Here is a 72089-nt window from a genome sequence, read left to right on the forward strand (position 1 = left end):
GCCTATTGGTTGTTAGCTTTGCTATCTAATTGCTCTGCTTAGATATATGAAGATTTGGGGAGATTAAAAAACTATGCCACCACCACTGCCATCTTCCCTAGATTCACGGGGCATAACTTTGAAGTGCGTGTCACCTAAGGCAACAAGTTTGAGTGAGTCCCAAAAAGGGGGCTGGTCAGTGTACCAAAGAGTATGGAGATGGGGTAGCAGGATGTAAAGGGAGAGTTAAAAAAATAAAGAGAGATAGGAAGTCTTGAAAAAACACAAAACCTTGTTTACTTGGAAATTCTTCCTACAGTTAGTCCTTTAAGTTTGCAATTCTCAAAAAAAAAAAGCATGATCATATTCCTTAGATGGCAAGAATCATTTGTGTGCATGTTTGAACCTAAAGCATTAAGTGACAGAAGTACCCACACTCAATTATGTTGCATACTTGGATTTGTTACTTGTCCTATGAGACCCAAGGCAGTCATATTTTATTTATTAATTTAGTACTTGAGACCTCTATTTGAATTTCTTCCTTTCATTCGTATTATCCTGTATAAAATAATTTTATTTCCCTTATTTCTTATCATTTATTTACTTCCTATTCTCTCCTCCCTATTTCTAAGTTTCATTGGCTGAAATGTCAGGGCACTTGGAAGGGTGTGGACAAAGGTTATTCACACCAATTCCCCCTTCCTTAGGACAGACTGTAGGCTGAGCATAGTTGGTGGAGGGGTCATCATCACTATCCCTTCAAAGTCACACCTCTCAAAAGAAGTTTTAGATAAAACCATTTCCACAGACAATCAACAATTGCGAAAGGATATCTACAATGAAACATTGCCCTTATCAGTGTGACTATAAAACAAATCAAAAGGATGTCAACTATCATATTCTTTTTTATTATTTATTATTACTTTTTACTTTTTATTTTTTATGTTTTTGTTCTTTCTTTCTCCTCTTATTATTATCTTAAATTTTTTTTTTTTTTTTTTTTTTTTTTTTTAAAGGAAAGACAGAGAGAAGGAAGGAAGGAAGGAAGAAAGGGAAACATCTTTAAACATTTTCTTGTATTTTGTTTTTCCGTTTTTTGTTACATGGGCTGGGGCCGGGAATCGAACCGAGGTCCTTCGGCATAGCAGGCAAGCACTTTGCCCGCTGAGCCACCGCGGCCCGCCCTATTATCTTAAATTTTTGATAATCACAGGAAGATGTACTTATAGGAAAATTTAAATATTGTAATAGAAGACAATATTTTGGTTTGCTAAAGCTGCCAGATTGCAATAAAACAGAAATGGGTAGGCTTTTTCAAAGGGGATTTATGAGGTTACAAACTTATAGTTCTAGAACCATAAAAATGTCTAAATTAAGGCATCAACAAGAGAATACCTTCACTGAAGAAAAGTGATGGTGTCTGGGGTTCCTCTGTCAATGGGAATGCATATGGCGGCATCTACTGGCTCTTATCTCCTTGGTGGGTTTCAAAATGGCTCTCTGAGCTCCTGTGGGGCCTTATGGCTTCTCCTTGAGTTGTTTTTCTTTCTCTCTTAGCTTGTCTCAGCCTTGAGCTGTCCCCCCAAAATGTTTCTCCCTTAAAGGACTCTAGTAAGTGGCTAAAGACCCAATTGAATGGGAATGGTCACATCTCAATAGTAGCAATCAAATCAAAAGTTCACATAGAATAATAGGTGTGTCACCACAAGACTGGAGTAAAGGAATATAGCCTTTTCTGGGGGTACATAGCCTTTTCTGGGGTACACAGCTGGTTTGAAATGATGTATTTCCCCTAGAAAAGCCATGTTTTAATCAAAATCTCATTTCATAAAAAGGTAGAATAATCCCTGTTCAATACTTGATGTTTGAATTTGTAATCAGATCATCTCCCTGGAGACGTCTCCCAATCAAGAGTGGTTGTTAAGCTGGATTAGGGGAGCTGTTCCTCCACCCATTTGGGTGGGTCTTGAGAAGTTTCTGGAGTCCTACAAAAGAGGAAACATTTTGAGAATGAAGGAGATTCATAGAGAGCAGAAAATGCTGCAGCGCCACAAAGCAGAGAGTCCACGAGCCAGCGACCTTTAGAGTTGAAGAAGGAAAACGCCTCCCGGTTTGCTTCGTGAAACTGGAAGCCAGTAGAGAAAGCTAGCAAATGAATCGTGTTTGCCATGTGCCCTTCTAGCTGAGAGAGAAGCTCTGACTGTGTTCGCCATGTGCCTTCTCACTTGAGAGAGAAACCCTGAACTTCATCAGCCTTCTTGAACCAAGGTATCTTTCCCTGAATGCCTTTGATTGGACATTTCTGTAGACTTGTTTTAATTGGGACATTTTCTCAGCCTTAGAACTGTAAACTAGCAACTTACTAAATTCCCCTTTTTAAAAAGCCATTCCATTTCTGGTATGTTGCATTCCGGCCGCTAGCAAACTAGAACACCAGCACAGAAGATGTTCGTCTTCTCTTGGTGTTTTCCCAAATCACCTATCCAATTTGATTTTGCATGACTTTTATCACAATCTATCTCTATCCCCACAGATTTGTTTCTCTTCCCATCCATCTAGACCTTTGCTCCTGTCACTCTCTCTGCCTAGATGCCTTCCCTGATCCTGTCCATTTGTGCAAATCTCATCTATTCCTGAAGTTGAAGCTCTGAGCCCACTATCTCCCTGAGGCCACCACCCCTGACATGCTGTTCCCCTTTCATAGTGATGATCACTCTTGTAATCTCTCCCATCTCATAGTCTCTGGTTATTCACAAATTTGTAGAGTTTGAATGTGTGTCATTGCTTGTCCCCCAGTTTAGCCTGTGCCCACTTTGAGGCTGAACTGTATCATCAGATATATGGATTCTCTTGTAAAACACGTGGTTAACCAACTAACTTTAGAGTGGTGCAAGGAAAACAATCAAGAAGATGGAAAGGGACCTATTGAATTGCAGTCAAGGTAAACACAAAATTAGTGAACTTGGAAACTTTTGAATTGAGGAAGAAGGGGGAAGAAAATGAATATTTAGAGGACAGCTTTTTGCTAAGCTATTTAAAAAATTTTTTTGCATTTTAAATAAAATATAATAATTTTAAAGCACATGTTGTACAGTAACTTTCATAAACCAATTTAAAATTAGGGTGACAAAGAAAAAAATTACAAATATAGATATACTGATTGCATATGTAGCCTGGAATGATTTCTAAATGTTGTGTTAATTTCTTTTTTTCTTTAATTAATAAAAAAATAGATATCAGAGTTTTTTGAATTTTAAATATTAAACACTAACTTAAATACCATTTGATTAACTATCACAATTGTGTATTTCTCAAAATATCAAGTAGAAAGTTATTAGAAACATCAACTCTGCTATAATAATGACCTAAGTTACTGAACATTTTCAAATTTTCTACTTCAGGAAAATATAAAAATACAAATGTTTTTACAATTAATGTATGAACATCTTAACTACCAAAATGAATATCTTTGTGTGCCAGTTTGAAAGTATTATGTATCCCAGAAAAGTTATGTTTTAATCCTGATCCAAACATATCAGGATTTAAAGACATTTTCTCAGCCTTAGAATGTAAACTAGCAACTTAGTAAATTCCGTTTTTTAAAGGCTATACCGTTTCTGGTATGTTGCATTCCGGCAGCATTTCTTTAATCCTGAATGAATACTGTAGGTTGGAAACTTTTGATTTGTTCATCTCCATAGGGATGTGACACACCTAATTGTTGGGTGTGATAGTTTTCTTACATGGAGATGTGACTCCGCCCATTCCAGGGGGTCTTGATTAGTTTACTGGTATCCTTTAAAAGAGGAAATATTTTGGAAAGAGACAGAAATGGCAGAAACTTCAGAGCTGACAGAAACATCACAGCAGAGCTGACACAGATGTGTACACATGGAGGACAGAGACACGGGTGTTTGTAGATGCCTGGAGCCAAGCAGTTGTCATGAGATATTAAGCAAGCCAGACCTGGAGAGAGCCAAGGGAAGCCAAGAGATGAAAGCCAGCCCTGGAGAACTAAAGTGAGCAACCCACACAGGAACAGAGACTGAAAGCAATGGAGCCCAGGAGCAGGGACCAGCAGATGCCAGCAACGTCACTATCCAGCTGACAGAGGAGCTTCTGTTCCATCAGCCTTCCTTGAATTAAGTTATCTTTCCCTGAATACCTTAGTATGGACAATTTTATAGGCTTAGAACTGTAAATGTGTAATGTATTAAATTCCCCTTTTAAAAAGCCATTCCAGTTTTATATCACATCCCAGCAGCTTACAAACTAACACACTTGGTTAGCTTATCCATAGGCTTATTAAATAAAATATAATCATTCTAAAAACTATATGCCAACAAACTGGGCAACTTAGATGAAATGGATAAGTTCCTGGAAACACACAGAGAAGCTACACTGACTCAAGAAGAAATAGAAAATCTCAACAAACCAGTCACAAGTAAAGAGAGTCAATCGGTCACCAAAAATCTTCCTACAATGAAAAGTCCAAGGCCAGATGGGGTTACAGGGGACTTTTATCAAACATTCCAAAAAGAACTAATACCAATCCTGCTCAAACTTTACAAAAAAATGAGAAAAAAAGGAACACTATCTAACTCATTTTATGACGCTAACATCACTTTAATACCAAAACCAGGTAAAGATGCCACAAAAAACGAAACCTACAGACCAATCTCCCTAATGAACACAGATGCAAAAATTCTCAGCAAAATACTAACAAGTTGAATCCAACACCACATTAAAAGAATTATACACCATGACAAGTGGGGCTTATACCAGGAATGCAAGGGTGGTTCAGCACAAGAAAATTAGTTAATGTAATACAGCATATTAACAAATCAAAACGGAAAAATTGTATGATCATCTCAATAGATACTGATAAAGAATTTGACAAAATTCAACATCCTTTTCTGATAAGAGCACTTCAAAAGGTAGGAATTAAAGTAACTTCCTGAGTACGATAAATGGCATATATGACAAACCCATAGCCCACATCGTACTCAATGGTGAGAGACTGAAAGCTTTCCCTTTAAGACTGGACACAAGACCTGGATGCCTTTTGTCACCACTATTATTCAACATTGTACTAGATGTTCTAGCTAGAGTGGTCAGGCAGGAAAAAGAAATAAACAGCATACACATTGGAAAGGAAGAAGTAAAACTTTCATTATTTGCAGATGACACGGTAATATATTTGGAAAATCCTGAGAACTCTACAACAAAGTTACCTGAGCTAATAAAAAAATTCAGCAAAATGAGTAACATTTCTATACACAAGCAATGACCCGAGGAGTCAGTTATGGAAAAAATTCCATTGAAAATAGCAAATAACAGAATCGCGTATTTAAGGAATGAACGTAACTAGAGGTGTAAAGGACTTGTACACAGAGAACTACATAAGAGTGCTATAAGAAATCAAAGATGCTCTAATTAGGTGGAAAGACATTCCCTGCTCAAAGACAGAAAGGTTAACTAAATGTAGTTAAGATGTCAATTATACCCAAGTTAATCTTCAGATTCAATGCAGTTCCAATCAAAATTCCAACAACCTACTTTGAAGACTTGGAAAAACTAGTTATCAAATTCATCTGGAAGGAAAAGAGACCCCAAATAGCTAAAAGCATCCTAAAAAAAGAAGAACAAAGTGGAAGGATTAACACTGCCCAATTTTAAAACTTATTATAAATCCACAGTGGTCAAATCAGCATAGGACTGGCACAAAGACAGAAATATTTACCAATGGAATCAAATAGGGAACATCTTCAAGACCTACTAATAGGAGGTAGCTTCCTAAACTTTACACCCAAAGCACAAGCAACAAAAGAAAAAATTAGGAGAATGGGAACACCTCAAAATAAAATGCTTTTGCGCCTCAAAAGACTTTGCCAAAAAGGCAAAAAAGGCAGTAAACTCAATGGGAGGAAATATTTGGAAATCACGCATCAGGTGAAGATTTGATATCCTATATACATAAAGAAATCATATAACTCAACAACAAAAGATGAAACAACCCAATTATAAAATGGGCTAAAGATAGGAATAAGCATTTATCTGAAGAGTAAGTACAGATGGCTAAAAAGCACATGAAGAGATGCTCATTCTCATTAGCTATAAGGGAAATGCAAAGCAAGACTATAATAAGACTGTGATAACAGCAGAGAAAATGATAAGATACCATCTAACTACTATAAGAATGACTGCTATTAAACAAACAGGAAACTACAAATGTTGGACAGGATGTGGGGAAATTGGGACACTTATGCACTGCTGGTGGTAATGTATAATGGTTCAAACACTACGGAAGACAGTCTGGTGGTTCCTCAGAAAACTAAATATTGAGTTGCCCTATGACCTGGCAATATCACTTCTCTGTATGTACCCAGAAGACCTGAAAGTAGTGACACAGACAGACATTTGCACACCGATGTTCATAGAAGTATTATTCACAATCACCAAAAGATGGAAACAAACCAAGTGCCCATCAATAGACAAGTGGATTAGCAAAATGTGCTATGTACATATGATGGTATATTATGCAGCAGTATGACAAAATGACATCCTGAAGCACATGACAAGATGGATGAGCCTTGGAGACATAATGCTGAGTGAAGTTAGCCAGACACAAAAGGACAGATACTGTATGATTCTACTTTTATGACCAAGGTAAAGGTAAAATCACAGACTTATCATACAGAATATAGGGGAGCTAGAAATGGGTGAATGGTTAGCTAATGAGGTTGAACTTAATTATAATGGAATAAATAGAAGTGAGGGTGGTTCACTAGTGGGTCTATACGTAATATTACCATAGTATATATGAACATGATTGAAAGGGGTTGTATAGACCCATGTGTCCACTGATCAACCCTACACATATTTATAAGTTCTTGCTTGAACTACTGCAAAGTATGAATCTTGAACAAAGAGTGTATAATTTTGGTGTATAGGGGGAAAACTGCTACTGCCTGCTAAGAGCTGTGTTTAACAGGAAAATATCAACAGTACCACTGGAATACTATGGGGTAAATACTGGGGGAAAGGACAAGAGTTAAGGGGAGGTTTGGATTTTCTGTTTGGTGAGGGTGTATTTATTGGTTATCTTTCTCTTGGGTACAATGAAATTATGTAAAATTGAGAGTATTGATGGAGTGCTGACATTGGACATTATACATGAGGCTCAATAGATGGAGGTGGCTGAAGGATGCACTAACTGAAAAGTAGATTGGTGAACAATGGTGGATATATATGATCGAATATTGTGCTGCTACAAAAGAAACAAAGTTGTAAGGCATGCAACATTGTGAATGAACCTACGGGACATTTAATGAGGGAAAATGAGCCAGAAACAACAGAGCAAATATTGTATGATCTCATTTAGAAAATACTTATGAGAAAACTTGGGCCTAGATTGTAAACTCTTAAAGTGGTCACATTTAATCTGCAGCAATAATTGTTATTTCTGGATTTTGGGAGGTTGTTTTATACATGTATAACCTGGTATTTACAGATAAGGATGAAGTCAATCAGGTCAGGGCTAAGGTAATTCAGAATACAGGGGTAGGGAAAACATTGTCTATATTTTAGAACTTCACCTGCTCTTTGAGACCAATGGAAGAAATATTTGTTTGTCCAGAACCTAATTTTTCTGTGTCACAAAATCTAACTCAACCTGTCTGGATAGATCATTTAAACAATCCAAACTCAGGGAGTCCAGAATAAGAATAAGGGCCTTTAATCCTGTAAAGATTAATGTAATGTGTGGATACATTTTAGAGTATATTAAGCAGATAATCAAAAAGTATTGGCAAAGTCCCTTGAGGGATGGCAGAAAAAATATAGAACTATTACACTTTATCACTGGGAAAATGCTGGGTACTGTGTCAAATATTAGGAACACCCAAATCAATAGGCCAAGCCCTTGATCTTTTTTTTTGAGACATCTTCAGACACATACATTCCATACATGGTATATAATCAATGGCTCATAATATCATCACATAGTTGTGTATTCATTACCATGATCATTTTTTAGAAGAAATTTACATACTCCAGAAAAAGAAATAAAAAGAAAAAACTCATGCATACCATACATCTTACCCCCCATCACTGACCACTAGTATTTCCATCTTCCAAATTATTTTACCCTTTGTCCTATTATTTATTTCTTTATCCATATTTTTAAATTCATCTGTCTATACCCTGGACAAAAGGAGCATCAGACACAAGATTTTCACAATCACACAGTCAGAATGTAAACATTATATCTTCATACATTTGTGTTCAAGAATCAAGGATACTGAAATACAGCTCAAGTGTTTGGGCCCTGTTCTTTTTTTTTAATATTTTTATTGACAAAACAAAACAACATATAAACACAAACATTCTTAACCTATGGACATTCCACACTTGGTGTACAATCAATGGCTCACAGTATCATCACTTAGTTGTATATTCATCACCATGATCATTTCTTAGAACACTCGCATCACTCCAGAAAAAGAAATAAAAAGAAAAAAGAAAAAATTCATAGATACCATACCCCTTTCCCGTCTCTTTCATTGATTGCCATTATTTCCATCTACCCAATATATTTTAAACTTTGTTCCCCCTATTTCTTTTTATATTCCTTACCACTCCCTTTCATTGCTCGCTAGTATTTTAATCTACTCAGTTTATTTAACATTTGCTCCCCTTATTATTTATTTATTTTTAATCCATATGTTTTATTCATCTGTCCATACTGTCTATAAAAGAAGCATCAGACACAAGGTTTTCACAATCACACAGTCACATTGTGAAAGCTATATCATTATACCATCATCTTCAAGAAACATGGCTACTGGAACACAGCTCTCCAGTTTCAGGCACTTCCCTCTAGCCAAACCATAAACTAAAAAGGGGATATCTATATCATGCATAAGAATAACCTCCAGGATAACCTCTCACTTCTATTTTGAAATCTCTCACCCACTGACAATTCATTTTGTTTCATTTCTCTCTTCCCCCTTTCAGTCAAGAAGGTTTCACAATCCCTTGATGCCGAGCCCCAGCTCATTCTAGGATTTCTGTCCCATGTTGCTGGGGAGGTTTACACCCCTGGGAGTCATGTCAGGGGAAGAGTGGTGAGTTTGCTTGCCTGTTGGTTGAGAGAGAGGTCACAGCTGAGCAACAAAAGAGGTTCTGTGGGGGTGACTCTTAGGCCTAATTTTAAGTAGGTTTAGCCTATCCTTTGCGGGGATAAGTTTCACACGAACAAACTCCAAGATTTTGTTTTGGCAAAATCACAAGACCTTATTCTTGATGCTTGCTCTTGCTCTTGTGAAGCTTATGTATGTAGCAGAGAAGCTGAGTCCACCTATAGAAATGCCTAAGAGTCACTTCTCTTTTGTTGCTCTGATGTGGCCTCACTTTCTCTAAACCTAACTCTCCAAGTGAAATCACTACCCTCTATCCTATGTGGGACATGACATCCAGGGGTGAAAGTCTACCTGGCAGCGTGGGAGATGACTCTCACGGATGAGCCTGATTCTGGCAACATGGGACCAACCATGCCATCCTGACCAAAAGGGGTAAAGAAGTGTAATACATACACTTCTCTGAGAGAGTTCAAATTGAGTCGAGAGGCTACTCTGGAGGTCGCTCTTATGCAAGTTTCAGTTAGCCATTGCTACCTATCATATCTCACCAAACCTCAACCAAAACCATTCCAGCTAATCCTAAAGAACACCTAGGGCATTATATAAAATTCTACAAAGGTTTCATGCACTAGCGTAACTTTCCAGAAACCTACAACCTCCAGATGTATCTTCAGACCAGATATGACCTGAACTGCAGAGGGGCCAGCCTTTCCAAAACATTGATCAGTTCCATCCCCCTATCCCATATTATCAACAGCCCCTTCTAACATGAAAAACTTAGAATGGACATAGTTGAAATACTGCCAGAGAGTGGGGGAAAGATGGTGGGGGTGGAGTTATACAGAGAAGGTAGGGTTTAACAAATGAGTATGATTGCTGAATCACTATATTGATATTTCTTTTAATCCCCAGTGTCTGAGAGAAGCTAGTAGTAAAAACCTAAAAATGTGGAATTGTAACCCATACCAAACTCTGAAATCTGTTCTATGATTAATTGCAGCAATGTGTTGTGAAATTTATTACTTTTTTGTATATATGTTATTTTCCATAAAAAAGAAAAAAGTCTATTGTGATGATAAAAAAATATATATATAATCATTGTGAAGCCTGTGTTTGTACAGTAACCTTCATAAACCAATTTAAAATTAATGCAAACAAGGAAAAACTCTAGAGATACAGATATCAGAGTCTCTTGAATTCTAAATATTAAACAGTAACAAATACCATTTGATTAGCTATCAAAACTATGTACATTCTAAAAATATCAAGTTGAAAATTATTAGAAACTAATAATGGCTTATTGTTTTTGGTGTCCCTAATGCTTGACACAGTATCCGGGTTTCCCCAGTGGTGGAGTTTAATAATTCTGTATTTTCCTTTCTTTCTTTTCTTTTTTTTTTTGGTATGCTATATGACAGGGTCACATTTCATTGTCTTTTCATGTGAGTATCCCATTACTGCAGCACCCCCGTTGAATGTTGTGTTGTTTTGTTTGCTTGTTTTGAGGGTAAATGCACACACTGGAAACCAAACCCGGGTCTCCCACAAGGCAGGCTAGAGTTCTACCACTGAACTACCCTTGCACCCCAAGAGTTCCATATTTTGTCTCCCATCCCTCAAGGGACTTTGCCAATACTTTTTGATTATCAGCTTAATATACTCTGGGATGTATCGGGCATTACATTAAGCTCTACAGGATAAAAGGCCCTCATTCTTATACTGGGCTCTGTATGTTTCGATTGTTCTATAGTTTTCATTCACCAGGTCTATATGTTCTTTTCCCTCTCACATTTTATCCCTTAAGTTACCCTTGCTAATACTCTTCAATTCTGTACCCTCCTCCAGACTTCCCTCTCTAGTCTTTTTTTTTAGTCTACAGTTGCCTTTAATATTTCTCATAGGACAGCTCTCTTGTTGGCAATTTATCGCAGCTATTGTCTATCTGTGAAGGTTTCAGTCTCTCTGTCGATTTGGCAGGATAAAGAATTCTTGGCTGGACGTCTTTCTTGTTCAAAATCTTAAATACATTATACCATTGCCTTCTTGTCTCCATGGTGCCTGCTGAGCAGCCTGAGCTCAGTCTTACATAATTTCCCTTGTATGCAATAAATCTCTTTTCTCTTGCTGCTTTCATAATTTTTTGCTTCTCTTCAAGATTTGACCTTCTGATAACTGTATGTCTTGGAGTAAGCCTATTTGACTTTATTCTATTTGGGATTCGTTGGGCTTGGTTGGTTTGGATATTTATGTCTTTTAATTATAAGGGTTGGGAAGTTTTCCCCATTATATCTTCAATTAGCCTTCTTATCGCTTTACTCTTCTCCGTCTGAGACAGCAAAAACTCTTATTCTATTTGTATGCTATGTGTCGTCTATCATTTCCCTGATAATCAAGTTGTATTTTTTCCATCTTTCTTGCCATTTGTTCCTATGAATGTTCATTTGTCATATCTTCTAATTCGCTTATTCTTTCTTTTGTCTCTCGAAATTTGTTGTTGTGAGTCTCTAAGATTTTTTTTTTTTTTTTAACATGGGCAGGCACAGGAATTCGAACCCGGGTCCTCGGGCATGGCAGGCAAGCATTCTTACCTGCTGAGCCACCGTGGCCCGCCCTCTAAGATGTTTTTAATTTGGTCTGTGGTACCTTTCATCCCTGTGATATCTGATATTTTCCTATTTATCTTTCAAATTCTTCTTCATTCTTCTCTAGGGTCTTTTTCTATCTTATATATCCTTAAAAATAACCTTAATTAGTTATCCCAAATTCTGAGTCCCCTCAGATGATTTAACTTGGCCATTTGGCTAAGCCATATCTGCCTCTTCTCTACGCTCCCAGTGCCTTTTAGATGTTCTTTACCTCATTCTGAACAAGCTTAATCAGCTGTTCCAATTCTGTGTCCCCTTGGGTGATAGAATTCGGTCATTTGGCCGAGCTATATGTGCCTTGTCTGTCACATGCTTTAGGATCTGTTGTCGACGGAGCATTTTAATGTCTTAATAAGGTTATTTTGTACATTTATTTCCTTCCCTTGTCTAAGATTTGTTTTGTTTTTTTTTTTTTTAAACATGGGCAGGAACCGGGAATCGAACCCGGGTCCTCTGGCATGGCAGGCAAGCATCCTGGCCTGCTGAGCCACCGTGGCCCGCCCCCATGTCTAAGATTTGTATCTACTTGTATTAGCTTTGAAGGTCCTTTTTTGATTTGTTTTGTACGTCTTTCCCCCTAAGACCAAGACCCTAATGTCAAGGAGGGAGTTGGAATCCCAGGTGGGGCGTTGATTGAGAGGTAGGCAGATACGCAACTTGTCGGACTGGAGTTTGCTCTTCTCCCAGCAGATGGCGCCCTGAGCCCTCCCGTCCCCTTAGGCCCACCTGACCCTGACCACAGGTGCCTCCGAATCAAGCGACACCCCAATGGGACTCCAGCCAGGGACGCTGACCCAGCACATGCCGACGTCCGCCAACTCCGAGGCTGGGGTACGAGTGGCCGGCACCCCAATGGAGATTTCTCTTGCGCGGCTGATGGATCCAGTGGCCCCCAGAGTCCCCCCGGGATGAGGCTGGGCGTGGGACTGGGCATTTCAGGGTCACCCGCCCACAGCCAGTCCGGAAATGTCTGGAGGCCAGTCACGGGCTCTACTCGGCCAGCTTCCTCGGCCTCACCTCTCGGTCCGCACACACCCGTGGTCTGCGGGCCTCCACGGGGAGGGGAGCGGCCCCAGGACCCCCGCAGGCCTCCTTCGCTGGTTGGATGTGGGACCCGCACACTCCACGTCTCCCTCTCCTTCCAGGGACGGGCCCCCAAGACCTCGTAAAAAAGTAAACCAAAAAACCAAGTACACAAGTAAACAAAAAAACCAGGTATCCAAAGCAGCAGGAAGCAGGCACTTGACCTTGACTGAGTGGGGTCCGTGCACAGGAAAAGCTCCTCTGCTATCTTCCCGCTTCCCCACGGGGAGCTCCCAGCTCCACAGCCAAAGGGAAAACCTTCCCAAGCCAGCTGTGGGGTAGCCGAGTTGTGACCCAGCACATTCACCCCGTCCTCTCCCTCCCAATTGCTCCTTTCCCCCCCCAGGGCCCCCCTATGCAGGGTAGAAGCCACTCCATGATACCCGCACCCTGGAACCTCGTGTCAGGGTCACTCTTCTCTGGGGTCTCTCTTTGGCTCATGGAACCCGGGAGACCTCAGGCTCTCCTGGTCTGCTGTCTCACCTGAAGTCCCACCAGACAATTTTTATAAATATAACTATCTTACCGTCTTCAAAACAAACTTAGGAAATAGATATGATCTCAGATTCAGGGAGGAAATAATTGAGGTTCTGAAAGTCTAGGGAAAATGGCCAAGATCACACAGCTTTAAAAGATGGAGTCAGGGGGTAAAGCTCTGGTCTGTTGGCTTTCAGAGGTCACGCTTTTTGCAGCACCCACGAAGTCCTGTGCACACCTACCCTTTGTGATGATGCTCAGCTTAAAGTTCTCAAGCCACCACCATCCAGGAAGAGCTCCCAGAAGCTATGTAACAAAGCTTTACTCCTATGCTTCTCTCAGGAAAGCACCCCAACAGCCGCAGACCCTGAGCGATGGAGTCTTCCCTTCTCCTATTTCCCAAGCCTTGGAATGAGAACGCCCAGGCTGGAGAGCTCAGGTGTAACTTACTAGCTGGGTGACTAGAGCAGCCGGTTCTTTCCTCTGCTCTGATTTTTTTTCACCTGCTAAATGGGATAAGTCTTTGATAGTTTGTTTTTTGGCAAGGATTTGATGAAGTAATACACAGAAAAGGGTCTGTTTGGCAAGTAGATACTTAATAGATGTCAGACAAATTTGAGTGTGGAGACTTTCTTGAACCTCAACTCAAATAATTTAAGAAACTCCTTTAAAAGAAAAAATATTATAAACCCCCTAATGATGGCATGATATGACATTGTAAATTATTTTTATAATACAACTAATATGTGAACAAACATAAAACCAGAAAGTATCTCCTTAAGTTTTTAGCTCTTATACAAGTCTTCAATCAGTCAATAAATACTAGATGCCACAAACTGAAGTTCCCACTATGGGTCAGCTATCATTCTTAGCCCTGGGATACAACAGTGAACAATGCAGACAATATTTCTGCCCTCATGGTGCTAACGTGCAAGCGGGTGGAGATAAAAATAAATAAGTAAAAAATATAGCGACTTAGATGGTGCTCTGGGGAAAAATAAAGCAGAACAAGGAGGTAGGGAGTTGCTGGTGGTGGGTTGGAATTTTTATTAGGGTGAGACGACACCTGATTAAAGATTGGAAGGAGGTAGGAGAGTGTGTCAGTTTGAATCTGTTGTGTCCCCCAGAACAGCCACGTCCTTTAATCTTCATTCCGTATTGCTGGGTGAGACCTTTCTGATTGTTTCCATGGAAATGTGATCCATCCAATTGTGGTTGGTAACTTTGGATTAGATGGTTTCCATAAAGATCCACCCATTCAATGTGGGGTTGCTTATTTGGAGCCTTTTAAGAGGGAACCATTTTGGAAAAAGCTACAGAGCCCATGTTGCCAGTGACCTGTGGAGATGAAGAAGGAAAATGCCCCAAAGGAGCCTCATGAAACACGAAGCCAGGAGAGAATGCTGGCAGACTTTACCATGGGCCCTTCCAGTTGAGAGAGAAACCCTGAACTTCATCAACCTTTCTTGAGTGAAGGTAACCTCTTGTTGGTGCCTTAATTTGGACATTTTCATAGCCTTGTCTTAATTTGGACTTTTTCACAGCCATAGAGCTGTAAAATTACAACTTAATAAATTCCCCTTTTTAAAAGCTGATCTGTTTCTGACATATCACATTCTAGCAGCTTGCAAACTAGAACAGAGGGGCATGCCACATGGATATCTGGGGCAGGTGTGTTCCAGGAAGGGGAAGTGCAAAGACCCTGAAGCAGAAGTATGTTCAAGAAACAGTAAATAAACAATACCCATAGTGAAAAATAAGAAACAAACAAACAAAAAAACCAAACTATAAAATAAAATAATCAATGAACTGTGAACAAAGGTATAAACCAATAAAATTCAAATTAGAAAGAAAATTTTACAGTGATGGATAGTAGTGTTTTTGCTGATACTTCTGCTTGCAACATGAATGTGATACTGTTACTGTTCAGACTCACTGGGGTCCACATGCCTATAGCTTTAGAGTGGAAGTATGGTGAAACCTTAGGTTATGGTTTTGTAAATTTGAACCTCAGAATTGGATTTATCAAAATCCTTAGTTCTGCTGCATCATTATATTGATATTTCTTTTAGCACCGTTGCCTTGGACCAGCTAGAAGGCAAATCTAAATTTGTGGAAAAGTAACCCATACCAAACTCTGAAATCCATTATATAACTACTTGTTACAATGTACTTGGAAATTTCTTGCTTTTTTGTATATATGTATATTTCATAATAAAAATTGCTTTTAAAAAAACAAAAAATATCCTTAGTTCCAAATTCAACACTGCTCCATCATGACCTTGTATTTGTTTGTTTATAATATAAGGTGCATTTGTGAAACCATGACCTAATAATCCAAGAAGAAGGAAGAAGTAAATTATTGTTTAAGTTGAAGTTCTTGGGATGGTGGGAAAATGGTAATATATCTGGAAAATAATAAGGTTAATTCACTCTTTAAAGCACAGGCAAAAATAAATTCCAGGTCAACTAAATATCCAAACATGAAAACAAAACCAAACAAGTATTGTAATGTATCATGGAATGTTTTCAGAATCATTTGGATAGGAAGACATAGAGCCATAGACTAAAAGATTGACAGATTTGACAAAACAAAAATGAAAACTTTTAAGTGTCTCAAGATAACATAAAAATGTCAAAAGACAAGATTTTGACTGGGAGGAAATGTTTACACAGGTAAAGAAAGAATGGTTGCCTGAATATATATGAAGAACACTCACAGGTCAATAAGAAAAATATTAACACTCCAAAGGGAAAAAAAGACAGTGACAGGAACAAGTCTATTATAAAACAACCCTATTATAGAAACAAATATAATTACTGATAAATTTAGGATAAAATATTCAACTTCACTAATAAAGAAAGATGCAAATTATAATAAAAAGTAGAACATGATTTCTCCTCCCCACAATCATCAGATTAAGAGAAATGATAATACTCACCATTGGCAGAGATGTTGATTAGCCTCTATCTGCCTCAATTTCCTTATATTAAGTAACAACGTGCTAGTTAGGGTTTTTGTGAGGATTAGGTGATTTCATGTGTGTAAAGTACTTAGGACAATGCTTAATAAGTGATACTATTGTTACTGTTGGTAATCTAAGGCACTGTTGATGAGAATTGAGGCTGCTATAGCCTTTGGAGGTAAACTTGCCAATATCTTTCAAAATTGCACAAAAATTACCTGCTACCCCATTAATTCCACTTTTGGAATCATATTCTAAAAAATACTTTCAAATGCATTCACAATTTGCCACGACTGCATTTGTTTGTAATAACAAAATAGAACCAAACTAATTATCCATCAACACAAATATGGTTACATCAGTTAGGAAATATCCATTATGATTATAGAAAGAATGAGATAGATTTATGTCTACTGACATTAAAAGTTCACCAAGACATATTGTTATGCAAAAAAATTAGACTAGTGCACATAATAGAAGCCAATTTAAGTAAACAAAAACAAAGCTGATCTATCTATCTGCCTATTGCTACATTAGTATAGATGCATAGAAAATGACATGGAAGCATACCAGGCTAAGAGTTGTGCCTGCCCTCGTTGAACAGAGAATTGGAGATGATGAGGGGAGGACTTAGGTGGTTTCCTCTGTATACTTATGGATTGCATGAATATTTGACCAGCAGAGCATGTGTGTGAGAGAGAACCAGACTAGATTAGATGAGTCCTAAAAGGCCAAGTGTCAGGAACCTGTTAGGCTGGCTCCCAGCCCCCCATTCCCTCCTTCCAACCTCATCCTGGTTTGTCAACTACACTTCAGGGCAGACGTGAAGGCATGAGCTGAGAGTAGCTCTATTCTGCTATGTTGCACAGAAATCTAGGCTGCTGAAACAAAAGGAATGAAACAGACATGAAGGGAGGAGAGTCCAAAGAAGGACAAAGAGTGTCTGAGGCAGTTGAATCATTGGTTCCAGTTCATTCACGAGGTCTAATCACATCTCTGCTGTCATCTTTGAATCCTGATAATAACTTTCCCTCTTTGACTTAAGCCGACTGTACACTTTTCTCCAACTTGTAGCCAACGGTATTGTCGCTTAACTATACAAATTACATTGAGTCAAAGATGATGGTGATTTTTGTTACCTAGAGCTAGTTCTCAAGGAGATGAAGAAGTTTGTTCTCTGTAATGCCAGCTCCTAGAATGGATTTCTTTGTCCTGGTTATACTTGACATTTGTTAGGACAAAACAAAGCCACAACCTCACGATATCTTTTTGCTCGTTGTTGAAAACAAAATAGAAATAGTTCAAGAGTATGATCAAACTTAACATGAATTAATTTGCCCGACTGACTCCTGTATGTCAAGAAAAAATGAATTAGAATTCTTGCCTGTTTCGTATATCAGATTAGTTCATTAAACTAAAAGGGAAAAAGCTAACATGACATAGAATCAACTTTTATCTAGAAGAACTGGGAAATCAGGAATTTTGTTGAAGTCACAAGAGCAATACACTAGGTGGTGCTGTTTACTTGTTACATTATAAAGTACTGGAGAATTCACTTGCATTTTTGTTTTCGGTGGGGAAAGGAAATATCTAATTATTCCCATTTTGGAAAACATAATATTAACAAACATCTTCACTCAGACCTGGTAGCAACTGAATAATGGTCAGTTGTCATTTAGCCATTAAAAAGAGTGGTTGATGTTTTCTCCCTTTATTCCATGTATGGACAGTTGAGCAAGACAAAAAGAAAAAGCAAAAAATACATAAACGATTGGGTGTCAGGGGGAGAGGGAATGGGAGTTTAAAAAAAAACTTTTTATACTTTTATTCTTATTTCATTTTTATGTTTTGGAGCAATGAAAATGTTCAAAAATGGACGCAGCTCCCAACCTGTTATTAGGTTCCTGAGGAGAATTCCAGGACCACAGACCTTCATGTGCATGAGTGGGGGAACAGTACCCTCTGGTGGTCAGCACGATGGTGACAGTGTTTGTCAGGGAAAGGCCAGAGGAAGTTGAAACCTTGAATTATCCTCTTCCACTTGAAAGTCCTGGGTCAAGACCAAGCTTGGAAGTTCTTGGGTTTTCTTTGCTGAACTGTACAGGACTAGAAGTTTGTATAAACACTGCAGGTAATCCATACTGGTGTGCTGGGAGCAGCACTAGGAATCTGGGGGGACATGTTGGGATCTATCAGGGAATTGGGGTATGTGCAGCTCTTGAACCAGCCTACCCCAATGCCAGGGTCCATTAAAAAAATTTATTGTGAAATATAACACATATACAAAAAAAGCAATAAATTTCCAAGTACATTTTAACAAGTAGCTGTAGAACAGACTTTAAAGTTTGGTATGGGTGACAGTTGCACAATATATATTTTTTTCTGGTAGCTGCTCCAAAGACTCTGGAGAACAACAGAAATATCAGTATAATAATTTAGCAATCAACCATTTGTTGAACCTAACCTTCTCTGAATACCTCCGCCATCGCCTTTGATGTTTCTCCCACTCTTAGAGGTCTCTGAGCTATACGCATTCTAACTGTTTTTCATGTTGGAAGGGGCTGTCAAAAATGTGGGAAAAGGGGCTGGAACTAGCTGATGTCCACTAAAGGCTGGCCCCTCAGCATTTCATGTTTTACTTGGCCCAGGGACCCATTGGAGGTTGTAGCTTTCTGGAAAATACCCTAGTGCATGGAACCTTTGTAGAACCTCATATAATACCCTAGACATTCTTTAGGATTGGCTGGAATGGTTTTGGTTGGGGTTTAGCAAGTTATGATAGGTAACGATGTCTAACTGAAGCTTGCATAACAGTGACATCCAGAGTAGCCTCTGGACTCTATTTGAACTCTTTTAGCCACCGATACTTTATTTATTATACTCCTTTACTTCCTTTTGGTCGGAATGGCATTGTTGATCCACAGTGCCAGGGCCAAGTTCATCCATGGGAGTCATCTCCCACACCGCCGAGGAGACTTTCATCCCTGGATGTCATATCCTATGTAGGGAGGAGGGCAATGGTTTCACTTGCAGAATTGGATTTAGAGAGAGAAAGGCCACATCTGAGCAATGAAAGAGGTTCTCTGGAGGTGTCTCAGGCATACCTATAGGAAAGCTTTGCTTCTCTGCCACATACATAAGCATCACCAGAGCAAGCCTCAAGATGAAGAGCTTCGCCTATTGTTTTGGGTATGTCAGGGTCTATTTTTGCATATTTAGTGAGAAAAATTCAAGCTGTTCCAGTTTGAATTCTGGTTCTCCTGGCCAGAGCAGCTAAAAGTCTGGGGTTTCCCTACCCCCATAAGGATGAGATCTATCAGACCTTGATGGCCACAGGGAAAGAAGTCAGAATTCCCCCAATGGGATAGTGAAGGCTGATAGTTTCCCCATGGGCTCTGATGAGGAGCTGGGAGACGAACTGGCGGTCAAGCTAGGTGACTTGTGAACTCAGAGGTGCCAGTATAAAATCAAGTCTCACTTAGGGGTGCCCCAGTAATGACCAGGGTGTCAATGCTTTATTTGTTGCTGAGATAGAGTTTGGAGGAAGAAGAGTCAACAGTAGACAAATAAAGGTGATGAAGAGACTGGGCTCTGAGAGGGAACAGAGGGCTTGAGCTTTGCCTGTAAAATGTAGACCCTAAAAAGACAAGAGAAGCTGTAAACTGAATGCTGTGAGTGAAGCAATAAAAGAGGGAGTGGAGACACTTCCCCCTGTGGTATGGTCACCTAGCAGGGCTCACAGATGCTTGGCCACAAGTCTCGGGCAGCTCCATTTTTGTGCAAAAGCACACAAACTTTAGGAGTCAAGGTCATTCATTGAGCTTGCTGGCGCTCTCCCCTCCATGTAGCACACAGGAGCAGTGTGGTGGGTAGGAGGGGATGGCACCAGATACTGCTTTTTGCAAGGAACCAGGTAGGATGAATTTCTTTGCCCAATCTCTGTCTCTCAATGTGCTACAATTCATTGTCCTGGCAAACTCCAGGCTGATATGGAGAGAGTCCATGAATCTCTCAAGCTTGTCCTGTCCACAGTGCTCTTTTGAGGAAAGCATGCCCAAATGGTTCTTACTAAGGATGTGCAAGACCACTCGGCCCCTGAGCAGCCAAGAAAACCAATCCTGAAACCCCAGCCAAGGAACTGAGGTTGAGCCAAAAGGTCAAGGTATTCTGAGGAGAAATAACCCAGTAAATGCTTGTTTGTTTTAAAAAATGACTATCTAGAAAAATGGAACACTGACCCAGTATCATCTCCTTCAACTCTTGGGAATTATACATTCTATTTATGGTGCATAGAAGTGCTCCTAGACAGGGCAGGAGCTGAAATTCTTATATTCAACAATGACCTGAGGTTCACATTTTCCATGATGTCTCTCAAATACGTTCTTTCCAAACCAGTAAGTACAGAAGCGACTGCTGCACTCTCTGAACCAACTTTTGATGCCTCCTCCTTTCCCCATGTACACTGATGCACAATCATCTGAGTGTGATTGTGCCTTATACACTTAAACAAGCCTGACTAATTTCCTGCTGATGGGGAAGATTCCTGCTCCTACCCAGCTGTGTGCCCCATGATGCCATCTAAAGCTGAGGGACTGAGTTTGAGTGGGCATGGACTCTCCAGGGGCTCTAAATCAAGAACCTTACACAGCCCAGAGCTTCCTCTCAGCTTTGGTGAAGTTTTGGTCAGTTCTGTCCTTCCTCAAAGATGGCATATTAGCATCCTGCTAATCCTGGCTTAAGACAATGCAAATTTCTTCTTTGACAGTTCTGGAAGACAGTTTCACTGGGCTAAAGTCAAAATGATAGCAAGGCACTTGCTTTTGGAAGCTCAGAGGGAAGAAAGCTTTTCCTTGCACTTTTCAGCTTCTAGTGACTGTTGACATTCATTCACTGTGACCTTTCCACACAGCCCTATAACCTTTAATTTTCATCACTTAATATTCACTCTGCTCTCTCTCTCTTATCAGGACCCTTTGTGATTATGTACATCAGGTCCACCTGGAAAATCCAGAATAATCTCATTTTAAGATCCTTAATCATATCTGCAAGGTCTCTTTTGCCATTTAAGGTAACAGGTTCTGAGGATTATCATGTGGCTGGACATCTTTGGGGGGTCCATTATTCCATCGACTACAGATAGTGAGCCTGTCTGAAACTGTTGTGTACCCCAGAAACACCATGTTCTTTAATTCTCATTCAATATATTTTTTAACTTTTTAAATTGTGTAGTATGACATATTTACAAAGTAAACAAAGAAAAAAGGAAGAGTTTTTAAAACACTCTTCAGCAAGTAGTTACAGGGCAGATTCCAGAGTTTGGCATGGGCTATCATTCCATCCTCTGATTTTTCCTTCTAACTGCTCCAGAATATAGGACTACTCATTCAACATTGCTGGGTGAGATCTTTTTTATTGTTTCCATGGAGAGTTGACCCACCCAATTGTGGGTGGATCTTCTGATTACATGGTTCCCATGGAAATGTGACCCACCCATTCAAGGGGGGGAGGGTTGCTTACCAGAGCCCTTTAAGAGGGAACGATTTGGAAAAAGCTAGGCCCCACATAGCACACACAACCAGACACCTCTGGAGATGCAGAAGGGAAACAGCCCAGGGGGAAGCCTTACAAAATGAGGAGAGAAAGCTAGCAGGCATCCTCATGTACCTTCCCAACTGAGAGAGAATCCCCAAACTTCATCGGCCCTTTCTTTGGAGTTAAGGTATCTTTCCCTGGATGTCTTAGTTTGGACATTTCTATTGCCTTAGAAGTGTAAATCTGCAACTTAATAAATTATCCTTTTAAAAGCTGTTCCTTTTCTGGTGTATGGCATTCCAGCAGTTTAGCAACTAAAACAGATGGTGACCACCTTGCTTCTCCCTGCAAGGAGCTCCTGAAATGGGGAGATCAGGCCATCTCTACCTGGATATGGTCTGGAATTATGGCTCAGAGGGTGCTCTCCCATCCCCTAGCCTTTCCTTTAGAAGATCTAAGCTCAGGTCACTGGCAGGAACGTCTCGCTTCTTTAGTATGACTGACGTCACCGCCAGCCACGCTCCTCCGACTGCGCATGCGCGCCCAGTCTTTGGCCCCGCCCCACCCCGTGTCCCACTCTGCGTGAGAGGCGGGGTCGCATCTTGAGCTGGGCTCCCGGCGCTTCTGCTCTGGGTTTCGGTGAAGGCGAGCTCGGGTTGGGCGGAGGCTGCATCTGCAGGATCCAGATCCTCACGCAGTGATGAAAGGAGCCGGCCGGGATCTCCGACCTGTTAACAAATCCAAAGAGCATATGATGTGACTTGGGCCTCTACCAAGGCCTCCCGACTGTAAGACATAAATCGCCCCAACCGCAGCCCTTTGGCTGTGTGGAGCCGGCCCATCGCGCGTGTGCAAATGACAGCTGAGCTGAGTCACGCAGGATGCACCACAGTTAGCCAAGAGAACAGAGGAGGGACGGGTGTTCCAGGCGGAAAGAACTGAAGGTGAGTTCAGCGAACTGAAAGTGCGGTAAATTGTGGATAGGTGAAGTGAGCGATGAGTGTGGGGCGGGGCGCAGCAAGTAGATCATTATAACCTTAGAAACCGCATTCAGAGGGCATGGACTTTATCCTAAGCGCATCGAGTGCATTTAAGCCGGAGCATGACGCGTGTTTTTGGAGGGATGATTCTGACTGCAGTGATTAGAATGGATTAGGAAGGTCAGGGAAGTCCTGAAGCTGTCTACGTTTTGGCAGAAGGTGAGAGTGGCCTGATCGAGGGAAGCAGCAGTAAGAATAGAGAGAAGTGCATGGAGTCTAAATGTATCTGGGAAGCCTAATATATAGGATTTGGAAAGTGGTTAGATATAGCGAGTGAGGCAGGGAGAGGTCAAAGACAAGAAAAATTCTCAGAATTCTCACTTGGCTTTGTGTAGGTTCTTTTACTGAGAGAAGCTCAAGAGGAATGGAGGTTTGGGAGATTGTTGTGTGTGTGCCTGGGGTAGGGGGATTTAGCTGATGAAAGGAGCAACTGGGAAGGCATTTTTTTTGTGAAATGTGGGCTCTAAGGTAGGAAAAAGAAACAAGGAAAATTTGCACCTTTTTTTCAAAGCTCCTTTGTGACCCTTGTTTTATGTATACAATGGTGCTTACGTTTTAGGGAACCATTTTCTCTGGGCAATGCTGGGGACAGGCACTTTGACAATTGCTTTTTTGGCATTCTATTCCTCATTTGCTTTCTGAATTTCATTATCTGTATCAAGTGTGCGTGGCTTAGAATAGTAACAAACGGAAACAATGTAAGTCTTTAAAGAGTAATTTGCTGCAAAGAATTGAACAGCTAGCTCTGGATGAGAAATGAGCAGATTGCAACCTAGGAGCTCTTAAATCAAATTTGTTTCTCTGAACAATCTCTTCTAGGTACCCTCCCTGTTACTTCCCTGCTTGCTGTCTTTTACATACTCATAATTCTCCTCTAGTACTCCAATATGTAAATTGACCAACAATTTCCTTTTGTAGAATTTCTGTGGTTCCTAGTATCACTATCAGAGCTGGCATTGTTATATTCTTTTGCCATTCTGTGTCAATCGAGAAATAACAAATTGAGCTGCAAAAGTGTCTGTTTGGAGGTTTTAGAATTGCAATTCCTGGAGCACAGGTTCAGGTAGCAACCTAAATTGTGTCCTGACTTGGCACTTCCCAGCAAGGTTTTTAAAGAAAAAGAAGATTATCTAAATTGTTTGTGACGTGTGAATATTCGGAGTGCTCCAAATGTCCTACAGGTTAGATAGTTTATAGATTTCTTTATCTTCTGGTTTATTTATGATGTCCAGTTATCCTTAAGATTTTGAGGAACATGTTGCTTGTGACTATGCATACTTTGGCAGTTTGTGTCATCTGGCTGAGATGTACATAAAGAGTAACCACCTGAATGGCCTCCTGACTCCATTTTAAAGCTCTTAGCTTTAGTAATGCTATTTTACTTTATTTATTTTCACATGTGGGGCTTTTTATAGAAAAAAGGAGCAAAGGAAAAAGGAGAAAAGAGAACAAAAGGAGTGGGAGAACACAAAGTCCTGCAGTGTTGGATTTACAGCTTGGAGTCATAATCTCTATTACTGTCCCTTCTTAGTTCTTCTCTTATTCATTCAACAAACATCTCTTGCATTTTCTCTGAACCAGACATCATTGCAGGTGCTGTTCCTCTGGGTAAATAGTAACTTTGGGAGTTGGGAGACTGTAAGGGTAGGTGCTATGTTCCAACCACTGTTTCCCTGCTGTCTTCAATTTATTCTTTAAATTATTCTTATTATTTGTTAAGGAGGTTGTAGATTTACAGAAAAGTCATGTAAAAATACAATGTTCTCATATATCCGCCTATTATTGACACTGCATTACTATGGTAACTATTACAGTTGCTGAACAAATATTAAAATGTTAATGTTAAGTATAGTCCATATTTTACATTAGGTGATTTTTTTCCCGTGTTACTATTATTATTATTATTTTTAAATCAGCCACACAACACTTATTTACTGTTTAAATTACCCCATATTTTCACGTCAACAAAAATATACTTTACCCCATGTATAGTCAAAGCAAGTAAGTGCAATCTTTTAAACACTACAAAACAATCAAATTTGTGCAACCGATAAATAAATTTATACCTAAAGTTAGCTTTTAATAAAACAAAACTAAAACAAAAGCAAACATTGTCCAAAGTCACCAGCTTACTTGAACTTGTATGTATATTCAGACTCAGTCGTAACAACTTGACTCTTCACTACACTTCATAAGTTTAGAGTAAGAGATAGATTAAAAAAAAATAGAAGGGGTAATAGGAAATATCAAAAAGAGTATAAAGAGCTTTCCAAACATTGGAAATAATGTACAAAAATTAATTAGTGGGTGGCAGGGGCAGATGAGAACATATGAAGTCCATCCTTAGGGTGATCGGTATCACACTGGTGTAGCTGAAGGAGAGAACACAGGAGAATGTTTGGATTGGAAAGAAAATTTGGCCTTTTTTGTAAAAAGCCACAACAGTGTCAACAATGACAAAACCCTGTCATGGAGCCAGAATAGTTCCTGTGTGAAAAATGTACAAAGATTTAGGCTTATATATCTGCAACCATAGTTAAAAGGTGTTCCAGTTTGAATCTGTTGTAAACTTCAGGAAAGCCATGCCCTTTAATCCTTATTCAATATTGCTGGGTGGGAGCTTTTTGATTAGCCATGGAGATGTGACCCACCCAATTGTGGGTGGTAACTTGATTAGATGGCTTCCGTGGAGTTTTGTCTCTACCCACTCAAGGTGGGGTTGCTTACTGGAGCCCTTTAAGAGGAAAGCATTTTGGAAAAAGTGGGAGAGCCAGGAGAGCCATGAGAGCCCATGCAGACAGAGACCTTTGGAGATGAAGAAGGAAAATGCCCCTGTGGAACTTCATGAAATAATGAACCTGGAGAGAGAACTAGCAGATGTTGCCATGTTCGCCATGTGCCTCCAGTTGAGAGAGAAGTCCTGAATGTCACTGGTCTTCTTGAACCAAGGTATCTTTCCCTGGATGCCTTAGATTGGACATTTTATAGCCTTGCTTTAATTTGGACATTTTCTTGGCCTTAGAACATGTAAACTTGCAACTTAATAAATTCCCCCTTTAAAAAGCCATCCCATTTCTGGGATATCACATTCTAGCAGCTTGCAAAGTAGAACAAAAGGCAAAATCATGTGAGGAAGCATTTAATATCGTAACATGAATGCATATAAATTAAAGGCATACTGGCTGTTTGGGACCCTTTAGCCTTCAAATAAATTTGATACTTGGCATTTCCATTTCTGCAGAGTAGGTTGTTGCAGTTTTGATTGGGATCACATTGTTTATCATTCTACATCATTGCACATGATAACAATAGTGCAGTCATTCTTGAGTAAAAGAGTTTCAATGAAGAATGAAAAAGATTTGCATACAGGAAACTACAAAACGTTTCTAAAAGAAATCAAAGAAGACCTGAACAAATGGAAGGGCATTACTTGTTCATGAATTGGAAGACTAGATATCATTAAGATGTCAGTTCTACACAAACTGATTTACAGATTCAGTGTGATCCCAATCAAAATTACAGCAGCCTACTCTGCAGAAATGGAAAAGCCAAGGATCCCAAACAGCCAAATACATCTTGGAAAAGAATGATGTTGGAGGACTCACACTTCCTGACTTTCAAGCATATTACAAAATTGGAATATTTTACAGTGAAAATACTAGAGAGACTAAAGTATTACATAGAGAACAAACAGGTGAATGGAAAGGCTGGATGTAACTTGTGATTGTGATTTATCACATATCTGGAGCAAGTACATTTTTGCCTATTTGCATGCACATTTGTGTTCTGGTTGCTGCATATCTGTTTCCAACAGGATATGGGCATTTCTCATACTTTTAGATCAAAGGAAACTTTGGAATCCATAGAGTATGTCAGGTCCTGTTTCATCTCAGCTTCCTGGTAGTAGTGTCATATATAGTAATGGGTCAACCTTACTATTACTTTGTCCCCTTGGTCACTGTATGGTTTGTGGTCATATATGTTATTTAGCTTTATGGCCATGAGTAATACAAAGCAAAGCAGATGGAATGTTTCTGACATTTTGGTTTACTGATGAAATAGCCTTCTTGCTGTCACATATATATTTTTTGGCATATTCTGAGGGTGCATTTGAGAAGATCATTTCTCTTTGACTATTGTCCAAGTGTTTTGTACTGAAAGGGAAGGTAAGTGAGAGGTGGTGTTAGGTAGTCTCTTGCAGATTTTGTTTGCTTTCATTTATCTGGCTACAGAAGAGCCAAGTACTTTCTGAAGAAAAGGGTGAACCTCCTTTTTCAAACAGAGTTTCAAATATTCTATTGTTTATTTCACTAATTTCTTTCTTGACTATTCCATCTGGGCTAGCAGTTGTAAAAACAAAGCAGAGTAGAATGGACTCCATCCGTCTTTTTTTTTATTGTGAAATATGACATATGCAAAAGAGCAATACATTTCCAAGTACATTTTAACAAGTATTTATAGAACAGATTTTAAGGTTTGGTATGGGTTACAGTTCTATGATTTTTTTTCTTCTAGCTGTTCCAAGACACTGGAGACCAACAGAAATATCAATATAATGATTCAGCAGTCATACTCATTTGTTAAATCCTATCTTGTCTGTTATAATTCTCCTTCTCTTTAAAAACACATATACATATGTGTTAGTTAGATTCAGTTGTCAACTTGGCCAGGTGAGCATACCTAGTCTTATTGCTGCAGACATAAGCCAATGATACAACCTCATCTGTTGCTAATTACATCTGCAGTCAGCTAGGAGGCTGTCTGCTGCAATGAGTGGTGTTTGACTTAATTGGCTGGTGCTTAAAGGAGAGATCACAATGTAGCACTGCTAAGCAGTTCAGCATTCCTCATCTCAGGACTAGCAGCTCAGCCCAGGCCTTTGGAAATGCAGAAAGAAAGCACCCCAGGGGAAGTTGTTGGAACCCAGGGGCCTGGAGAGCAGACCAGCAGAGACTATCTTGTGCCTTCCACATAAGAAAGAACCTCAGTGGAAAGTTAGCTGCCTTTCCTCTGAAGAACCAACAAAATAAATCCCCTTTTATTAAAAGCCAATCCGTCTCTGGTGTGTTGCATTCCGGCAGCTAGCAAACTAGAACAACATAAAAGCAGTAAATGTCAAAGTTCTACAATAACTAGTTGTAGAACAGATTTCAGAGTTTGGTATAGGTTACAATTCCACAATTTTGGGTTTTTATTTTTAGCTGCTTTAAGGTACTGGAGGCTAAAAGAAATATCAACATAATGATTTCAGCACTCATGCTCATTTGTTAAACCCGACCTTCTCAGTATAACTCCACCATCACTCTTGATCTTTCTCCCCCTCTTCAGGGGTATTTGGGCTATGTCCATTCAAACTTTTTCATGTTGGAAGGGGCTGTTGATAATATGAGATAGGGAGATGGAACAAGTTGATGTTTTGGTAAGGCTGGCCCCTCTGAATTTCAGGACTTAATCTTGTTCAGAGATCCATCTGGAGGTTGTAGATTTTGGAAACTTACCCTAGTGCATGGAACCCTTGTAGAATCTTATATAATGCCCATGTGTTCTTTAGGATTGGCAAGAATGGATTTGGTTGAGATCTGCAACGTCATTTTTTTTTATTGTATAGTATATATATACAAAGCAAAGAAAGAAAAATGCAACAGTTTACAAAGCACTCTTCAACAAGTAGTTGGCAGGACAGATCCCAGAGTTTGTGGCCTACCATACTGTCCTCTCAGATTTTTCCTTCTAGCTGCTTCAGAATATAGGAGTGTAGAAGGAATAAATATTTTTTCATTATCACAATCAAATATCTTTTGTGAAAAATAACATATATGTAAAACACCAATAAATTTCAAAGCACAGTGCCACAGTTAGTTGTAGAACAGATTTCAGAGTTTGGTATGGGTTACAAGTTCACAATTTTAGGTTTTTACTTCTAGCTGCTGTAAGATACTGGAGACTAAAAAAAATATCAATATAATGATTCAGCAATCATATTCATTTGTTAAACCCTACCTTCTCTTTATAACGCCACCATCACCTTTGATCTTTTTCCCACTCTTTATGGGTATTTGGTCTATGTGCATTCTAACTTTTTCATGTTGTATGGGGCTGTCAGTAATATGGGGTAGGGAGATGGAACTAGCTGATGTTGTGGAGAGGCTGGGCCCTCTAGGTTTCAGGACTTATGTGGTCCAGGGACCCATCTGGAGGTTGCAGGTTTCTGGAAAATACCCTAGTACATGGAACCTTTGTAGAATCTTATATATTGCCCTAGGTGTTCTTTAGGATTGGCTGGAATGGTTTTGGTTGGAGTTTGGCAGGTTATGATAGGTAGCAATGTCTAACTGAAGCTTGTGTAAGAGTGACCTCCAGAGTAGCCTCAACTCTATTTGAACTCTCTCAGCCACTGGTACTTTTATTAGATACACTTCTTTTCCCCTTTATGATTAGGATGTAATTGTTGATCCCATGGTGCTCGGGCCAGACTCATCACTGGTAGTCATCTCCCACTCCACTGGGAGACTTTCTTCCCTGGATGTCATGCCCATGTGGTCGGGAGGGCAATGACTTCACTTACAGAGTTGGGCTTAGCAGGACAGGGCGCATCTGAGCAACAAAAGAGGTTCTCCAGATGGAAGTCTTAGGCATACCTATAGGTAGGCTAAGCTTCTCTGCTACGAGAGTAAGCCTCAGGATCAAGGACTTGGCCTGTTGATTTGGGTGTCCCTAATGTATGACACAGTATCAAGGGATTCCCTGATGGTGAAGTTTAATAGTTCCATATTTTTTCTCCCCTCTCTCAAGGGCCTTTGCCAATGCTTTTTGCTTATCTGTTCACTATATTCTATGATGTATACAGGCATTAGATTAAGCTATACAGGATTAAAGGCCCTCATTCTTACTCTGGGATCCCTGTGTTTCCATTTTTCAAATAAGCTCTCCAGACAGGTTGAGTTACTTTATGTACTATAGAAAATTTAGGTTACAGACCAAATAAAGCTTTCTTCCTTTGGTCTCAAAGAGTAGGTGTGGTTCTAAAATATAGACAAGGTCTTCCTTACCCCTGTATTCTGAATTACCTTAATCCCAACCTGATCAGTTTCATTCTTATCTCTAAATACTACCCTCTCAAAATCCAGAAATGATAATTACCACTCCAGACTAAATGTGTCTGCTATAAGAGTTTACAATCTAGTTTTCCTATAAGCATTTTCTTTTTTAATATTTTTTTTTGACAAAACAACATACAGACACAAGCATTCTTAACATACGAACATTCTGTATTTGGTGTATAATCAGTGACTCACAATATCATAGTTGTATATTTGTCACCATGACCATTTCTTAGACATTTGTATCACTCCAGAAAGGTAAAAAGAAAAAACTCATACATACTATAATGTGTTTTTTTTACCCCTCCCTCTCATTGACCACTGGTATTTCTGTCTACTGTATATATATATATATATATATATATATATATATATATATATATTTTTTTTTTTTTTGCATGGGCAGGCACCAGGAATCGAACCCAGGTCTCCCACATGGCAGGTGAGCACTCTGCCACTGAGTCACCTTGTCCAGACCACCCCAATATATTTTAACCTTTGTTCCCCCTATTTTTTTTTTCACTCCCTTTCATTGATCACTATTATTTCAATCTACTCAATTTTATAAGCATTTTCTAAAGGAGGTCATACAATAATTGTTCTTTCATTTTTGGCTTATTTTCCCTCACCAAATGTCCCACAAGTTCATTCACATTGTTTCATGCCTCATAACTTTGTTCTCTCTGGTAGGAGCACAATATTCGACCATATGTATGCACCATAGTTCAGCAATCTACTTCTCATTCAGTGCCTCCTTCAGCCACTTGCATTCAATAGGCATCATGTGTAATGCCCAGAGGCCAAAGTCCATCAACATTCTGAATTTTAAATAACTTCATTATTCCCAAGAAAAAGATAATCAATAAACACACCCTCACCAATAGGAAATCTAAACCACCCATTAACTTTTGTCCCTCCCCCTATTATTTACGTCTCCTGTTGCTGTGGTACTGCTGTTTTCTTGTTAAATATAGCCCATAGCAGTTTTCCCCTTATGCCCGGAGCTTAAGCACTCTTTGTAGAAGAATCATACCTTTGAAGTAGTTCATGCAAGAACTTAATTATATATAGCCTTTTTCTTTTTTTAAAATATATTATTATTGAGAAATCGTTACACACATACAGTCCATTCATAATGTACAATCAGTTGCTCATGACGTCATCACATAGCTGTGTATTCATTACCATGATCATTTTTAGAACATTTGCACCACTCCAGAAAAAGAAATAAAAAGAAAAAACTGACAGCTCTTATATCCCTTACCCCTTCTCTCATCGACTCCTAGTATGCCAATCTACCCATTTTTTTGCCCTTTATCCCCCCCCATTATTTATTTATTTTTATCCTTATTTTTTTTTACTCATCTGTCCGTACCCTGGATAAAAGGAGCATCAGAAAAAGGTTTCCACACTCACACAATCACATTGTAAAAGCTATATAGTTATTTAATCATCTTCGAGAATCAAGGCTATAGGAACACAGCTCAACAGTTTCAGGTAATTCCCTCTAGCCACTCCAGTACACCACAAACTAAAAAGAGATGACTATATAATGCATAGGAATAACTGCCAGGATAACCTCTCAACTCTGTTTGAAATCTCTCAGCTGCTGAAATGTTATTTTATCTCATTTCTGTCTTCCCCCTGTTGGTCAAGAAGGCTTTCTCAATCCCATGATACTGGGTTCCAGCTCATCCTGGGAGTCCTGTCCCATATGGGGAAGGGCAGTAGTTCCCCTGTTGAGTTGGCTTAGAGAGAGGCCACATCTGAGCAACAAAAGAAGTTCTCTGGGGGTGACTCTCAGCAAAATTGTAAGTAGACTTAGCTTTTTCTTTGTAGGAATAAGTTTCATAGGGACAAGCTCCAAGTTCAAAGGCTCAGCCTATTGAATTGGTTGTTCCTACTGCTTGTGAGAATATCAGGAATTCCCCAGATGGGGAATCTGAATATTACCTCCTTTCTCCCCAGTCCCACAAGGGGACTTTGGAAATATTTTTTTATTCTCTGCCCAAATTTCTCTGGTATATATCGAGGCATATGTACTAACTTGTACAAACCAAACAAGATTTCCTGCTTTACTCAAGATTCCAAGTAGTTATGGTGTTCGAATAAACTGACCATACGAATACAATTAGATAATGTACTGCCCAAAATATGAGTCTTGCATCGAATAAACATCTCTTCATTTAGTCTCATACAGAAGTTGAGGTGTTAAAATATGGGCCATATCATCCTTTACCTGCATTCTGATTCATCTTAATCCTATCCAGATCAGCTTCATTCATATCTCTAGTCAAAGTCCAATTACTTTTTCTACTTTTTAAAGAGTCATCATAGTCTTATTCATTTGTTGTTGTTGCAGTGTACTTTGAAATTTATTGCTCTCTTTGCATAAATGTCATTCTTCACAAAAAAAAGAAGAGAAGGGAGAGTGTAATAGAGAAGATGGGATTTAAGAAATGAACATGACTGCTGAATCAATATATTTGATATTTCTTTTGGTCTCCAGTGTCTTGGGAACAGCTGAAACTTAGAACTATGTTCCAGTAGCCATGCCTCCCGAAGAGGACCATACAATGATATAGCTTTCGCAGTGTGACTGCCTGCAGCAAACCCAGGTGGTCTAAGAAGTGGCCCTTATACTCTTTTTAAAAAATATTTTTATTGACAAATCTTAACACATATACAGTCCATACATGGTGTACAATCAGTGGCTCACAATATCATCACATAATTGTGTATTCATGACCTACATAGGGGTTAGAGCAATGAGTTTACCTGCTGAGTTGACTTAGAGAGAGAGGTGACATCTGAGGAACAAGAGAGGTTCTCTAGGGGTGCCTCTTAGGCATAATTATAAGTTGGCTTAGCCTATCCTTTACAGGAGTAAGTTTCACTGGGGCAAGCCCCAAGATCAAAGGCTCAGCCTATTGAATTGGTTCCCCCCCTGCTTGCAAGAATATCAGGAATTCTCCAAATGGAGACATTGAATATTCATCCTTTCTCCCCAGTCCCCCAAGGGGACTTTGCAAATACTTTTTTGTTCACTGCCAAAATTACTCTGGGATATATCAGGACATCACACTAACCTGGACAAACCAACAAATCTCACACCCTAGTCAAGTTTCCATGTACTTATGGTATTCTGCTAAACTGACATACACATTAAATTAGGTAATGAGCTACCAAAAGTATAAATTTTGCACCAAATAAACATCTCTCCCTTCAGTCTCACACAGAAATCGAAGTTTTCAAATATAGATGATATCATCCTTTACTTATTTTCTGATGTACCTTAGTCCTATCCAGATCACCTTCCTTCGTATCTCTAGTCAAAGTCTGATCACTTTTTCAACTTTTTAAACAGTTCCTGTATGGGGTAGTGCTAGCTTTCATAGCTTCAGAGCTCTAAATCTGAGTGTCACTTGTTACATAAATACCCAAAGTTTTTGGTAATGACCAGGTTACATATAAACAGTTTAGTATCTCAGAATTTAGAAATAGCAATTACAGCTTCTGAAAATATGTGACTGCTGTAAGAGCTTACAATCTAGGACCCTTTACAATATGCCCCAACCTATTATCCCATGCTCCCAACTTCAGTTCACTGAGTTTTTACATTATAGTTAGTCTATATAAATGGGGCATGATAATATTTAGCTTTTTGTTTTTGACATTTCATTCAACATACAGCCTTTAAGTTTCAGTCACCTAGTTGCATGCCTCACAACTTCATTCCTTCTTGTGGCCACTCAGTAGTTCATTTTGTGTATACGCCATAGTTCCCCACCTTCCATTCCTCAATCATACCCTTAGGCCACCTGCATCCATTGTGGATCATGAACACTGCTGCCAGAAACTTCAGTGTGCAAATGCCATTTGTTTCTAGTTCGTTAGCTGCCAGAATGCAATATACCAGAAGGAGAATGGCTTTTAAAAAGGGGGATTTAATAAGTTGCTAGTTTACAGTTCTAAGGCTGAGAAAATGTCCCAGTTAAAACAAGTCTATAGAAATGTCCAGCCAATGGCATCCAGGGAAAGATGTCTTGATTCAAAAAGGCCGATGAAGTTCAGGGTTTCTCTCTCAAGTGGAAGGGCACATGGAGAACACAGTCAGAGTTTCTCTCTCTCATTTGGAAAGGCACATGGTGAACATGGTCAGGGTTGCTCTCTCATCTGGAAGGGCACATGGCGAACACAGCATCATCTGCTAGTTTATTCTCCTGGATTTCTGTTTCATGAAGCTCCCCAGGAGGCATTTTCCTCCTTCATCTCCAAAGGTTGCTGGCTGGTGGACTCTGCTTCTTGTAGCTCTGTTGTTCTGCTCTGCTCTTTCTGAATCTCTCATTCTCCAAAATGTTTCCTCTTTTATAAGACTTCAGAAACTAATCAAGACCTACCTAAATGGGTGGAGACATGTCTCCCCTAATCCTGCTTAACAACTACTCTTGATTGGGTTACATCTCCAGGGAGATGATACAGATTCAAACATATAGTATTGAATAGGGATTATTCTGCCTTTATGAAATGGGATTTTGATTAAAACATGGCTTTTTTAGGTATATACATCCTTTCAAACCAGCACACCATTCATGTCCCCACACTCAGTTCCTCCAGGTATAAACCAAGGAGCAGGGTTTCAGGCTCATATGGCAGCCCCACCCCTTGCCTCCTGTGGAACCACCACACTGCCTTCCAAGAGGCTGCACCTGTTAGTTTTGCTACTGATAGTGAATAGGGACATCTCTTTCTCTGCAGTGTCTCTAGCACTTGTTCCTCTCTGTTTATTTTTTTTTATTTCTCTGTTAATTTTTTAAAAGTTTTATTCGCATATCATACAATCCAACCTAAGTAAACAGACATGCCTTAGCTACCATAATCTATATGAAGACATTTCCTTTTCTTCCACAAAGAATCCTTACCTCTTCCCCATGCCCCCTGCTTGTTGACATTTAGTTTTGGCATAATGTCTTTGTTACATTTAGTGGAAGTATTTTACAGTGTTACCATTGACTACAGACCCTAGTTTGCAGTGATTGTACTTTTTCTCATATACTATCAATTTTCAACACCTTGCAATGTTGACTCTTACTTGTTCTTCCTCATGCAAAAATGTTTTTATACTTCCACACTTGGCAGTCCTAAGTTATATCACCTCAGTCTTTACCCTCTGTCTCTCCTTCTGGTTTCATACAAGCCCCCAGCCTTTTTCCCTCAATCATACTCATATTCAGTTTCATCCAGTGTACTTATATTATTGTGCTACAATCAGGCTACATTGTGCCATTTGTTTCTGGATTTTTATGATCAGTCTTCTTGCACAATGTGTATTCCTTCAGCATCAAATGCCCACTCTCTACCTGTGTTCGTTTGCAAGCTGCCAGAATGTGATAACAGAACTGGAATAGCTTTTAAAAAGGGGAATTTAATAAGTTACAAGTTTACAGTTCTAAGCCTGTGAAAATGTCCAAACTGAAGCATCCAGGGAAAGATACATTAATTCAAGAAATACTGATATGTCTGCAACATCTCCATCAGCTGGGAAGGCACACTGGTCTCTTGCTCTTGGGTTCCACTGCTTTCAGCCTCTGTTCCTGTGGAGATTCCTCACTTTCCTTCTCCGGGGCTGGCTTTCATCTCTTGGCTTCCCTTGGCTCTCTCGTGGTTCTGGCTTGCTTAACATCTCATGGCAATGTCTGCTGGGCTCCAGGCATCTCCAGGCGTTCATGTGTCTGTTCTCTGCTGATCCACATCTGTGGCAGCTCTACTGTGAAGTTTCTGTCAGCTCTGAGGCGTCTATCATTTCTCTAGGCTCTCCTCAGAAGTTTCTGTTGGCTCTCTCTGTTGTTCCTGCCAGCTCTGTCATTTCTGACTCACCAAAATATTTCCTCTTTTAAAGGATCCCAGTAACCTAATCAAGACCCACCTAGAATGGATGGCATCACATCTCTATCTAAATTAAATTAAAAAAATTTTTTTTTATTAATTAAAAAAAATTACAAGAAGCACAAACATTCCCAACACATACACTCAGCAGTTCACAATATCATCACATAGTTGCATATTCATCATCATGATCATTTCCCACACATTTGCATCAATTCAGAAAAAGACATAAAAAGACAACAGAAAAATAAAACAAAAACAGGAAAAAAAATTTTACATACCATACCCCTTACCCCTCGCTTTCATTGATCACTGGCATTTCAAACTAAATTTATTTTAACATCTAAATTAAAATTTAATACACATTGTTGGGCAAGCCACATCTCCATGGAGATAATCTAATCAAAATAGTAGATTATCAAAAGTATTGAATCAGGATTTTAAAAAACAGTTGCTTCCACAAGATAGGATCAGTATTAAAACCTTTGGCTGCTCTAGGGTACATAATCCTTTCAAACTGGCACACTACCTATGTTATTATCCATGTTTTAATCCGAATCCCATTTTGTAAAGTTAGCCATTTCTTCTAATCCCTATCCAGTACTGTATGTTGGAAACTTTAATTACATATTCTCCATGGAGGTGTGACTCACTCAAGAGTGGGTGTTAAACTGGATTAGGTGGTGACATGTCTCCACCCATTTGGGTGGGTCTTGATGGTTTATTGGAGTCCTATAAAAGAGGAAACAGTTTGGAGAATGGGAGATTCAGAGAGAGCCAGAGAAGAATGACATAGCCATAAGAGCCCACTAGCCAGGGTCCTTTGGAGATGAAGAAGGAAAATGCCTCTGAGGGAGCTTCATGAAACAGGAAGTCAGGAGAGAAAGCTAGCAGATGAAGCTTTGCTCGCCATGTGCGCTTCCCGCCAAGAGAGAAACCATGACTGTGTTCACCATGTGCCTTCTCGGATGAGAGAGATATCCTGAACTTCATCGGCCTTCTTGAACCAAGGTATTTTTCCCTGGATGCCTTAGATTGGACATTTCTATAGACTTGTTTTAATTGGGACGTTTTCTCGACCTTAGAACTGTAAACTAACAACTCATTTAATTCCCCCTTTTAAAAGCCATTCAGTTTCTGGTATATTGCATTCTGGCAGCTAGCAAACTAGAACAGTAGTTGTAGCATTTTACATTCTCAGCAATAATGGATAAGTGTGCCTCTTTCTCTACATCCTCTCCTGCACTTTTTTTTCCTGTTTTTTTTATATTGACAGATGATATCTCACTGTGGTTTTGATTTGCATTTTGCTAATAGCAGTGAAGTTAAGCATCTTTCCATGTGCCTTTTAGGCATTTGTATTTCTTCTGAGAAGTGTCTGCTCAAGTCTTTTGGCCATATTTCATTGGGTTGTTTGTCTTTTTTGTTGTTGAGTTGAGGAATCTATTTATATATTCTGGATATTAAACCCTTACCTGATATGTGGTTTCCAAATATTGTCTCCTCTTGTTGAGGCTGCCTTTTTACTTTCCTGACAAAGTTCTTTGATGCACGAAAGTGTTTAATTTTGAGGAGAGCTCATTATCTATTTCTTTTTTCATTGCTTCTTATTTCAGTATAAAGTTGAGGATACCACCACCAATCACAAAATTTATAAGATTTACCTACATTGTTTTCTAAAAGTTCTTAGCTCTAACATTTAGGTCTTGAAGCCATTTTGAGTTAATTTTTGTATAAGGTGTGAGATATGGACCCTCTTTCATTCTTTTGCATGTGGATATCCAGTTCTCAGAAACCATTTATTTTTTTTTCTTTTGGTAACAGCTTTACTGAGATATAATTCACATACCATACACTTCACCCACTTAATGTGTACAATTTGATTGTTTTTAGTACATTCACAGAGTTGCACAACCATCACCACAACCAATTTTAGAACACTTTCATCATCTCAGAAAGAAATCCCATAGTTGTTAGCTGTCATTCCCTAACTTCCTATTCGCAACCCCCCTCCACCCCTGGCAGCTACCAATCTATTTTCTTTGTCTCTACGGATTTGTCTATTCTGGCATTTCATATAAATGGAATCCTACAATATGTGGCCTTTTGTGACTGGCTTCTTTCATTTAGCATAATGGATTTAAGGTTCATCCATGTAGTAGCTTGTATCAGAATGTCATTCCTTTTTATGGCTGCATGGTATTTTATTATATGGATATACCACATTTTATTGAAATTAGAAGTTGATGGGCACTTGGGTTGCTTCCACTTATGGGCTATTATGAATAATGTTGCTATAAGTATTCATGTATAAGTTTTTGTGTGGACATGTATTTCCAGTTCTTTTAGGTTTATGCCCAGGAGTATAATTGCTGAGTCACATGATAACCGTGTTTAGTCTTTTGAGGAACTACCAGACAGCTAAAGTACCTGTGTCCTTTTATATTCCCACCAGCCATGTATATGGGTTTCAACTTCTCCACATCTTTACCAACACTAATCATCTCGCTTTTTTTATTATAGCCATCCTAGTAGAAATGAAGTGGTATCTCATTGTGGTTTAATTTGCATTTCCCTTAAAGCTAATGTCTGATGTTGATCATCCTTTCATGTGCTTATTGGCCATTCATATATCTTCTTTGGAGATATGTCTATTTAGACCCTTTAGACCCTTTGCCATTTATTGAAGAGGCTTCTCTGTCGCAGGTGGGTTAGCTTGATTGTCTTATCAAAGATGTCCATAGATGATAACTTCTATTTCTGAACATTCAGTTTGATTCCATTAGTAAGTATATCTATCTTTATGCCTGTACCATGCTGTTTTGACCACTGTAGCTTTGTAATATGCTTTAAAGTCAGGTAGTGTGAGACCTCCCACTTCATTTTCCTTTTTCAAGATAATTGTAGCTGTTCAGGGCATCCTACTTTTCCAAATAAATTTGGTTATCGGTTTTTCTATTTCTACAAAGTAAGTTGTTGTGATTTTAATTGGTATTGCATTGAATCTATAAAACAATTTGGGTAGAATTGACATTTTAACTACATTTAGTCTTCCAATCCATGAACACAGTATGCTCTTCCATTTATTTAGGTCTTCCATGATTTCTTTTAGCAATTTCTTTTAGTTTTCTGTGTATAAGTCTTTTGTATCCTTAGTTAAACTTATTCTTAAATATTTGATTCTTTTGGTTGCTGTTGTATATGGAATTTTTTTTCTTGATTTCCTCATCAGATTGCTCACCACTAGTTTATAGAAACACAGCTGATTTGGGGGCATTGACCTTGTATCCTTCCACTTTGCTGTACTCATTTATTAACTCTAATAGCTTTGCTATAGATTTTCAACATGTAATGTCATGTCATCTGCAACAGTGAGAGTTTTACTTCTTCCTTTTCGATTTGGATGCCTTTTATTTTGTTTTCTTGTCTAATTGCTCTAGCTGGGACTTCCAGCACAATGTTGAATAACAGTGGTGACAGTGGGCATCCTTGTCTTGTTCATGATCTTAGAGGGAAACCTTTCAGTCTTTCCCATTGAGGATGATGTTAGCTGTGGGTTTTTCATATATTCCCTTTATCATGCTGAGGAAGTTCCCTTCTGTTTTATCCTTTGAAGTGTTTTAATCAAGAAAGGATGTTGAGTTTTGTCAAATGCCTTTTCTGCATCAATCGATATGATCATGTGGTTTTCCACTTTGATCTGTTAATATGGTTTGCTAGTTTGAAAGGTTTCTGTACCCTAGAAAATCCATGTTTTAATCCTGATCCATCTTGTGTAGGCAGCCATTTCTTTTAATCGTATTCAGTACTGTAGGTTGGAAACTTGATTAGATTGTTTGCTCGGATTTGGCATACCCAGTTGTGGCTATTAACCTTTGATTAGAGGGAGATTTGACCCCATCCATTCCAGGTGGGTCTTGATTAGTTTACTGGAATCCTTTAAAGGAGGAAACATTTGGAAAGAGCTTCAGAGCCACAGAGCTCATGCAGCCAGAGAACTTTGGAGATAAAGAAGAATACACACCTGGGGGAGCTTAAAATAAGAGACCTGGAGAGAAAGCTAGCAGATGTCGCCATGTTTGCCATGTGCCTTTCCAGTTGAGAGAGAGATCCTGAACCTCATTGGCCTTTCTTGAGTGAAGGTAACCTCTTGTTGGTACCTTAATTTGGATATTTTTATAGACTTCCTTTAATTGGGACATTTTCATGCCCTTAGAATTGTAAACTTGCAACTTAATAAATCCCCCGTGTTTAAAAGCCGTTCTGTTTCTGGTATAATGCATTCCAGCAGCTTGCAAGCTAGAACATATGTTGTATTATATTAATTTGATTTTCTTATGCTGAATCAGACTTGCATGCCTGGAATAAATCCCTTTTGGTTTTGGTGTATAATTCTTTTAATGTGCTACTGGATTTGAATTGCAAGTATTTTGTTGAGGATTTTTGCATCTATATTCATTAAAGAGATTGGTCTGTAATTTTCTTTTCTTGTAGTATCTTTGTCTGGTTTTGGTATTAGAGAGATTTTGGCTTCCTAGAATGAGTTAGGTAACTTTCCCTGCTCTTCAATTTTCTTTTTTTTCATTTGAGCAGGATTGGTACTAATTCTTTCTTGAATTCCTGGTAGAATTCACACATATGAAGTCAGCTGGTCTTGGGCTTTGCTGTTTTGGAAGTGTCTTGATGACTGAGTCAGTGTCTTTACTTGTGATTGCCTTGTTGAGGTCCTCTGTTTCTTCTCAAGTCAGTGTTGGTTGTTCATGCCTTTTTAGGTTGTTGTCCATTTCCTCTACTTTATTTAGTCTAGTAGTATATAGTTGTTCATAGTATCCTCTCATTACCTCCTTTATTTTTGTGTGGTCAGTGGTTATTTTGTCTCTTCCATTTCTGATTTTATTTGTATACTCTCTCTCTGGTCAACCTATCTAAGCATCCATCAATTTCATTGATTTTCTCAAGGAACCAGCTTCTGGTTTTGTTAATTTTCTCAAATGTTTTCATACTCCCAATTTCATTTATTTCTTCTCTAATCCTTGTTATTTGTTTCCTTTTGTTTGACTTGGGGTTAGTTTACACTGAATTATTCTGGACCTGAAGGGTCTTATCCTGTCCCCGGCCACAGGTGACACAGCTGGAATTGACCTGGGTCTTTCTTGCTGCATCCTCAGCTCTTCCATAGATACATGTATTCATCTTCATTCACAGTGCCCTCCACACAGCATGGGGGCTCCCTGCAAACCCCAACTGGCACTGAGCACTTGTGCTCCATGATAACTTAGCCCTGGGTCTCATGGGTCCAGAGCCATGTCAGTTACTAAAGAGCCTGAACCTTGGGGTTCCCAGTACTTCAGGCTCCCACCTCCATGTGCACACATTTACACTTTCTGGGTGGTTCTCCAGCCACAGGAAGTAAATAGTTACACATGTCCTTGCCCAGGGTGTGAATCTTTTGCAAAAGTCCCAGGAGCTCTCTCCACCCAACAGCAGTGAGTGCAGACCACGATGAGTATTCTGTCCTGCACATACATAGATAAGAACCTAGAAGACCCTTTTTCAGAGTGCTATGTGGTGAGCCAGCAAGATTTGTGACTACACTTACTGCTAGATTCTGTGCTCATGCCTTGCTCTGACTTTGCAATGTTTCTCCTCCTTTAGACATTGAACATGGATGTCTTTTCCCTTCAGGTTCTTCAGAGACCTCCAGTCATGGTGGGTTAAACTTGAACTTCACTGCCAAATACAGCACATGAGCTTGATCAACTCCCCACTGAATAACACATGAACTGCTGAACATGTTGGAGACAATGGGGAAAACTTGAATATGCCTTGGGTGACTCCTAAAAATGAAATTATTTTGAGATCACATAGAAAAATGTAGTGGTTTTATAGAAATATGCATAACGTGAGACATTCCATTTAAAATTAAGTCTTTGCATGTTACTCAGGAAAAACAAATTAGAGGTTCCTTGAGGATATTGATAATGAGTGTACTAATAATAACTTCTTTGCAATGTTGTTTCGAGAGTTAAGTGTTAGCAGATGCACCAGTTTGTAACTGTTGTACGCCCTGGAAAAGCCACATTCTTTAATCCTCATTCAGTATTGCTGGGTGGGATCTTTTGGCTCTGTAGCACTTTCCCAAATGGTTCCCTCTTAAAGGGCTCTAGTAAGCAACTGCACCTTGAATGGATAGAGACACACTTCCATGAAAATCATCTAATCAAAACTTACCACCCATATTTGTGTGAGCTACATCTTAATGGATAATTTAAAAACTCCCAGCTAGGGCAGTGCGATGGTGGGTCAGTGGCAGAATTTTTGCCTGCCATGCCAGAGACCTGGGTTTGATTCCCAGTACCTGGCCATGCAAAACAAAAACAAAAACAAAAACAAATAAAACCTCCAACCCATACTGAATGAGGGTTAAAGGACATGGCTTTTCTGGGGCCCACACTTTCAAATCTGCATAATGGGGTTAAGGAACTACCAGCCAAAAGTGAGAAGATTGTCTCCACTATCCCCAAAGAACACCCAATCCCTTCCTTTTCACTTTTTACTAATTCTCTTCTGCTGTCACATGTTAGTCATCCATGTGACACTAGTGATGTTATCCTGACCTCAGAGAATCCCATCATTTTGGGTGTGAACCCCCTGTAATTAGGGCTTTTTGAAGGGGTTACACACGTTAATATGTGGAGCAGCCCAATGAGGTTGGGTCTCCGTCTTGTTACTGGAGTCCTATATGTGAAATAAAATTCAAATAGAGGAAGAGTCATGAAAAGAAGCAGCTGAAACTCAGCAGAACCTGGAAGAGAATGGAGAGGCCACCAAGTACACTGCCATGTGACGGAGAAGCCATGGACCAAGGAGCACCAGCAACCTGCCCCATAACCCATCTTTGTGGAGAAAACACTTTACTGAGACTTGTTTTGGACTTTTCTTTTAGCTTCAAAAGTGTAAGCAAACAAATGCCCACAGTTTAACCAAACCATTGCATTGGTATTTGCTTGAGCATCCAAGAAAACTAAAACAGTACATCAAAAGTGTCTTATCAAGAGGACCTTTTGAAAAACTGTAAACCATTTACAAGTAGTCCATGTGATGTGGACTGTGGGTGCTGCCTGCACCCATTCCCTCCCAGGTCTCCACCACAAACTTCCCACTTCTCTCCACTTTCCCAGAGTAACAGAAAATGAACGTGTCTCAGGTTAGGTCTTTATTCATTCTCCACTTTGTATTGTAATGGATTTAGCAGGTTTATAAGGGTCCGTGTGTTAAATGGAAAAGGAGGAATATAAATAGATCAGGTTAATCGTGAGGGAAAATATAGGGTGAATATTAGCTCTCATATTTCCTGTCAGCTTTTTTTTTGTATGCTGTATGGGGGGGGGGGCACATTTCATTCTTTTCCCTTGTCAGTATTCTGTTATTGCAGCATCATTTGTTGAATTTTTTTTTTCTGGAAGTGCATGGGCCAGGCCTTAGCTTCTGATGGATGACATTTGTTAGGGCAAGTAGCTTTCCTCCTGTTACCAGTTTCCTTAGATTTCAATTGAGGCATGAATATGCTTTGAATTACATTGAGTCTTTTTTCTGTATCTTTTGGTATAAAGCAAAGCTTAATTATGCTATTGTGAATAGTATAATGGATTGTTTTAGTTTGCTAAAGTTGCTGAAATGCAGTATACCAGAAATGGGTTGGCTTTTGCAATGGGGGTTTATTAACTTGCAAGCTTCTGGTAATGAGGCAATGAAAATGTCCAAATCAAGGCATTATCAAGATAATACATGGACTCTGAAGACAGGCAGCTGGCGATCCTCAGCTCCTCTGCCACGTGACAAGGCACATGGCAGGTGGGCTGATTTCTCCCTTCTTACCCAGTTTTGTTACTTTCAGCTTCTGGCTTTCTTTCTCAGCTTCTGTGTCTTTTCTCTCTGTCTTTTATCCTCTTATAGAGGACTCTAGTAAGAGGACTCAGTTGGGGTATTCCTCAACTGAAATAACCTAATCAAAAGGACCCACCCAGAATAGGTTTATGACTCCAGGGATGGATTAACTTTAAGATCATGATCTTTTCTGGGGTATATAACAACTTCAAACCATCACAGGGACTTTCTAATATTAATTTACCGTTTTGTTCTGCTGAGAAATCTACACATAGTCTTATTGGGTTTCCCTTGTATGTGATGGATTGTTTTTCTCTTGCTACTTTCAAGACCCTCTCTTTCTCTTTGACCTCTGACATTCTAACTAGTAAGTGTCTTGGAGAACGCCTATTTGGGTCTATTCTCTTTGGGGTGCGCTGCACTTCTTGGATCTGTAAGTTTAGGTCTTTCATAAGAGTTGGGAAATTTTCAGTGATAATTTCTTCCATTAGTTTTTCTCCTCCTTTTCCCTTCTCTTCTCCTTCTGGGACACCCACGACACGTATATTTGTGCGCTTCATATTATCATTCAGTTCCCTGAGCCCCTGCTCAAAATTTTCCATTCTTTTCCCTATAGTTTCTGTTTCTTTTTAGATTTCAGATGTTCCATCCTCCAGTTCACTAATTCTAGCCTCTGTCTCTTTAAATCTACCATTGTAGGTTTCCATTGTTTTTTTCATCTCTTCTACTGTGTCTTTCAATCCCATAAGTTCTGTGATTTGTTTTTTCAGACTTTCCATTTCTTCTTTTTGTTCATCCCATGCCTTCTTCATGTCCTCCCTTAATTTATCAATTTGGTTTTTGAAGAGGTTTTCCATTTCTGTTTGTATATTCAGAATTAGTTGTCTCAGCTCCTGTATCTCATTTGAGCTGTTGGTTTGTTCCTTTGACTGGGCCATATCTTCAATTTTCCTGGTGTGATTTGTTATTTTTTGCTGGCGTCTGGGTATTTAATCAGATTTCCCTGAGTGTGGGATCCAGCAGGTTGAAAGACTTTCCTGTGAAGTCTCTGGGCTCTGTTTTTCTTATCCTGCCTGGTATGTGGTGCTTGTTTGTCTGCGGGTCCCACCAGTAAAAGATGTTGTGGCTCCTTTAACTTTGGAAGACTCTCGCTGCTGGGTGTGTGATGGAGACAGAGGAAAGGTTGTAGGTTGGTTTTAATGGCTTCAAATTGTGAAGTCCTGGGATCTGAATTCCTTGAGAGAGAGATTCCACCTGAGTTGCGTTTCACCCCTCCCGCGGGGAGGTTGCAACCCTGCGTAATCCCAGCGCTGAGCCCAGAGGTAACGAAGCCTCTGTAGAAACAGCCGCAGAAGTCTCTGTTTTGCTCCCTCTCCTCTTTTTCAATTAGCCCAATCGACGACTTCTGCCTTGATCAGTTTCACCTGAGCTGAGGGCCTATTTTTAGTAGTCAGAAGTTGTTCATTAATGCCACTTTTGGTGTTAGGTTGGGCTCAGTCTCTACTACTGTTGGAGACTCTTTCCTTTCCCTCCAGGAAGTCACCTGTGGGGGAGGGTCGCCAGCTGCCGCGGCTTGGGGAACTGCTGTTCCTAGGCTCCCAACTGGCCCGGGAAGCCGCGTGTGTGGAAGGGGCTCTGGTTGCTGGCCACCGCGGCTTGGGGAACCGCCGATCCAAAGCTCCCAGCTGGCCCGGGAAGCCACGCGTGGGGGAGGGGTGCCAGCCACCGCGGCTTGGGGAACCGCCGATCCAAACCTCCCAGCTGGCCCGGGAAGGAGGGAGGGAGGGGCTCCGGCTGCCAGCCGCCGCAGCCCGGGGAAGCGCGTGCCTCTCGGGGACCTCACCGCAGTGGAGTCTCTTAGCTGGTCCAGCCGTTCCAGAATGGGGTACACTGTGTGTCTGGTCTCTGTCATGGCTCCGGGAGCTGTTCTGTACTGTTTCTAGTTCTTTAGTAGTTGTTCTGGAGGAGGAACTAAGACCCGCGTGCCTTACTAAGTCGCCATCTTCTCCGGAAGTGTCCATACCAGTTATTTTTAAATTAATAACCACACAGTTATTTTGGGGGGTTGTCAAACCAAAGTATTTCATAACAATCCTTTACATTTATACAGTTTCCATTTAAATAGTTTTAAAAGAACAGACCATGATAGAGAGTCATATAACTAGTGGTTAAGCATGTATAGTGGAGCTACAATCATTCAATCAATAAATTTTGGCTAAGCACTTACTTTGTCTTAGTCACTGATATAAATTTTGGAGACACAGAGGACAATGAAAATAGGAAAAATTCCTGCCTTCATGGAATTTACATTCTAGTGGGAGAAATACATGATAAAATAAATCATATGTATATATATTTATACACACACATATAATGTTGAGATGATATATGCTATGGAGAATATTAAAGCAGGAAAGGGGGATATAAACTGCTGGATCTAAATCCTCACTATGCTACTTATCAAGTGTGTGATCTTGACCCAGTTACGTAAATTCTTGTGTGTCAATTTACTCATCTGTAAAATGGGAATAATAACTAGTTTTTGCTCCTAGAGAAGTGCAGATTAAATGAGCTCATTGTTAGCACAGTGCCCTGCAGGTGGGAATGCACAGTGAATGTGAGCTGTGCTTATGTGACCAGCTCTCTTGTAGACTCTAGGGGTGCAGAGGTCATCCATTCAGATGCAAGTCAGACTCTGACTGCACCCCTTTCCCCCATCTAGTCTCTCTTTTATTTTTACATGAGCAGGCACCGGGAATCGAACCCAGGTCCTCTGGCATGGCAGGTGAGAATTTGCCTGCTGAGCCACCGTGGCCCGCCCCGCCCCCATCTAGTCTCTTTACAGAGCCTGACTTTCCTGACTTGATGCTCTCCACAACCTCTGTTGCTAATGATGAAACTGCAGCTTGAGCAGCAGAGCAGCTCACATCAGAACACCTGCTAGTAAGTGACAGGGGATGCAATGTGTGCTCAATAATATTGTACTGCTACTCAGTATACAAGATTGTTCCTTTCCAATCCCCAATCTCTCATGTTCAAAGAGCTGGAACAACTATTGGGATTATGGAAGGAAAGACGTTGATGAGTTTGGCAAATTTGTTCTGAGGGCATGGGCAGATCTTCATGACCAGACGGTTGTGATTCCTATTTGTTGTGGTCAGGTTCATGTGTCAGCTTGTCCAGGTGGTGATGCCTGGTGGTCTAGTTGGGCAAGCACTGTCCTGTCTGCTGCTATAAGCACATTTCTTGAACTTAAATCATGATTACACTGATGGCTAAGCATGTCTGTGACCTCCCCAGCACTATGCCACAGTTTATATTGTCCTCTCTAAATACTCTGTGCATACAACATTCTTCCCGACATCACATCTTTCACCATTTTCTTTCTCTATAAAATTCTAAAATATATTCATTAAATTCCTCAGCATGCCTGGCACATGAGGAGGCATCTTGTTAATTTTTGCTACTACAGATATTAAGTTTTGGCTCAGATTCCCACTTCTATGAAATGATCCTGAAATACTTTGACCTGCTTTAATTTCTCCTTTTTATAATCTTCCAACCCTTCTCTGGCTCTATCACAATAAAATGAGAATTAATCACACACACAGTATGCTAGATAACACACATTATTAATTGAGCACTTTCCCCCTCCTGGGTTACAATCCACTAAAAAGAATGGCCTCATCATGCCCTTGTATGTAATATATAATAGATTTTTATATAATTACATTGTGGCTCAACTATAAATCCAGGTAGGAGAGAGGTATTTCACATAGATTCAAGATGAGAGCATTGTATAAATGGAAATGTCCAAGCCATGTATCTAGGGGATCCCTCCTCTCCAATCAGTTTATTCAGTTATACATAATTATTTCTTGTTTTTAAGTATTTCAGGTTACTGGTCTCCTGAGATCATCTTCCTGGCTAAAAAGAATTCTGACTCAGTACACTTGAGCACCTTAAAATTTGTGTAAGTGATGTCAGCTGAGAAGCATGCTTTTAAGTCTATTAATTGAAATGTCCATAGTTTGAAGTGTTTGATACAGCTTCTTTCCAAAAGGTTCTGAGACTGTCCTTTGTTGAAGATATAAACTCTGGCTTAGCTTATAGGAGAGACTGCAGAAGAGCAGAGTTATACAAAACCACTTGGATGTCAGAGCATAATGACTATGGTTATTTTATTACAAATGACATTCAAATGGCAAAGTTCTCCTGTGGGTTAGTAGGAATAATGTACTATTAAGGAAATTTGATTGTTTCTGTGGCATGGAAAATAGAGATAATCATTTTTAAAGATGTTTTCAGCAAAATGTCTCCTAACAAGAATGATTAAGCCTATTTTCAAAGAAGTCAGTGAATATTACTGTTCTAGTTTGCTAGCTGCTGGAATGCAATATAGCAGAAACAGAATGGCTTTTAAAAAGGGGAATTTAGTAAGTTGCTAGTTTACAGTTCTAAGGCTGAGAAAATGTTCCAGTTGAAGCAAGTCTATAGAAATGTCCAATGTAAGGCATCCAGGAAAGATACCTTGATTCAAGAAGGCCGATGAAGTTCAGGGCTTCTTTCTCAAGTGGAAGACACATGGCGAACACAATCACAGTTTCTCTCTTATCTGGAAAGGCACATGGTGAACACGTTCAGGGTTCCTCCCGCATCTGGAAGGGCACATGGCAAACACAATGCCATCTGCTAGCTTCTTCTGGCTTCCTGTTTCATGAAGCTCCCCGGGAGGCATTTTCCTTCTTTATCTCCAAAGGTCACTGGCTAGTGGACTTCTGCTTCTCTTGGCTGTGTCATTCTGCTCTGTTTCTACTGAATCTCCTTCATTCTCCAAAACATTTCCTCTTTTATAGGACTCCAGAAACTTATCAAGACCCACCCAAATGGCTGGAGACATGTCATCACCTAATCCAGTTTAACAACCATTCTTGATTAAATCACATCTCCAGGGAGATGATCTGATTACAGTTTCAAACATATAGTATTGAATAGGGATTATCCTGCCTTTATGAAATGGGATTTAGATTAAAACATGGTGTGGTAGTTAGATTCAGTTGTCACCTTGGCCAGGTGAATGTTAATTTTTGCTACTACACATATTAAGTTTTGGCTCAGATTCCCACTTCTATGAAATGATCCTGAAATACTTTGGCCTTTTTTAATTTCTCCTTTTTATAGTCTTTATAACCTACTTCTTTTGCTGTAGACATGAGCCAATGGTACGTGAACCTCATCTGTTGCTGATTACATCTGCAGTCAGCTAGGAGGTGTGCCTGCTGCAATGAATGATGTTTGATTTAATTGGCTGGTGCTTAAATGAGAGAATGCAATGTAGCACAGCCCAAGCAGCTCAGCATACCTCATCTCAGCACTCGCAGCTCAGCCCAGGCCTTTGGAGATACAGAAAGAAATCACCCTGGAGGAAGTTATTGGAATCCAGAGGCCTGGAGAGAAGGCCAGCAGAGACCATCCTGCACCTTCCCACGTAAGAAAGAACCTCAGTGGAAAGTTAGCTGCCTTTCCTGTGAAGAACCAACAAAATAAGCCCCCTTTTATTAAAAGCCAATCTGTCTCTGGTGTGTTGCATTCTGGCAACTAGCAAACTAGAACACATGGCTTTTCTAGGGTCCATACATCCTTTCAAACCAGCACAGTTACATTTGATTCTAAAATATTAACTGAAATTATGACTGAATGTACTCTGTTTTAACTTTGAGTAGGCTGAGCATCTCTCCTGATTTGTCAACTCTTCCATGCAACTGTTATCATAGTAACACATCAAGCAAACCCAATTATTTCTAGGTTTTTTTGATAGGGTAAACTCACAGCAAGGACCAAAAGTAGTTCCAAGGATCAGTGAGCACTCTGCCACTTTTCCCAGTGGTAATATGTAACTGTAGCCTGGTACCCAACCCAGGAAATTGATGCTGATACGTTACCATTGTTTCTGTCATTCTGTTCTTTTTTGATAGAGAACTTGTAAATTTACAGAACAGTCATAGATAAAATACAAAAGTCCCACATACCACCCTGGAATTGACATTTTGCATTGCAGTGGTACATTTGTTACAATTGATGGAAGTGTATTTTTTATAATTGTATTATTAATTATGATCCATGGTTTAACTTAGTATTCAATATTTGTGTTTGTATAGTTCCATTGATTTCTTAAAAAGTTTTACTCTAGTAACATATATACATCCTAAAATTTCCTCTTTAACCACATTCAAATGTATAATCAATGCTGTTAATTACTTTCATTGTGTCAATTCAACATTCTTTTAACTTGTATTTATTTGTGTGTGTGTGTGCCATGTTCACATACACGCATGCAATTTCATGCAGTTTAAATTTGTGAAACCACTACTACCATAGACAAGAAACGTAACTATTACGTCACCACAAAATAACTCATTAATGCTATCTTTGTGTATTTATACCCTCCCACCAACTCTTTACCTGTCATCCATATACTCTAACAACCACCAATTTCTCATTTTGACATTTTAAGAATGCTAGATGAATGGATTCATACAGCATATGACTTGTTGAGGTTCATTTTTACATTAAGTGTAATGACCCTCTGAGGTTCATACACAGTGCATGTATCAATAATTCATTCCATTTTATTGCTGAGTAATATTCCATTGAATGGATGTTTGACAGTTTGTTCAGCGATTCACTCAGTGAAGGACATATGGTATTTTCCTACTACAAGTAAAGCTGCTATGAACATTGGTGTACAGGTTTTTGTGTGAATATAAGTTTCCACTTCTCTCAGATAAATGCCCCCAGAATTATAATTCCAAGGTTGTATGGTAAACACGTATTTAATTTTATAAGAAAATTATTTCCCCAAGCGTCTGTACCATTTGACATCCCTACCAGTAATGTATAACAGTTTTATTTTCAGTGTATCATCACCCATATTTGTTTTTTTCTCTATTTTGTTTTCAGTTGTTTGCTTGGTGTGTGTTGTGATATATCATTGTGGTTTTAATTTGCACTTTCCTAATGGCTAATGATGTTGGACAACTTTTCATGTGCTTATTTGCTATCTGTATCTCCTTAGAGAAATGTTGTTCATGTCTTATGCTCACTTTATAATTGGATTTTTTTTCTATTTTAGAAATAAGCCGTTTGTGCATAGATGGCAGTGAAAAATAACAAGTCATACTAGCAAAATTGAAGATATGGCCCAGTCTGAGAAACAAACCAACACTTCAGATGAGATACAGGAGTTGAAACAACTAATTCAGGATAATCAAACTGACATGAAAAATCTCATCAAAAATCAAATCAACGAGTTGAGGGAGTATATAAAGAAGACACTGGATGAACAAAAAGAAGACCTTGAAAGTTTGAAAAAACAAATCACAGAACTTATGGGAATAAAAGACACAGTAGAAGAGATGAAAAAAACAATGGAAACCTACAACAATAGATTAGAAGAGGCAGAAGAAAGAATCAGTGAACTAGAGTACTGGACATCTGAAATCTGACACACAAAAGAAAATATAGGGAAAAGAATGGAAAAATATCAGTCTAGTCTCAGGAAATTGAATGACACCTTGTAGTGCATGAATATATATATATTGTCGGTGTCCCAGAAGGTGAAGAGAAGAGAAGAGGAGAAAAACTAATAGAGGAAATTACCACTGAAAATTTCCCATCTCCTATGAAAGACATAAAATTACAAATCTTAAGAAGTGCAGCATACCCCAAAAAGAATAGATCCAAACAGACATACTCCAAGACACCTACTAATCAGGCTGTCAAACGTCAAAGAGAAAGAGAGAATTTTGAAAGTAGCAAGAGAAAAGCAATGCATCACAAAGAAGAGAAGCCCAATAAAATTATGTTTGGATTTCTCAGCAGAAACCATGAAGGCAGTGGTATGATACATTTAAGTTTCTAAAGGAGAAAAACTGCCAATGCAGAATTCTATACCCGGCAAAATTGTCCTTCAAAAATGAGGGTAAGATAAAAATATTTTCAGACAAACAATCAGTGAGAGAATTTGTGACCAAGAGACTGGCTCTACAAGAAATACTAAGAGGAGCTTCTCAGGCAGACAGGAAAAGGCAGGAGAGAGAACAATCTGGAGAAGAGTATCTAAATGCAAACTTTCGATAAAGGTAAAAAGAGAAAAAATATTAGATATGACATATAAAATCCAAAAGACAGAAGTGTAGAAGAATGTACTGCTTTTACAATAATAACATTAAATGTTAATGGATTAAACTCTCCAATCAAAAGACAGTCTGTAGTGCATTTCCTAATATAACTTATATTATCAGCTTAATTGAACACCATAAGTACATGAAACCTTGAGTAGGGCATGAGATTTTGTAGGTTTGTCCAGAGTGATGCCCCAATAAATCCCAGAGTGATTTGAACAATGAATAAAAAAGTATTTGCAAAGCCCCCTTGGGGGAATGATGAGAATGGGGGGAAACTCAACTTATCCAAGTGGAGAATTCTTAATATTCTCACAAGCAGTGGAGACAACCATAGCAATAAGTGGAGCCTTCAATCTGGGGGTTTGTTCATATGAAATTTAACCCCTCAAATGATAGGCTAAGCCTACTTAAAATTAGACCTGAGTTACCCCAGAGAATCGCTTTTGTTGCTCAGTTATGGCCTCTCTCTCTCTCTCAGCCAACACAACAAGTAAACTCACTGCTCTCCCCCTCTCTACATGGGACATGATTTCCACGAGGGTGAACATTCCTGGCAATGTAGGACAGAATCCTCGAATGAGCTGGGGCTCAGCATCAAGGGATTGAGAAAAACTTCTTGACCAAAAGTGGGAAGAACGAAGTGAGACAAAATAAAGTGTCAATGACTGAGAGATTCCATACAGAGTCGTGATGTTATCCTGGAGGTTATTCTTACACATTAAATAGATATCACCTTTATAGTGAAGGTGTAATGGAGAAGCTGGAGGAAATTGCCTGAAAATGTAGAGCTGTGTTCCAGTAGCCATGTTTCTTGAAGATGATTGTGTAATGATATAGCTTTTGCAATGTGACTGTGTGATGGTGAAAACCTTGTGTCTGATGCTCCCTTTATCTACTTTGTAGACAGATGAGTAAAACATATGGATTCAAAATAAATAAATGATAGAGGGAACAAATGTTAAATTTAGTAGATTGAAATGCTAGTGATCAATGAAAGGAAAGGGTAAGGGGTATGGTATGTATGATTTTTTTTCTGTTTTCTTTTTATTTCTTTTTCTGAATTAATGCAAATGTTCTAAGAAGTTATCATGATGATGAATATACAACTATGTGATATTGTGAATTATTGATTATATAACAAGAATGGAATAATCATGTGGTAAGGATGTTTGTGTTTCTATGTTGATACATTAAGTAAAAAATAATTTAAAAAAGGGATGTGGAAGAAAAAAAAGATATAATCTGGCAGAATGGATTCAAAACCAGGACAAAGCTATATTCTGTCTAAAGGAGACTCATTTTAGACCAAAGACACAAAAAGATTGAAAGACTGGGAAAAGCTATTTCATGCAAACAACAATCAGGAAACAGCAGGGGTAGCTATGCTAATATCTGACAAATTAGGCTTCAAATGTAAAACAAAAGAGACAAAGATGGACAGTATATATTAATAATAAAAGGAACAATTCAACAGGAAGACATAACAATCATAAACGTTTATGTACCAGGGCAGAGTGCTCCAAAGTACATGAGGCAAACACTGACGACATTGAAGGGAGAAGCAGACACCTTTACCATAATAGTTGGGGACTTCAACTTGCTGCTCTCATCAATGGATAGGACATCTAGACACAGGATCAATAAAGAAATGGTAATCTGAATAATATGATACATTATCTAGACTTAACAGATACTTACAGAACATTATACACCCCAACAGCAGGATACATATTTTTCTAGAGTGCCCATGCATCATTCTCAAGGATTGGCATTATGCTAGGTCACAGAGCAAGCCTCAATAGATTTAAAAAGATTGAAATTATACAAAATATTTTCTCAGATCATAATGCAGTAAAGTTGGAGATCAATAACAGGTAGAAGGCCAGAAAATTCACAAATATATAGAAGCTAAATGACACTCTTAAACAACCAGTGGGTCAAGGAAGAAATTATGAGAGAAATCAGTAAATATCTCAAGGCAAATGAAATTGAAACCACAACATATCCAAATTTATGGGATGCAGCAAAAGCAGTGTTAAGAGGGAAATTTATTGACAAATGCATATATTTAAAAAGAAAGAGGGCGGGTCACAGTGGCTCAGTGGCAGAGTCCTCGCCATGCTGGACACCCCAGGTTCAATTCCTGGTGCCTGCCCAACAAATAAATAAATAAATAAAATTAAAAATTGAGGAATTGACTGTTAACTTGGAAGAATTAGAGAAAGAACAGCAAACTAACACCAAAGCAAACAAAAGGAAAGGAATAACGAAAATTAGGAAAGCAACAATGAAAATTAAAACAAATAAATGAAATTGAGAACATGAAAGCAATCAAGAAAATCAGCAAAACCAGAAGTTGGTTCTTTGAGGAAATCAATAAAATCAATGCACCCTTAGCTAGGTTGACAAAAAGAAAAAAAAAAAAAGAAAGAAAAAAAAAGAGAGGATGCAAAAAAAAAAAAAAAAAAAACAGAAGAGGAGACAAAACCACTGACCCTGCAGAAATAGAGGAGCTAATCAGAGAATACTATGAGCACCTCTATGCTAATAAACTCGACAACTTAGATGAAATGGACAACGTCCATGAAAGTTGAACAACCAACAATGACTTGAGAAGAAATAGAGGACCTCATCAAACCAACCACAAGTAAAGAGGTAGAATCAGTCATCAAGAAACTTCCAAAAAAGCAAAGTCCAGGACAAGATGGGTTCACAGGTGAATTCTAAAAAGGAATTAAGAAATAATTAGTACCAATCCTGCTGAAACTCTTAAAAAAATTGGAGATGAAGGAAAGATACCTAACTCATACAATGAAGCCAACATCACTGTAATACCAAAACCAAACAGATACTACATGAAGAGAAAATTACAGACCAATTTTTTAAATGAATACAGATCCAACCACAAAATACTTGCAAATATTATCCAACAGCACATTAAAAGAATTATACAGTATGACCAAGTGGGATTTATTCCAGCTGTTCAAGCCTGATTTAACATAAGAAAATCAGTTAATATAATACACCATATTCACAAGTCAAAATGGAAAAAAAAACATAATAATCTCAATTGATGCAGAAAAGGCATTTGACAAAACTTAACATCTTTTCTTGATGTAAACACTTCAAAAAACAGGGAGAGAAGGAAAGTTCCTCAGCATGATAAAGGAAATATATGAAAAACCCACAGCTGACATCATCCTCAATGGGGAAAGACTGAAAGCTTTCCCTCTAAGATCAGGAAAAAGACAAGGATGTCCCTTTCACTGCTATTCAATGTTGTGTTGGAAGTTCTAGCTAGAGCAATCAAACTACAAAAAGAAATAAAAGGCATCCAAACTGGAAAAGAAGGAGTAAAACTTTCACTGTCTGCAGACAACATGATACTCTATGACTGAAAATCCCAACCAATCTACAGCAAAGCTATTAGAGCTTTGGACATCATCTGAATCTTACATTTTTATGGTGGTCCTTATGGAAATATTGTCTGTTCTCTATTTGTTTTGTCCTCTCAAGATTAAATAATTCATATATATGTATTGAATATACATCTGTAGTAGTTAGGTTCAAGGTCAACTTGGCCAGATGCTGCTGCCCAGTTCTGTTGCTGTGGACATAAATCATCAGCATGTGAAATTCGTCTATGGCTGATTACATCTGCAGTTGGCTAAGGGGAGTGCCTTTCACCATTATTGAGGCTTAAAAGAAGTCGAGTCAGAAGAGAGGAGCTCAGACCCAGAAGTTTGGAGATGCAGAAAGGACACACCACGAGGAAAGTAGTTAGAAGAATTGAAGGCCAGCAGATGTCACTGTGTGACTTCCCATGTGACATAGCAAATCAGATAAAAGCTAACTGCCCTTTCTCTGAGAAACTGTAAATCTGTAACTAAATAAATCCCCTTATTGAAAGTCGAGCCATCTCTGGTGTGTTGCATTCTGGCAGCTTTAGCAAACTAAAACAATGTCCCACTGAAAACAAAAAGGACTACAAAATTATACAGAGTACTGAGAAAAATCAGGAGATAATCGTGTTCGTGTGATTGGCCCAAGGGCGGAAGGGTTTGGTCTGAAGAGGTCAGTTACACTGTAGCTCCATATACTATCCATATTACATTTGTAGAATGTTCACTAATGTACACTCTTCCAATTTGATTTCTCCATTTCCATTCTATCATTCAACATCAAATTAAATTTATAACAGCACCAGTTTTCTCTTGATTAAATGAAAATCAAGAGAAAAATGCCTATTCATATCTTTAGCCCATTTTATAATTGGGTTGTTTGTTCGTTTGTTGTTGAGTTGTATAATTTCTTTATGTATGCAGGATATCAAAGTTTTATCTGATGTGTGATTTCCAAATATTTCCTCCCACTGAGTTGGCTGCTTTTTCACCTTTTTGACAAATTCTTTTGAGGTGCAGAAGCATTTGACTTTGTTCCCATTGATCTATTTTTTCTTTTGTTGCTTGTGGTTTGGGTGTAAAGTTTAGGAAGGTACCTCCTATTACTAAGTCTTGACTATGTTTCACTATATTTTTTTCTAGAAGCCATATGGCACTACTCCTTGTATGTAGGTGTTTGATCCACTTTGAGTTAATTTTTTAATAAGGTGTGAGGTAAGGGTCCTCTTTCATTCTTTTGGCTGTTGATATCCAGTTCTTCCATGCCCATTAATTGAAAAGACCATTTTGTCCCAGTTCACTGGATTTGGGGACCATACCAAATATCAGTTGACCATAGATTTGGTGGTCCATTTCTGCACTCTCAATTCAAATCCATTGGCCAATACTTCTCTCTTTGTGCTAGTACCATGCTGTTTTGACCAATGTGGTTATAATAAATTTTAAAATCAGAAGTGTTAGTCCTCCCACGTCATAGTTCTTATTTTGGATGATTTTAGCTATTTGAGGGCTCTTTTCCTTTCAGATAAATTTGATAACTAGCTTTTTCAATTTATCAAAGTAGGTTGTTGGAATTTTGATTGGTACTTCAGTTAATCTGTAGAACAATTTAAGTAGAATTGACATCTTATCTCTATTTAAACCTCCTATCCACGAGCAGGGGATGTCTTTTCATCTATTTAGATCTTTGATTTATTCTAGCAATGTTATGTAGTTTTCTGTGTACAAGTCCTTTACATTGCTAGTTAAGTTCATTCCTAAATACTTGATTATTTTAGTTGCCATTTTTAATGGACCTTTTTCCTTAACTGACTCCTCAGTTAGGCCATTGCTTGTGTATAGAAACATTACTGATTTTTCCACATTAATTTTATATCCTACTACCTTGCTGATTTTTTTTTATCAGCTCAAGTAACTTTGTTGTAGATTTTTCAGGATTTTCTAAGTATAGAATCATGTCATCTGCAAATGATGAAAGTTTTACTTCTTCCTTTCCAATTTGAATGCCTTTTATTTCTTTGTCCTGCTTGATTGTTCTAGTACAACTTCTAGTGCAATGCTGAATAATAGTGGTGACAGAGGGCATCCTTGTCTCATTCCTGATCTTACGGTGCAAGCTTTCCATCTCTCTTCATTGAGTATGATGTTGGCTATTGGTTTTCGTATATGCCCTTTATCATATTGAGGAAGTTACCATTTGTGCTCGTTTGAAAAGATGTATATCCCCTAGAAAAGCCATGTTTTAATCTAAATACCATTTTGTAAAGGCAGAATAATCCCTATTCAATACTGTATGTTTGAAACTGTAATCAGATTATCTTCCTGGAGATGTGATTTAATCAAGAGTGGCTGTTCAGCTTGCTTAGGTGATGACATGTCTCCACCCATTTGGGTGGGTCTTGATAAGTTTCTGGAGTCCTATAAAAGTGGAAACATTTTGGAGAATGAAGAGATTCAGAGAGAGCAGAGAAGAATGACATAGCCATAAGAAGCAGAGAGCCCACTAGCCAGGGCCCTTTGGAGATGAAGAAGCAAAATGCCCCCCAACTTCATGAAACAGGAAGCCGAAAGCTAGCAGATGATGCCTTGTTGCCATGTGCTCTTCCAGCCAAGAGAGAAACTGCATTTGCCATGTTCCTTCTCACTTGAGAGAGAAACCCTGAACTTCTTGAACCAAGTTATCTTTCCCTGGATGCCTTTGATTGGACATTTGTATAGACTTATGAATGGGACATTTTCTCAGCCTTAGAACTGTAAACAAGCAACTTATTAAATTCCCCTTTTAAAAAGCCATTCCATTTCTGGTATATTGCATTCCAGCAGCTAGCAAACTAGGACACCATTGATTCCTATTTTTGAAGTGTTTTTATAAGACAAGGATGTTGAATTTTGTTGAAAACTTTTTCAGCATGAATCGAGATGATCAAGTGTTTTCCCTTTTGGTTTGTTAATATGCTGTATTACATTAATTGATTTTCTCATGTTGAACCATCCTTGTATGCCTCATATAAACCCTGCTTGGTCATGGGGTATAATTCTTTTAATGTGTTGTTGGTAGATTTGCTAGTATTTTGTTGAGAATTTTTGTGTTGATTTTCATTAGGGTGATTGGTCTGTAGTTTACCTTTCTTATGGCATCTTTACCTGGTTTTGGTATTAAATAATATTAGTCTCATAAGATGAGCTATGTAGTGTTCCTTTTTCTTCAAATTTTTGGAAAATTCTGAGCAGGATTGGTGTTTGCTGTTTTTTGGAATGTTTGATAAAATTGTCCTGTAAAGCCATCTAGCCCTTGGCTTTTCTTAGTAGGAGGATTTTTGATGACTGATTGAACCACTTTACTTGAGATTGATTTGTTGAGATCTTCTATTTCTTCCTGAGACAGTGTAGTTCATTTGTATGTTTGCAGGAATTTGTCCATTTCATCTAAGTTATGTAGTTTTTAGACATACAGTTGTTCATAGTATCCTCCTATGTTTTATTTCTTCTAGGTCTATGGTAATGCACTCTTCTCAGCTCTGGTTTTGTTTATTTGCACCTGCTCTTTTTTCTTTGTCTGTCTTGCTAGTGGCACATCAATGTTATTGATTTTCTCAAAGAACCAAGTTTTGGTTCTATTCATTCTTTCTAGGATTGTTGTGTTCTCCCATTTCAGTTAACTTGGCTTTAATCTTTGTTATTTCTCTTCTTCTTTTTACTTGGGGTTAATTTGCTGTTCTTTCTCAAGGTCCTTCAGGTAAGCAGTTAAGTCCTCTATTTTTGCCCTTCTTGATTTTTAGTATAGGCATTTAGGGCAATAAATTTACCCCTTGGCACCACTTTTGCCATATCCCATAAGTTCAGATGTATTGTATTCTCATTTTCATTTGTCTTCAGATAGCTATTGATTTCTCTAGCTATTGTTTCTTTGACCCACGGTTTGTTTCAGAATGGGTTATTTAATCTCCATATGTTTGTGAAATTTCTCATTCTTTAGTGGTTATCATTATTTATCTTCATTCCACTGTGATCAGAGAAAGTACTTTGAAAAATTTCAATATTTTTAAATTAATAAAGACCTCTTTTGTGCCCCAGCATATGATCCATTTTGGAGAATGTTCCATGAGTACTAGAGAAGAATCTATATCCTGGTGTTTTGGGGTGTACTGCCTTGTAAATGTCTATTAGATCTAATTCATTTATCAAGTTGTTTAACTTCTCTATTTCCTTGTTGGACTTCTGCTGGTTGTTCTATCTATAGAGGAGAGTGATGCGTTAAAGTCTCCTACTAGTATTGTTGAAACATCTATTGCTCCCTTCAGTTTTGCAAATGTCTGTCTCATGTAGTTTGGTGCTCCTTGATTGGGAGTATACATATTTATGACTTTTATTTCTTCTTGGTGAATTGCCTGGTTTATTAATGTATAGTGCCTTTCTTTGTCTCTTAAGATGTCTTTACATTTAAAGTCTAATTTGTCTTATATTAGTATAGCTACTCTGGTTTTCTTTTGGTTACAACTTGCATGGGACATCTTTTTTCATCCTTTCATTTTCAATCTATTTGTATCCTTGTGTCTAAGATGAGTCTCTTGTAGGCAGCATATATCTAGATTATATTTCTTTATCCATTCTGCCAATCTGTATTTTTTAACTGTGAAGTTTAGTTTGTTAACTTTCATAGTTATTACTGTGAAGACATTTCTTGAATCCATCATCTTAAATTTTGGATTTTATTTGTCAGATCTATATATTCTTTTCCGTCTTTCCCTTTTTATCTTTTAAGTTACCCTTATTGGTACTCTTCAATTCTGTTCCTTCCTCCAAACCACCTCTCATCTTTTTTTTCAACTGGAAGAACTCCCTTTAGTATTTCTTGTAAGGCCAATCTCTTTTTGACAAATTCTTTCATGTTTAAAAAAATTTTTTTTTGTCTGTGAAATTTAATCTCTACCTCAGTTTTTTTTTGCATGGGGAGGCACCAGGAATTGAACCTGGGTCTCCGGCATGGCAGGCGAGAATTCTGCCACTGACCCACCATTGCACCTTTCCTCACTTTTGAAAGACAATTTGGCTGGGTAAAGAATTCTTGGCTGGAACTTTTTATTTTAGGATTGTAAATATACCACTGCCCTCTTGCCTCCATAGTGCCAATTGAGTAGTATGAACTCAGTCTTTTTTTTTTAATCATTCCCCCAAGGGGACTTTGCTAATAGTTTTTACTCATTGTTCAAATTGTTCTGGGTTTTATTGGGGCATCACTCTGGACAAACCTATAAAATCTCATGCCCTACTCAAGGTTCCATGTACTTATGATGTTCAGTTAAGCTATCCACATAAGTTATATTAAGAAATGCACTAGTGGGGTGGGCCACGGTGGCTCAGCAGGCAAGAATGCTCACTTGCCATGCCAGAGGACCTGGGTTCAATTCCTGGTGCCTGCCTATGTGAAAAAAAAAAAAAAAGAAATGCACTAGTCAAAATATGAATTTTGTACAATTAAACATTTTTTGCTTTAGTCTCACAGATAAGTTGAAGTTTTAAAATATGAATTACCATCTATTTTCAACAGTCTGTAGTATTGGCATTCCTTTGTTCTTCCTCATGCAAAAACATCTTTTAATTTGTACATTTAGTCACTATCATTATACACTCTAGGCATTCCTAGATTATACCATCTCAGTCTTTATTGTATATCTTTCCTTCTGATTTCATTTGTTCCCCCAGACCTCCTCCCTCCATCCTTCTCATATTCAGCTTCATTCAGTGTTCTAACATTATTGTGTTACAGTTAGGTAGTATTGTGCTATCCATTTCTGAATTTTTATAATCAGTCCCGTTGCATAATCTGTCTCCCTTCAGTTCCAGTTACCCAATATCTATCCTATTTCTATCTCCTGATGACCTCTGTTCTCAGCTGAAATTCTCCAAGTTCATTCATTAATGTTAGTTCATATCAGTGAGACCATACACCATTTGTCCTTTTGTTTCTGGTTAATCTCACATAGCATAATGTCCTTAAGGTCCATCCATGTTGTTACATATTTCGTAACTTTATTCGGTTTTACAGCTGCAAAATATTCCATTGTATGTATATACCACAGCTTGTTTAGCCACTCATCTGTTGATGGACATTTAGGTTGCTTCCATCACTTGACAATTGTAATTGGTGTGCAATTGGTGTGCAAATGTCTGTTTGTGTCCTTGCCCTCATATCCTCCGAGTAGATGCCTAGCAATGGTATTGCTGGGTCATACATCAATTCTATACTTAGCTTCCTGAGGAACAACCAAATTGCCTTCCACAGTGGTTGTACCATTTGACATTCCCACCAACAGTGGATAAGTCTGCCTCTTCCACCACATCCTCTCTAGCACTTGTTGTTTTCTGTTTTATTGATAATGGCCATTGTGCAGGGTGTGCGATAATGTCTCATTGTGGTTTTGATTTGCATTTCCCTAATAGCCAGGAAGTTGAGCATCTTTTCATGTGCCTTTTGGCCATTTGTATTTCCTCTTCTGAGAAGTGTCTGCTCAAGTCCTTTGCCCATTTTGCAATTGGGTTGTCTGTCTTTTTGTTGTTGAGTTGAATAATCTCTTTATATATTCTGGAAACTAGCCTTTTATCTGATATATTGTTTCCAAATATTGTCTCCCATTGTGTAGGCTGCCTTTTTACTTTCTTGACGAATTTCTTATATGCACAAAAGGTTTGAACTCAGTCTTATGTGGTTACCCTTGTATGTAATATATTCCTTTTGTCTTGCTGCTGTCAGAATTTTCTGCTTTGCTTCAACATTTGACAGACTGATTAGTATCAGTTTGGGGGAAGGCCTATTTGGATGTATTCTATTTGCATTTGTTGAGCTTCTTTGATTTGCATATTTTTGTCCTTTATAAGGGTTGGGAATATTTCCCCTTATATCCTTTACTAATTTTCATAGCCCTTTATTCTTCTCTTTTCCTTCTGGGACACCAATGATTCTTACATTTGTCTGCTTTGTTGTTCCATCATTACTGAGAGGTCCAATTCAACTTTTTCCATCTTTTTTTCCACTTGCTGTTTTGAGTGTTCAAAATCAGTTGCCCTGTCCTCTAGTTCACTTATTCTTTCCTCTGCCTCTTCAAATCTGCTATGTGTCTCTAGTATGTTTTTATTTGGTCTATAGCATCCTTCATCTCTATGATATCTGTATTATTCTATTAATTCTTTCAAATCCCTCTTTATGCTTTTCTAGTGTGTTTTTGATCTCCTTAGCCAACCCATTGATTTTATTTAGTAGCTATATGAACATCTTTGATTAGTTGTTCCAAAGTCTGTATCTCCTCTGCTGTCATAATTTGGCCATTAGGCTGGATTCTATCTTTCTGCATCTTCATATCATTAGTGATCTTCTGTTGCCTTTGAGACATGTAAATATACTGATAAGCTTCCTTTGGAAGTTGATTTCATTCAGTAGTCTAAAGCTTTGTATTTGTGGATGGATGCAAAGGAGGATGTGGGCCACATCAGTGTGGGGACGTGTTGTGGCACATGTATAGGTACGAGTTAGTGATGCTACACTGGTGCCTGTGAGCCTGGGGTGCAGGGTGCAGGGTTGTGGATGTGAGCATTTTGGGGGCCATGGGGGTAGAGTGCATCTCAGGCAGGTCTTGGCACACAGGAGCAGGGTGCAGCATGGGGGACACAGAGGTAGGGTGCACAGTGAGGTGGATAGGGGGACTTTGCTGATGTGTGGGGTTTTGTGTGCAGGCAGCATGTGGGTGGGTCCATGAAGTGAGAGGTGTCATAGGTATCAGAGTGTTAAGTATGGGGCGCAGGGAGTGCATGCAGGCCATGGGTGTGCCCTTGTATGGGGTAGGGGTCTGTGGAGGGCCTGGATGGGGATGCAGGAGTGTGCAGGTGTGGAGCACAGGTCATGGAGGTTGCAGGACGTGGGTCATGGGTGGATGATGTCAAGTGTGCTTGGCCCTGACAGAGGCACACATGAGCACCTGCCAGGTGTGGGAGCAGGGCACTTGTTCCGGGGAATGAGGTAAGGGTCTGCACATGTGCAGGACTGCAGGCAAGGGGTACAGGAGTCTAGAGGTTGGTGCATGGAGCTCAGGGCCAGTGGGGTGGGATTGCATTCATGTGTGGTGGGGGTGGGGGTGGCCTGGATGCCCAGGTCAGAGTGTGCCCAGAGTTAGGAGGGCATGGTAGGGGCACACGTATGCACTTACGTGGGTCTGGGTGGGCTGGATGCTGATGTACACATGCATAGAGTTCAAGGGGCGGGGGATGTTGTTTGACTATATGGGCAGGGGGCAGATGCTTTCCTCTATGAAGGTGAGTGCCTGTAGGCAGGTAACTGCATACAGGAAGGAGGAGGGGGAAGTGTGTGCCGAAGGGCTGGGAGTGGGTGCATGGATCTTGGGAGGGGCAGAATGAGACTGTGCACGTGGAGGAGACGTGGGTCAGTCTGGGGCAGGTGTGCACGCATGTGCGGGGCTGGGATGCAGGGGGGGCAAGGAGGCAGGGTGCTTGAAGGGCGGTGGTGGGGTGGGTGATGAAGTTCAGGCGCCTGAGTGTGGGGGATTCACAGGGCAGTGCCAGCATGCACAGGTGTAGCACATTCAAGAAATATGGTTTGACTTACTTCCTAGGCTTTGTCTCCCTGTCTCTGCACTCCTAAGGGGTCCTCGCCTCCATTTGGAAAGTGACATATTATACTCTTTGCATTAGCTGGATGACCTCTGGTTCTCTGTGTCTCAATCTTCAGCTTCTGCAACTAGGGCTACCCTAAGTGATGTAGAACACCCTCCCATGTCACTTACACCCTGGAATCTCTGTCCCGGTCATTTTTCTGTCACTTCTCTAGCTGTTCCTTGGAGCAGGGATAAACTCAACCTATCTTATTCTTCCATCTTCCTGCTAGTAAGAAAGTTTTTAGTTGCTCACCGTTAAGATGACCACTGTTATTTTTTTTTCTTTTAAACAGTGGAGACAAACAAATCAAAAGTCTCACCCTCAGTCTTGGCACCTGCCCCAATGAATCTTATTCCTGTAAAAGTTAGGCTAATTCTGCCTAAAATTATGCCTAAGAGTCACACCCAGAGAACCTGTTTTATGGCTTAGATGTGGCCTCTCTCCTTAAGCCAACTCAGCAAGTGAACTCACTGCCCCATTACGTAGAACATGATTCGCAGGGGTGTAAATCTCCCTGGCAACATGGAACAGATATTGTGGGATCAGCTGGGACCTGGCATCAAGGGATTGAGAACTCCTTCTTGACCAAAATAGTGAAGAGAAATGAAACAATATAAAGTTTCAGTGGTAGAGTTGAGGTTATCCTGGAGGTTATTCTTATGATTTATATAGATATCCCTTTTTCATTTGTTGTGTATTGGAGTGGCTGGAGGGAAGTGCATGGAACTGTTGAGTTGTGTTCCAAAAGCCTTGATTCTTGAAGATGATTGTATGAAGATATAACTTTTACAATGTCACTATGTGATTGTGAAAACCTTGTTTCTGAAGTAAACAAGAACACGGGGGTAAAGTAAATTGGGTAGATGGAAATTCTAGTGGTCAATGAGAGGGAGAGGTTAGGGGTATGGGATGTATGAGTTCTTTTTTCTTTTTATTTCTTTTTCTGGAGTTATGCAAATGTTCTAAAAATGAACATGGTGATGAATACACAACTATGTGATGATACTGTGAGCTGTTGATTGTACACCATGTGTTCTAGTTTGCTAGCTGCTGGAATGCAATATACCAGAAATGGAATGGCTTTTAAAAAGGGGGAATTTAATCAGTTGCTAGTTTACAGTTCTAAGGCTGAGAAAATGTCCCAATTAAAACAAGTCTAAAGAAATGTCCATTCAAAGGCATCCAGGGAAAGATGCCTTGGTTCAAGAAGGCCGATGAAGTTCAGGGTTTCTCTCTCAAGTGAGAAGGCACATGGCGAACACAGTCAGGTTTTCTCTCTCAGCTGGAAGGGCACATGGCAAACACAGTGTCATCTGCTAGCTTTCTCTCCTGGCTTCCTATTTCATGAAGCTCCCCAGGAGGCATCTTCCTTATTCATCCAGGGAAGGTCACTGGCTGGTGGACTCTCTGCTTCGTGGTGCTGCAGCATCCTCTGCTATCTCTGAATCTCCCTCTCTAAAATGTTTCCTCTTTTGTAGGACTTCAGAAACTAATCAAGATCCACTCAAATGGGTGGAGACATGTCATCCCCTAATCCAGTTTAACAGCCATTCTTGACTAAATCACATCAACCAGGGAGATGACCTCATTACAGTTTCAAATATACAGTATTGAATAGGGATTATTCTACCTTTATGAAATGTGATTTATATCAAAACATGGCTCTTCTTAGGGGGCATACTTCCTTTCAAACCAGAACACCATGTATGGACTGTATGTGTGTGAAGATTTGTCAATAAAAAATATATTTAGAAAAATGGTTGCTGTCATGGTGTGCAAGGGCAGTTCAGTGGTGGAATTCTCACCTGCCACGTGGGAGACATGGGTTCAGTTCCCAGTCCATGTACTTCCTCCACAAGACAAACAAGCAAAAAAAATCCCAAACAATAAACAAACAAACAAAAACTCAACAAATGGAGCTGCAATATAGGGATACTTACATGGAAAAATAATGAAATGTGACCCCACCATACAATATACAAAAAAAAAGTTAGCTGTTTTTTTTTTTTTTTTTTTTTTAGTAAGGCCCTTTTTCATACTGAGAGATTTCTTTCATACTTCCAGTTTATTGAGCAATTTTATCATGGGTGTGTGTTTTATCAAATGGTTTTCTGTCTTAATTGAGAGAAGCATGGGTTTTTCCCTTCATTCTATGAACATGACACATTATGCTGACTTATGTTTGTAAGTTGAATCACCTAATATACCTGGAGTAATTTCTGCTTATAACAGTGTATAATACTTTAAAAATTTAGCTTGATTGAATTTGCTACTTCTTGAGCATTTTCCGTCAATATTTCTAAGAGACATTGTTTTCTAATCTTTTAATATTTTTGGTTGGTATTAGTATATTGGAAAAGCTGGTCCCACAGAAGGAGTCAGGAAATGTTCCCTCATCATCTACATTTTGGAAGAGATTGAGAAAAACAGATATTAATTCTTGACATGTTTAGTAAAAACACCAATAAAGTCAAGCAATTGTGAAGTTTTCTTTTCTGGAAGGGTTTATATTTCAGATTCGATCTCCTTAACTGATGGGGTCTGTTCAGCATTTCTGTTTCTTCAGGGTGAATTTTGGTAGTTTCAGCCTTTCTAGAAATTTGTCCATTTCATCTAGGTTATCTAATTTATAGATGTTATAGTTAATAGTGACATAGTCACTTTCACTTATGCTTTGAGTAATTTGAGTCTTCCTCTTTTCTATAGTTATTGTAGCAAAAGTTTATCAATATTGTTGCTGTTTCAAAGAAAAACTTTTAGTATCTGTATTAGTTTGCTGGGTCTGTTGCACAAAGTACCACAGATGGAATGGCTTAATGCAACAAATTTCTTGTCTCATGGTTTTGGATGCTAGACATCTAAAATAAATATGTTATCAGAGCCTTATTTCTTTTTAAAGGAGAGAATGCATTACATGCCTCTTTCTTAACTTCTAACGGGTGGCAATGAAATTCCTTTGCATATGGCAGTCTAATACAATCTCTGACTCCATCACATGGCCATCCCTTTATTTCTCTTTTACTGTGTCCAAATTTCCCCTTAAAACACCAGTCATTGTATTAAAGGCCCATTCAAACACCACAGTTTATCCTCTTGAAATACCAGACAGTGGCCACATCCTCTCTAAGCTCTGGGAAGTTGACTCATCCTCTTCAACCATGGGGCTGGTGTTGACATCCTGACTTGAGGATGTTCCTTTGGGCCAGACATCCAATTCAGTGTTTGAATCGTTGAGTCACTTGTGCTACATTTTGTTCTACTTCTATCTCCTTCAATCTCGGTTGGCAGCATCCTGCTGATAGAAAATTCTCCAAGACCTAATCAGACTTCTGTGTAACTCACAGAAGAACAAGCCATCAGACAAAAGGGTATTCCTGTTTATAACTTCTTTTGAGATAGTGATTGGGTCAATGAGTCATATGTCTAACCTGTAGAGCAAATGGTTGTCCTGTCATATCTCCAATGCTGTTTCCAGAGAACATTACCTAGATAGACTGAGAATTTTTCAAATAAACTGCTGGCTCCTTTCTGCTTCATAACTTATTCATCAATTGATATCTTTTTTCTCTCATTTTACTACAGGAAGAAAAGAGAAAACAGATTGCACCTTCAATGCTTTTCTAGGCAATTGAGAAAAACATATTAATTCTTGACATGTTTAGTAAAAAACCAATAATTGTGGAGTTTTCTTTTTTGGAAGGGTTTATATTTCAGATTCGATCTCCTTAATTGATGGGGTCTGTTCAGCATTTCTATTTCTTCAGGGTGAATTTTGGTAGTTTCTGTCTTTCTAGAAATTTGTCCATTTCATCTAGGTTATCTAATTTATAGATGTTATAGTTAATAGTGACATAGTCACTTTCACTTCTGCTTTGAGTAATTTGAGTCTTCCTCTTTTCTATAGTTATTGTAGCAAAAGTTTATCAATATTTGTAACATTAGGATATAATTCCTAGCAATTATTCGCCACTTATAAAATGGATTGCTTTTTCTCCAGTTTCCCACAACACATCCATCAATTCCTTCTATAGCTGCATCAGTAGTGCCTTGAAGGTCTATATTGACATTCTCTTCAAGGCAATATAGGAGTTCTTCTATCAGTGCCTAAAAGTTCTCCTAATCTCTAACTACAATAAATTCCAAAGCAATTTCCACATATTTATAGATTTATTATTGTATGGGTTTGAAAGCTGCCAGAATGCGGTATGAGAATTGGAATGGCTTTATAAAAGGGGAATTTAATAAGTTACAAGTTTACAGTTACAAGGATATGGAAATGTCCAAATGAAGGCACCAATAGGAGGTTATCTTCATTCAAGCAAGGCTGATGGGTCTGGAACAACTATCACCTAGGAAGTCATGTGACTGGCAACTACTAGCCCTTGCTCTTGGGCTCCATTGCTTTCAGGCTCTGTTCCTGTGCGTATTCCTCACTTGATTTCCTGAGGAATGGCTTTCATCTTTTGGCTTCCCTTGGCTACTTCCAAGTTGTGGCTTGCTTAACATCTCATGCAATGTCAGCTGGGCTCCAAGCATCTCCAAATATACCTATCTCTGTTCTCCATGTGATGACATCTGTGTGAGTCCTGCTGTGAAGTTTCTGTTGTCTCGGAGGTTTCTGTTATTTAGGCTTTCACCAAAATGTTTCCCCTTTTAAAGGATGCCAGTAAACTAATCAACACCCACCTGGAATGGGTGGAGTCACATCTCCATCTAATAAAACTTAACACCCACAATTGGGTATATCTCATCTCCATAGAGGTAATTTAATCAAAACATTCCAACCTACATTGTTGAATCAAGATTAAAAGAAATGTCTGCCTCCACAAGACTGAATCAGGATTAAAACATGGCTTTTCTGCAGGGACATAATACTTTCAAATCAGCACCATTCTACTAGGATCCCTTTTCCCAACACCAAAAACTGTCTTAGTTTTCTGGAGCTGCTCTACCACAGAAACAGACTAGGTGGCTTAAAATGGCACATTTATTATCTCATATTTCTGGAGACCAGACCACAAAAATCAAGGTGTGGTCAGGCATTGTTTCCCATAAATGGGCAAATTCCATAAGGCAGGCTTCAAGCTGGCACTCCAAATGTCTTCGATGAATTCCCCAGGAGAAACTGGCTGGCTGAAGTACACATGAAAATTCTCTCTTCTAACTGCTGAGCTCATCACGCCTTCCTTAAAAGCCTTCAACAGATTGGATTCGATGTCTCACTCTGGAAGACACTTCCCTTATATGACTGCAGATGCAATCAGCCATAAATGCAATCAACTCACTGATGATTCAAGTCTATGAAGTGTCCTCACAGCAACAGTCAGGTCAGTGCTTGCTTGACCAGACAACTGGTCACCATCACCTGACCAAGTTGACATGTAAACCTAACCATCACAGTCCATCCCTTCAACTTGGTAGCAATACACATCACCCTAAACCATACTTAATCTCTAAATAGAAAACAATAACAGACTTTTTTTGCCTGATAATATTCATCTGTCATGCATACAATTTGAAACATGCCAAATCTCTCCAGAACAGGGTACAAGTCCTTGGGCAATATTCATTCTTAAACATGATATCCTATAACTTAAATACTACAACATGAATGATATAACTTATTTTATATAAGGGGACAAGATGAAGAAAAAATCAAAGACATTTGTTTTATGTATAAATACAAATATACTTTAAACAAAACAAAGAGAAAACATTCATACGTTTCAGTCTTCATTTCTGTAACTGATCTTGTGGTTGTACATATTTACCGCTAACTGTTTCCACTACCCATTCCATGTTCTAGATGAAGTGAACAAAAGTCTACTTTGAATGACAAAAACAGGGAATCATGGACCTTAATCAATTCCATATTCCCTTTACCCTCAGCAAGCACCTCAGCTAGCCATGGTACTTTGACTCATGGGGTGACCCAAACTTTCATTCTTGACATTTCTGAGCCATTGATAATCCTTCCTGCATTAGGTTGTTGCAGTTTTCCGTTGACTTTAATCTCAGGGTGTGGTTATACTAAGAGACACCCAAGGGAATCTCCTGTATTCTTTACCTCCATTGTGTATTTGCAGTCCTATTTCCTCTCAATAGTCAGGATTATTCACCCCAGTCAGTACTGTAGCCGCCTTCCTGCTTGTTGATCCAGAGGCATGTTTAGCCCAAAGTCACCAGGTGGCAGTCTTAAAGTCCAGTTCAACAGAATCATTGTTGTGTCTTCTGGTGGTGGCACTCCTCCTTTTGGAACTAACACTCATAGACCAGAGCCTAAAGTTGCAGTGACATGAAGCAAAATTTTTTCTAGGGGATCACTAAAGGTAATAGTGAGTGGTACCACCCCCATTTCCACCCCTTCATTCATGGACCCGTGAATACTGGCTATGGGAGAAACAGCACCATCAAACGGGCTGGTGTGGTTTAAGGGTGCACACAGGCCTGGGCTCCCCTAGCATGGGGACACAGTGGGCCCAGTGCAGGATGGTGGGATCCTGCCCATGTGGGAGAGAGGACAGAATCCCTTCCCTGCGCATGTGCGCTGCACCAATGGTTCTGCACTCGCTGGTGCCAATGCATTCCCTGCCCTCCACACCCTAGTGTGTGTCCTCTCTCCCTGAGAGCCTGGGATATGATAAGGGCAGGCAGCAGGATGCCAGGGGCTGGAGCTCATGTGTATTGGAGCCTGAGATGCAGTTGGTGGCTTTGCAGACCTGCAGGGAACAGTGACCCAGGAGGCAGGTCAGGGCCCTCCATTCCTTGCACCCCACCCCATAACAACTGCTGCAAGGGAGGGAGGAGCCCCAGGGGAGATGCGAGGCCCCTGGACTGTCCCAGGTTGGGGCACAGTTTCTGAGGTTGGGAAGACCCTCCCAACCCAATGCAGTTGCTCATTTTGTAGAGGGTACATAGGCTCCAGCCCTCAGAGCCCCAGCCTGGGAAATCGAGCCCAGCCTGAAGCTGGTAAGCAAAATCCCTGCTCTGTACCATCCCTGGGCCTGTGAACCTCAGGGGCTCATCCTGGGCTGGAGCTCCCAACATTGGCCCTCCTGAGTCCAGGCCCCTTGGGCCCTCACCTGCCTGGCTTTCATTCCTGCACCTGCCTTGCCATGGAGGAAACTGAGGCATTGGTAGGCCCCATATTAAGTTTCCTGTTATGTTGTTTCTGAAGCCCAAAACCTGTGCTTTGTTCAGGAGTCCTAAGAATGTGACCCTGAGCCCAGTTTTGAGGGTGAGACAACATGGAAAAGGGGCAAGGCATGGGGAGAGCACTGAGCTGGGGGCTCTGAGAGAGGACAGGATACGCTGCAGCATTTCTGATGCTCCAGTTGTGAGGGTGGGAAACCTGCCTATGGGGTCTTTCCTAGCTGGGTGCAGAGTGGGTGGGAGGATGTGAGCATCAAGCCAACAACGCCATGTACAGCAAGCTTAGTCCCAGGAAGAACAGAGAGAATGAGAAAGAAGAAGCTTTTGCCACTCTGGGAAGTTGGGGTTGGATGGAAACAAACACTCAGCCCACCCAGGGAGTGATCCCTGAGCATCTACCCCATGCAGGGAGCCAGACAAGCCTCTCCCTAGTGGCAAACAGGGCTTGGAGGTCGAGGCTGCTATTTCCCATATTATAGGTGAAGAAACTGAGGCTCAAGCCACAGCCAGACAGCTGAAGCCAAAACCCAAACTTCTGTGGGCCTCTCCTTCCCTCCCTGAAGCTTCTTCAATGATGACAATGATTGAAGAGGACTTTTCTGAGGTTCATTGAGCAGGACATCCAAAAATGGGGGTGGGGATGCATCAACATCCAAAAGCTGTTGTGCAAGTGGCATATCCATGCCTTGTCTTAAATGTGGACTCAAATATGTGATGCCACCCCAGAACCTACCTGTTCTCCCTGGGGAGCATCTGAGGAACACCACTGCCTATTAGGTGATCCCTCCTAATAGTGTGGGCCCAGAGACCAGCCAGACCCAAACCATGTCTGCATCAGAGGTGGGTGCCATGCACATGGAAGGAAGCTTCAGGGGGACATCAACAGGTGAGTCAGCTTTTTGGGATCAATGACCACATCTGCAAACTCTTCCCTTTTGCACACACAAA

General features: G+C 39.4%; 1 long non-coding RNA gene and 1 pseudogene across 1 annotated transcript; both read left to right on the top strand.

Annotated features, from left to right (window-relative positions):
- The first annotated feature begins 22202 nt into the window (after window positions 1–22202).
- Window positions 22203–54399, top strand: LOC143673785 (uncharacterized). Its single transcript, XR_013170641.1, has 3 exons — window positions 22203–22769; window positions 47628–47711; window positions 50871–54399. It is a non-coding gene; the product is annotated as an uncharacterized LOC143673785 (long non-coding RNA).
- Window positions 26382–30278, top strand: LOC143654232 (N-acetylneuraminate (7)9-O-acetyltransferase pseudogene; annotated as a pseudogene).
- Window positions 54400–72089: the final 17690 nt, after the last annotated feature.

The sequence above is a fragment of the Tamandua tetradactyla genome, chromosome 2 (assembly GCF_023851605.1).
Source record: "Tamandua tetradactyla isolate mTamTet1 chromosome 2, mTamTet1.pri, whole genome shotgun sequence".
Classification (NCBI taxonomy): domain Eukaryota; kingdom Metazoa; phylum Chordata; class Mammalia; order Pilosa; family Myrmecophagidae; genus Tamandua; species Tamandua tetradactyla.